The 63938-nt window shown below is 34.3% G+C and overlaps 8 protein-coding genes across 16 annotated transcripts; 3 read left to right on the plus strand and 5 right to left on the minus strand.

Moving 5' to 3' along the window:
- Positions 1–5419: 5419 nt before the first annotated feature.
- Positions 5420–7382, minus strand: LOC21406498 (flavonol synthase/flavanone 3-hydroxylase). Its single transcript, XM_010094063.2, has 3 exons — positions 6895–7382; positions 6311–6638; positions 5420–5871 (listed from the first exon to the last, which is right to left on the minus strand). Exons 1-3 carry the CDS (start codon positions 7359–7361, stop codon positions 5659–5661), a joined length of 1008 nt encoding a protein of 335 aa, XP_010092365.1. The 5' UTR covers positions 7362–7382; the 3' UTR covers positions 5420–5658.
- A 4196-nt stretch (positions 7383–11578) lies between these two features.
- On the minus strand, positions 11579–15294 carry LOC21406499 (disease resistance protein RPM1). The gene is made up of 3 exons (XM_024162976.1): positions 12372–15294; positions 12181–12228; positions 11579–11861 (listed from the first exon to the last, which is right to left on the minus strand). Exons 1-3 carry the CDS (start codon positions 15193–15195, stop codon positions 11809–11811), a joined length of 2925 nt encoding a protein of 974 aa, XP_024018744.1. The 5' UTR covers positions 15196–15294; the 3' UTR covers positions 11579–11808.
- Positions 15295–17274: 1980 nt separating this feature from the next.
- LOC21406501 (SH3 domain-containing protein 3) lies at positions 17275–20034 on the plus strand. 5 transcript variants are annotated; one of them, XM_024162960.1, is made up of 5 exons: positions 17275–18031; positions 18112–18633; positions 19240–19342; positions 19433–19624; positions 19812–20034. In XM_024162960.1, the coding sequence occupies exons 2-5, from the start codon at positions 18620–18622 to the stop codon at positions 19827–19829; spliced, it is 327 nt and encodes a 108-aa protein (XP_024018728.1). In that variant the 5' UTR covers positions 17275–18031; positions 18112–18619; the 3' UTR covers positions 19830–20034. The 5 variants fall into 5 exon arrangements, with proteins under 5 accessions (XP_024018728.1, XP_024018730.1, XP_024018731.1 ...); XM_024162962.1 differs by having other exon boundaries at positions 19433–19613; XM_024162963.1 differs by having other exon boundaries at positions 19433–19550.
- Positions 20035–27373: 7339 nt separating this feature from the next.
- LOC21406502 lies at positions 27374–27920 on the plus strand. The gene has a single exon (XM_010094067.2). The coding sequence runs from the start codon at positions 27680–27682 to the stop codon at positions 27875–27877; it is 198 nt and encodes a 65-aa protein (XP_010092369.1). The 5' UTR covers positions 27374–27679; the 3' UTR covers positions 27878–27920.
- Positions 27921–28851: 931 nt separating this feature from the next.
- LOC21406503 (general transcription and DNA repair factor IIH subunit TFB1-1) lies at positions 28852–35229 on the minus strand. Of its 4 annotated transcripts, none has more exons than XM_024162955.1 (21): positions 35035–35229; positions 34208–34319; positions 33672–33750; positions 33508–33569; positions 33295–33358; positions 32995–33157; positions 32568–32643; positions 32348–32443; positions 31990–32034; positions 31786–31842; positions 31492–31647; positions 31294–31359; positions 30946–31069; positions 30667–30723; positions 30446–30555; positions 30183–30374; positions 29912–30025; positions 29735–29812; positions 29601–29648; positions 29430–29498; positions 28852–29299 (listed from the first exon to the last, which is right to left on the minus strand). In XM_024162955.1, exons 2-21 carry the CDS (start codon positions 34286–34288, stop codon positions 29216–29218), a joined length of 1821 nt encoding a protein of 606 aa, XP_024018723.1. In that variant the 5' UTR covers positions 34289–34319; positions 35035–35229; the 3' UTR covers positions 28852–29215. The 4 variants fall into 4 exon arrangements, with proteins under 4 accessions (XP_024018723.1, XP_024018721.1, XP_024018722.1 ...); XM_024162953.1 differs by having other exon boundaries at positions 34208–34336; XM_024162954.1 differs by having other exon boundaries at positions 34208–34358.
- Positions 35230–39466: 4237 nt separating this feature from the next.
- On the plus strand, positions 39467–45707 carry LOC21406504 (DNA damage-inducible protein 1). 2 transcript variants are annotated; one of them, XM_024162957.1, is made up of 16 exons: positions 39467–39626; positions 39738–39770; positions 40238–40365; positions 41013–41121; positions 41340–41456; positions 41872–41937; positions 42167–42229; positions 42335–42379; positions 42772–42833; positions 43817–43910; positions 44103–44195; positions 44294–44363; positions 44532–44602; positions 44760–44817; positions 45030–45058; positions 45390–45707. In XM_024162957.1, exons 1-16 carry the CDS (start codon positions 39561–39563, stop codon positions 45516–45518), a joined length of 1233 nt encoding a protein of 410 aa, XP_024018725.1. In that variant the 5' UTR covers positions 39467–39560; the 3' UTR covers positions 45519–45707. The 2 variants fall into 2 exon arrangements, with proteins under 2 accessions (XP_024018725.1, XP_024018726.1); XM_024162958.1 differs by having other exon boundaries at positions 45033–45058.
- Positions 45708–46991: 1284 nt separating this feature from the next.
- Positions 46992–48527, minus strand: LOC21406505 (RNA-binding protein pno1). Its single transcript, XM_010094070.2, has 2 exons — positions 48390–48527; positions 46992–47856 (listed from the first exon to the last, which is right to left on the minus strand). The coding sequence occupies exon 2, from the start codon at positions 47811–47813 to the stop codon at positions 47151–47153; it is 663 nt and encodes a 220-aa protein (XP_010092372.1). The 5' UTR covers positions 47814–47856; positions 48390–48527; the 3' UTR covers positions 46992–47150.
- A 2505-nt stretch (positions 48528–51032) lies between these two features.
- On the minus strand, positions 51033–55387 carry LOC21406506 (subtilisin-like protease SBT5.4). The gene is made up of 11 exons (XM_010094071.2): positions 55304–55387; positions 55113–55222; positions 54907–55004; positions 54596–54760; positions 54035–54143; positions 53034–53595; positions 52840–52937; positions 52381–52626; positions 52170–52284; positions 51859–52072; positions 51033–51568 (listed from the first exon to the last, which is right to left on the minus strand). The coding sequence occupies exons 1-11, from the start codon at positions 55385–55387 to the stop codon at positions 51033–51035; spliced, it is 2337 nt and encodes a 778-aa protein (XP_010092373.2).
- Between the last annotated feature and the right edge of the window lie 8551 nt (positions 55388–63938).

Here is a 63938-nt window from a genome sequence, read left to right on the forward strand (position 1 = left end):
TATTCCCTCACTAAAATAAACGGTGGGAAAATTAGGCAGTTCCCCAAAAATTATTTGCGATGACATAAATATATGTCGCCGCAAATAATAATTTCAGAACCTTCGTTATAAATGTTAAATAATTAAGTTATATTTGCGACGACACGTGTCGTCGCAATAGTGTTATAAGTTATATTTGCGACGACAGATCGTCGCAAATATTCTTTTAAAAAAGCTCTGTCTATATACCAATGACCAGAGCCTCCTCCTCCATTTTTTGTGATCTCTCTCTCTGTCTCTCTCTCGACCGCTCCCCAGTTTTTTGACCCCAAAATCTCCATCTATTCTCTTCTAAATCCTCACCAAATCAACATTATCATAAGTTTTAATTGTTTTTTCATCAAAAGAAATTTAAAAAACAAACTCCCCGCCCTCACCGTCCGCTGCCGCCATTTGCCCCCCTTAATCTTCAACCCTCATTTTAGTGGGTTTGAATTTTGTAAGTTTTTGCATATTTATTGTAGTTTTTAGTTTAAAATGTTTGAGTTTTTTGTTGTTTGAATTTTTATGGATTTTAGATTTTAAATTTTGATTTATGGAGTTTAGAATTAGTATATAATTTGAAGTTTGGATTATAGATATTGAATTTTAGATTATGAATTTTGAGATTGTTGAAATTTGGTATAAGTGTGTGTGAATCTCTTAGGGTGTTATTTTATAAAATCTGCTTATAATTTGATTTAGGTTAAAATTAAAAGTTTTGATGATTATTTTGGGTGGCACGTCTTGCAATTATGGTGTGCTAAAATCTTTTAAAAGATATTTTTTTCAGGTTTGAAGTTTTAGATAATAAGAAAAATATGTCGTTATGCTGCCGAAATTTTATTAAAACCTATTAATTTTAAGAATTTCATTAATAAGATTTAATTATATTAATAGAAAGTAAATTAAAAATTAATTATAAATATTATGAGTGCAATAATAATAGAATAAATTATTCATAAAAATTGATAAAACTTATAAAGTTGAAACATGAACTATAAAAGTTTCTTTATGAATGTGACTATATAGTCACAAGAAAACATGAAGTTGGATACATCTGAAAAATTGATTGTCTGATCAGTATTGGGAAGGGTTATATGCTTTTATCAATATTGCCAAAGACCATGTTGATGAAAGTGGTTGTACAAGTTGTCATTGTCGAAGGTGTTTAAATCATAAGTGTTTTCTAATAGAAACAGTTAGAGCACACATACACCAATATGGTTTCAATACGTCATATACGACGTGGCATTGCCATGGCGAAGACGATGTTGTGACCAATACAATAAATGAATCAGTTGACGAGATGGTTGCAGTTATACATGATGTTTCAAGAAATAACTCCGATCATGATATGTTGGACGAAGTACAAGCTGAGGTGTTAGGTGATGTGCATCATGATGAATTTAAAGAGTTGTTATCTGAGCTCGAATAGGCATTGTATCCAGGGTGTACTAAGTATTCATCATTAAATTTTTTGGTGAAACAGATGCATTTAAAGGTGCTTTACAAATGGACAAATAGGTGTATGAACTCTGTTTTGAAGTTGTTAAAAGATGCATTTCCTGAAGGAATTAAACTTCCATATTCTTATTACAAGGAAGACAAAATTGGGTAAACTTGGTTTGGGCTACAAAACAATACATGTCTGTAAGTATGATTGTGCATTATTCTGGAAGGAGAATGTCGATCTACAGGTTTGTCCAGTATGTAACATAATCGTTGGAAGAGTAAAAAAACAAAAGGTAAAAAAGTACCACATAAAGTATTACGAAATGTTGAGTTAGTAGTTGAACTACCTGAACTGGACAACTTAACATTTGAACGGCTTGATATCGAAGTAAATACTGTCACGTCTGACACCGACACATACTTGCACGAATAGTCGCCCATTGAAGATGACTTTGTTGACGACAGTGATGATGAAACTGTATTTGACTATACCAAAGATGAGCTCATCGAGTCTGAAGATGATGACGATGTTGAAAGTATCGATGATGTTGAAGACATTTGTAGTGACGACAAATAGAAATAAAGTAGCTAATTTATATTTATGGATTTTTTTATATATTTGTTAAGAAATTGCGTAAGAAATAAAGTAACTAATAAATATTCTTTTATATGACACAGAGTCACGATGTTTGGCCCAATAGTTACATACACCAGCTATGCAGGAGGATCACAGCCTCCACCTGATTCAACGAGACTCTCGGCACATTTTCAGTCAGGTATTATATGCTATAACACAGGAACGATATTTTTTATTCCTCGAACTCTATATAATCAAATTTCGTTATTTTTATTTTCTTACAGCTCTAGAGCTGACACCTCGACATCGATCTGATGGAGGGATAGCTCTAGGTTGAGATATAGTGGAGAGGGTAGAAAGAGATGGGAAGCTTTTATCTTGTTTGACGAGACCGGTACATGAAGGCGATTGGCGAAAACGCCCCATATTTTGACAGTGTTGTCGGCTTGCACACAAGAGATATCTATGACCCACACTATAACACCTGGAAGGACGTGCCTGAGAAGCACAAAAGGAGGATTCAAAATCGCATGCTGGTATCTATTTGAAACAAAATTTGTTCTAAAAATTTAATTGTGGATACAATATATAAAATTTATTTTTTAATTTTTTAATATGTCCCAGGATTAGTTTAACCTCGACTACGACCACGACAACAACATCATTAGAGATGTAGTCGACCGTGAAGCCAGCAAATGTTACAAGGACTGGAAGACTACCTTGCACAGACATTTTCAGAAGAGAGGAGGAGCAGAAAAGGAGGATTTTGTTAGGCAAAATCCTCCTAAAAACTTGAGGAGTAAAGAGCAATAGGGACCTTACTGTGATCGTTTTATGTCCCTGCTTAGTTTTGATTAATTTGTTTATTTAATTATTAATTATGTTACTAATTCATCTATGATCATTACTAGAAAAAATCTGTTACAAATCAACAAAATCATGGCAGTCAAAAGTTGTTTAGCTTCCATGGTAGAAAGTCATACTCCCAACATCGTTTCGATAAGGTAATACTAATTTGCATACTTGTTAAGTTTTTGTCACTTTGGCTTAATAATTGTTCTAACACGTTCAACTTGATTAGGCAAATCCCAAGACCCAGGAGCTAAGATCATTAATTGACAATTGGGGTGACATGCATCATCATGAGCAGAATTTTGTCAATCCGGACGCTGAACAGAAATTTGTAAGTAAATTTTAAATTTATTTCTTTTTTCATATTTAACGTAAGATATTATACTATTTTTATTCATTTTTATTTCATTTACCATTGTAGGCTCAGATGGAGGGGGAAAGAACCATGCAGATGACATAGTCTGCTGGCGAAGGTTTATCCACGACGGTCAAATAAGAGGGGATTATGTCCTAAGTCTTAGGCAAGCGCAGAAGACACACTAAGGGAGTGGGACTGACACTGCCACGGAGGAATCGTTCAAGCGCTATCATCTGCTTCGTAATTGGACTGGCCGTCTTTAGTTAACTTGCCCCAGCATGTCCAAAACTAGCTGAACAACCTCTACGTCGAGCAATGCAACAAGTTTGACAACCAGCAGATCATGATGGAAGTCATGCGCTAGATGAATCCTAACATCAACTTCTTGCTAGTTAACCATCCCTAACCATTGGTTCCTCCGTCGCCTGAGCGAATCGGAGAAGACGAGGATGAGGACGACGATGCTGCTAATTTAGGAGATTGAAATATCTGTTTTTCTTTTTCTTATTATCAATACTTTTTAGTATTTCTTGATTAATTTACTTTTTAAGACTTATTTTATCATTGTGTTGACTATTTTATATCAATCTTTTATTAACACATATCAATTTTATTGTTAACTTTTCTTCTAATTTATATATTTAATAATTAATATTATTAGGAAAGTACGGTAAAAAAAAAAAAAATTTGCGACAACTAATCTAAAATGTCGTCGCAAATAGTCCACATCACTAGTGACGACACTTTGAAGCCTATGGCTGCAAAAGGTTTACAAAACTTTTGTGACGACATTCATCGTCGCAAATAAGTTAGGACACATCATCATCAACGACATGTTTGACGAAACATTCGTGACGACTTATTCGCGATGACAGTCACCGCTAATGTATTAGCAACGACATCTGAAACTCTGTCGTCGCACATATATTATTTGCGTCTAGTGTTTTGTGACGATTAATTTGCAACGAATATTTCTAACAATAATATAGTTATTTGCGACGACATTCTATCGTCGCAAATAAGTTTTTTTGTTGTATTGTGTTTCCGCAAATGAATTTTAAATTTATAAATGTGTCTACGTTATTACGTTATGAAATGTTAATGAAATTACAACTATAACGATCCGGCTTAAGGCGTCGTTTTAGACCATTTCCCTCCAAAACAAGTGCCCAACAACTTTCATTTTATCACTCATTCCACACATCTAAAAAGGCCATACGGGTGCCCTTTTCGGTACGTCTATATATGGTATATATTATATATGAATGTATATGATCATATAATATCTTGGGGCTGCAGCGCTTGCCAAAATATATATTTAATCATTTGTTGTGATACATTTTCGTAAACAATTTATACATTTAATTAATACAAATAGATCGTGTAGGACTACGTCTTCAATGTAACTTATCAAAAATTAATTACCCTAATTCAATGATTAATCAACAATAATCACTTGATAAGTATTATAATAGTTTGGGTTTTTAGCACATTTACTCTCTAAACTTGTTAAACTTTAGTAAATTACCTTCTAAACTTTTGATTTTGACAATATTAACCCTCACAACTTGTCTTACTATTGCAATTAACCCTATTTTACTAACAAATGTTTAAAACACTAACAGAAATGGACATACGACAATCACATGTGAAGTGAATGCCGGTTATGCCCCTCTATAACTCCACATGTGACTGTTACAGTCCACTTCTGTTAGTTTTTTAATAGCTGTTAGTGAAATGGGGTCAATTGCAACAGTTAGACAAGTTAACTGGGTAAACTGCTAAAATTAAAAATTTAAGGAATAATTTGTTAAAGCACGACAAGTTTAAGAGGTAAATGTACTAAAAACCCTAATAGTTTGGTAAGAAATCACACAGTATTAATTAATTGTGCATTTCCACACCAACATGAATTGTGTTACAACAAACTCTAACAGGCATTGCATGGGATTAGATTAACAAGAGTTTTAATAGATACTAAATTTTTTTAATAAGATATATAATATGGCATCGGATTAGATTTTTAGACACTTTTAATATTTCATATTTAATTCGGAGATTCCTTTTGAAGAGTACTGCGAAGCTACCAACAGTACCCAATATAATTCTACCTTAATAAATTGGTTCCTTCCTATACTCAGTGAATAATAGCACGTCTATCTCAAGAACAAAAAAATTATATTATCATTATTTATTAATCATGAGTTTTATAAGAGATAATTAAGGTGTAGACTCTTCCTAATGGAAGTAGTATTTGAACTTTACACCTTATGAACACCACGACAATTATTACACATGGTTGAGCGACTTAACAAACTAATCAGAGGAAATGTTCTGTTATTCATATACTAATTCATTAATAGAGGAAATTAAAGGAACATATATATAAATGGATGGATCACTGGGGAAGCTTGTTGAGCTTGCAGTAAGCGTAGTCTTTGAACATCTTAGACTTGTATTTTGGAGGGTTTTGCTCGTTCAGAAGCTGCGATATCGGTCCGACGACGAACTCCAGTGGTGGCTCTAAGAATACAGGCCATGACATCCTTGCCTTCTCCTTATTCACTGTGGTTCTATGGAGTACGCTCTTGTAGTATCCATTGCTTGCAATCTGCATGCATTTCCCTCGCAATTAAACGATTCATATATACACATATACACAAATATGCAATATTATTTTAATCGTGCCTTCTTTTTTTGTGTTCAACAATACTACCCACTAATAGAAAATTAAGTCGCACAACGTGATATTCACAAGTAATGACTATTCTCTATTAGTTGTAGTGTTAAATAACAGTGGTGCCGCTACGTATTTTTGACATATAATTAATGTTTGACAAAGACCACAATGATCGGTTGTGGTGTTAAGCAGTAGTTGCTGACATAGTTTAGCAGTAATTCCCCCCTTAATTCCACCACTAGGTGTAGAGGTCGAATCCTTTTACGTTAATTAGTTTTTTTTTTTTTAAAAAAAAAACACTCATCATAAGCAGGTAGTTTTTCAAACATAGTATTTGTAAAATATATAATAAATTATGGCAAGCACGTACCTCAATCTGGTCACCCATGTGTACGATAATGGCATTGGGGACGTACTTGGCGTCGATCCAGTGATCATCTTTGAGAACCTGAAGACCGGGAACCTCATTAGGAACCAAAATTGTGAGCGCCGACATGTCAGTGTGTGCGAGAACTCCGAATGTTAGATCCGGCCGCGGACACGGCGGATAGTAATTGATCTTCAGTATGTACTCAAGCTCTTCCCCTCCGAATGCCTCTTTCATAGCGTTCGCTTCCAACCCTAACCCTAGCGATAGACTCCTGAACACCTTATCTGCGAACCCTCTCACATGCGTCCCGTACTCCTCGTTCACCTCTCTACGAACAATATGATCAAAGATGGTATCTTAACACACACACACACACACACATATATATACACACACACATAAAGAGGAATGAAATAGATTTATGTCAATATAATATAAAAAATTTACAAATAAATCCCTACCTATTTCTCTCTCTCAAGTATTGATTTTCCTACACGATGTGCATTTGTTCATGAATTGAGATGTCAAATAATTAGCATGGATATATATCATATGTGTGTGTGTATATAAAGAATGATGAAAACCTGTAATAGGAAGGAATTTTAGGCCAAAATTGGTAGTTAATGCGAGAAGGAGGCCATATCCTGTGGAAGAGATGATCACTCCATGGTTTCTTTCCATTCTCGAGCTTTTGGTGTTTGGTACCGTACCCTTCGGCGGACTGGGCATCACCCGGCTTGGCGTAAACCTCTTTCTCCTCCTGCGGGAACCCGAAAAACTCCGTCCCCGCCTCCTGCAGCCTGCGTATGACCTCGGCAGGGATGTTGTGGTTCACGGCCTGAAAGAAACCCCATTCTTTGCTGGCTTCCGCTATGCGGCGGATTAGGTTTTCCTCGTCGGGATCACTGAAATCGATGACAGGAATCTCAGGGATCGGGCCGCGAAATGTGGTGGCATCGGGCTTCTCGCTCTCAGGCATGTCAAACTCCGCGGGGATTACATTGGAGTTCAAAGATAAGGAAGCAATAACTTGGACTCTCTCAACCTCCATGGCTACCTTAAGTTAAGTCTAAGCTAGTTATTTGATGTATATATATGAGGAATGCCAACGCTTGCTATGTATTTATAGAAGCTAGAGTTGGGTGCTAAAGTCTTAGAATGAAGGGTACACGTTTGAGGAATTACTTTTTCTTATAAAGATTAACTAGCTAATCTTTTTCTTCAACTTCTAGTTGAAAATTTGAAAAAAAAAAAAAAAAAAAAAAAAAAAAAAACCCTTTGTGTGGCCCTTTTTCTTCTTTTAATTATTTTGGCCATTTGATATTAAAACTATAACAACCATGCATTTAGCAATTACGTACAACCTTAAAGTTTTTTTTTTTTTTTTTTTTTTGGTATGTATGAGTTTTTTGAAGTTTATACGTACGACTTTTTGGGCAAATTTAAACGTATAAACATTTTGAAGTTGACTAATGTATTTAACGGTATTTTTATATTGTTATTCACGTAGTTTTTCCTCCCTTTTTTTTAATGACCTTGCGCGTACGTTCTTCAAATATAATAATTCGGATTAAATAAATGTATGACTGCTATGGTTATCTTTCTGCTGAATTGGACTTTGAATGTATTTGTATCGTCAGCTTAATTCAAATTTTCGTTGTATTATTAACAAAAATAATAATAAAGAAAGAAAGCGAGAACGTATAATGCAAGCTTAATTCAAAAAATTGTATAAAAGAACAGAAAATGTAACCAAATAAACACAAATAAAAGCAACAAAGTCATACCCTCTTTCCTTGCAAGTAATCTCTTAAGTTTTGTTAGTATATGTGGTGACATCCATTGCATCAATTCCCTGATCATCAGGGAAAGATTTTTCTCTTGCTTGATAGAATTTCTTTATAAATAAGTAGCGCAATGCTGGCAAATTATTCTTTATCAAGTGTCCTTTCAGACAAACGTAAATTTTATAGACAAAGATTGTGATCTTGCCAAAGTCCCGCCCCCCAACCCCACAAGTGATGAAATCTTAGGAGCTCAATAGTTCTTTTTCGGCAACGTTGAGAATCAGAGCTTTGCTTGAGGTCTGCTTATATTTCTTTGGTCTTCTCTCATTGCATTCGTTTCTTCCACACTTTTGCGCAAATATTTTGTCATGGATGCCCTTTTTATTTCGTTACAGATCTGTTCGTCATTTGGAACACGTATATGATCTGCTTTGTTTTGATAATTGAATGTTTAATAACACGTATTTTTTTAATTGAATGTTTTGTTAATCAGTTCGTCATTTGGAACATGTATATGATCTGCTTTGTTTTGATAATTGAATGTTTAATAACACGTATTTTTTTTTTAATTGAATGTTAATTGAATGTTTTGTTAATCTGTTCGTCATTTGGAACACATATAAGTTGTTAGATTTTGAGAAGGGATTCGTTGGATCTCATAGAGTTGTAGCTGGTTTGCATGTTTAATTAAAAGCAAAAAACAAATAGTCATTTGCACAAAACGAAGTAGAACTGGTTTTACCTTGGGAAGTTCTGTTGCAAAAGTTGCATGTGAAAAGCCTAAAAAGGTTTTGACAGAAGAAAAACAGTATTATGTTGGGTTTTAATTGACCATGTGGGCTTATATGTTTAATTATCAGAAATAATAGAAAATAAGCTAATATTAAAAGCTTAAGAAAGTATATAAGCCAATTTTTAGTTATAGAAATTAATAGGTTATAACTTGTCAAGTTATGGTTCATAACCAGATAAGTTATGGATAAACTTGTCAAGTTATGGTTCATAACCAGACAAGTTATGGACAAAAATCATGAACTATGAACAATAATTTGTCAAGTTATAGCTCATAATTAGACAAATTATAGACAAAAACAGTAATTTGGCCTATTTATTAACTTATGTAAACTATTGGCCTATTAATTTTAATTCATCTCAAGTCTTGGCCTATTTCCTTGTGTATTAAAGACTATCATATTAGGTTAAGCCCATTTAAAGTGATCTAATAAGGTTTTAGGTATTTACGACTTTAATGCATCTAATTAAGTATGGATCTTTTATGTGTAGAGATTAAATCATTACTTCCACTTTTATGATGGGCCAAATTAGAAATAATAAAAGTTAATAGGCAGTTAACATATATACAGTTATAGTCCCCAAATCACACGTACGTTTCGTTCTATTCTAACATCCCATCATCAGAGAGAATAGAGAGAATTCAAGACAAACTCTAAGGACTACGTGTAGATTTGGAAGACTAACCACAAGACTTGTGATTTGCTTCCATCATGACTGATTCAAGTATGTTCCAGTTAGATCACAAATTCTTGGTGATACAATATGAACGATCCAGTATTTGGTGAAGATTTTCACCCTAAAATAATTTGCTAACATATTAAACTTTGATGTGAATGGAATCCAGTTGTTTCAAGAGAACTTCCACAAGAGCACATTAAGCATTCACTTGCTTCAAGCTCTCGTTTTAGTTATTTTTATTTTGCTGATTATTCATTAGGTCATACTGGATATCAGAACTCTTTGAACTTAAAATACTTCGATTTGTTGAAATTGGATTGTCTAAGAACTTAGGTTTCCTTCTTAAAAGGTCAATTTATTAAGTGGAATGACCCAATGTCTTTATATTTATTTTGTGTTTAAATGAAGGCACTCTATAGGGTCACCAATCTTGTATTGGATGGATCGAGCAGCTCGTTTGAGCTGGTTGAGCTTTGATATCATGTTAAAATTGAACTTTCTAAGAGCTTGCGCTTCCATCTTAAAAACCTGTTAAGTATAATGGCTCAAAATCCTTATAAGTTGGTGTTTATTTGTTGTGTTTAAACAATATAAGACTCGGGTTTGTTTGTACCCTTTACACGATTAGACACACATTGACTGAGAATTACATGAAAATTTCAAAATCGTTGGTAAACTTGTCATTTCTGTATTTAGTTTGTCAATTGTATTTAGTTTGTCAATTGTTTTTAGTGTGAAAATTATTTATTAAGCTTATTATGTTTTCCTTGATTTAAAATTCTCATAAAAAAATCAATAATATACCTTTTTAGTCAATCTTCAATACAAATATCAACGTCAATACTAATACTATATTCGACAAAAGTGAAACTAGCATATTTGATATGTTATTTTTTTATGATCTAATGCAAAAGGCTATTTTAAATAATTTATTTGCCTTTAGTTATGATTATGAAATTTTAAAACTTGTGAAAGTAAACTTTTCATTTTAAAATAATTTAAAATGGAAAAACACTAAAAATATCCTCTATATTTTGTCAAAATACTATTTTAGCCCCTCTTGCTATGCAAATGTCCAAAACATCCCATGCATTAATAAAAGTAGGCCCAAAACACCCCACGCCCACAACCCCCCCCCCCCCCCCCCCAAACAGTTAAATTTTTGAAAATACCATGATTACTATTTCCAATTTATATTAAATATTATTTTAGACATAAGTTAACTATAAAGTTAAACAAAAAATTTAAAAAAAAATGCTCAAATAAATATTCCAGTCGAGAAAATACTTTAATTATTTTGATAGTTTTTCATTTTTTAAAATTGATTTAATTTAACATTTTAGTCTAGTGATATTTTAAATATATTTAATAAAGATTGGAAAGGATAATCTTAGTATTTTAATTAAAATATTTATGACCCATTTAGTTCGCTGATTCGAGTTTTTAATTCGAATTGAGATGTGACTTTATGTGAAAGCTTTTTACTGTAACAAAAAAGTTAGATGTGATTGTTTCTGAGAGCTTTTTACTATAACAAAACTCGAATCGGTGAAATGAACGAGACCTTAATGCTTCAACGGGTGTTTTGGGTTTGTCTTTTATAAAAATAGGGGTATTTTTAGTATTTACATAATAAGATGAGAGAAAGTGTTATTTTGACAAAAGCACATGAACTGTTTTAGGAGAGCTTTGTAAAAATAACTCAATAGAAAAGTTTTATTAGTAAAATAACTTTTTAAAAATTTTTATTTGTAAAATAACCACTTTTTACAAAGAATGATTAGGTGGTTGTTCTTCATAAAAAATGAAGAATGTCATTTTGTTAATTTTACTTTGTTGGATAGTCATTCTAGCATATTGCCCATGTTTTTTGGGTAGAATCCCATTTAAAATTGACGCAATTATATAATTAATAAATGAAAATGTCAAGACATCAACCACTAAATACAGTATATGCCAAATCTATTACCAAAAATTGCACTGCATCAGAAAGCAATTTCCCTAGCTACTTAAATGTCAAAATTTGGCATTACACGCGAATTTAGCGTTGCCCTTGCATTGGAGGTGCTCTCTTACTCCCACCATAGATTTGCTTTAACTCAAGAGCACAAGTACTTGTTAAAAAATAATAATAATAAACCAACTAAACTCAGCCGTATATTTAGATACAACATAGTCGATAGTATATGCAGCTGATCGAAGACTCATTAATAAACACAACAAGAGACTTTCTCAAAGTCATACTGTCATGGATCGTTGAAGGTGTGATATCCGAAATGGCAGGAGTTTCTCTATGCATACAACATACCATCAAAATGAGAGATGAGTGAGAAAAGGGCGAAAAGATTAAGACATATACCATAAGTATAAAAAATATTAAAAACCCAATAAAATGAGATTTCTCTGGTAGGAACTGAAAAAATGTATTACCGTGATGGTTTTCTTTTAAACCGTCAGACATGTATCAGAAATTATCTATTCTATATAGTTTTTCAATATGACGTGATTTTGATAAAATCTAACGGTCAGAAGTTAACTATACCGGTAATGAGGACCTGCCAGAGAGACCCAAAAGTTGCATTCCAAATGTAAATAGCAATGGAAACTTACTCAATACTTCTTCAAAGGGCAAGGACTTCCAGTTCACTTCTTTATGCTCTGTCAAGGAAATAGTATTGAACTATTAATACAAACCTTTTTTATTGTTCATTTATTTCTTTCTTTGCATTTTGCAACACTCGTCAAAATGAGTATATCATATAAAACAATGCTTATATACAATCTACATGCTTAAAACTAACCTTGAATGTACGTTTGAAGTCTTAAAACGTACTCTAAACTCAAGGAGAACTTCCTTCCAAACAGAGATATATCTGTGAATCCAACATTTGGAACGGGTTCAAGACTCCGAAAATTCTGGAACATCAAGAAGTGTGTTGGCATTTCAACAAATCGAACGAGTTTAAGGTTCCTTAAATGTTGGAATCCAATGGGGAGCTCCTTCATTTGAGGGCAAGGACCAATGTAAAACTTTTCAAGATTACACAATGCTCCTTCCTCTATTACTATCAAATTCAATCCGTACAAATGAATGAGGTAAAGCACCTTAAGCTTCCGAAATGCTCCTTCCTCGAAGTGCAGCTTCTCACCACAATATGATTCTATGTTGAGCTCGAGTTCCAAAAGATTGGGCAGATTTTGAAGAGATGTCAGCGGATCATCTTGCATTCTTGACCGACTAATTCGTATTCGAATTAAATTTTGAAGTTCGGTGATCCAGTTGGGAAATTTTGTCATATGACCCTCCAAGTAGAGACGTTGAAGAAATTTTGAAGGGGATGACATAGACTCCAAATCAAGTGTCCCTTTTCCGCTTACTGACGATGAGATATCGAGGGTCTCTAAGTACTCCATTCTCTGAATCGAACCACAAAGAGTCTTCCCATCTTCACTTCTCAAGTTTTTGATGCCTAACTTCCTCAACTCCATCAACTCACTAAGCTCTTCAAGCACATCAACTTTAACAATGCTGGCATCGAGAAAATATAACTTTTGCAATGCTTTCAAAAGCCCAATTCCCTTATTTACTTTTACTCCCCATTGAATATTTTTACGAAAATACTCGCCGCCATCAGAATGGTGAACCAAAAGATGTCGTAACTTTTGAAGTCGATTGATCTCAACAAGTAGCTCATAGACCAATGTTTTCCTGAGATCCAAAGTCTCCAGATTTTCCAATTTTCTAATTGATTTTGGCAAAAACTGCACTCGTGTCCCTCGGACGCTTAAATATCTTAGGTGGAACAACTTTCCAATATCTTCTGGAAGGTGATCTAGTCTTGGGGCGTCTTCAAAATCTAGAACTTTTAGGAGCTTGAAGTTATGAGAAATTATATTTCCAAGAGAGTCAAGCATTCCATCTTTAGCAAAGATTAAAAGAGATCGAACATGAGATGTCTTAGAGTGGCTCGCAAATGCATCATCAGAACAATAGTAAATCGATATGCGCCGAGCAAATCCTCTGAACTTTGAATCCCTTCTTGACAAAACTTGACAAAAATGTAGATCCTCCATCTTTTTAAAAGCGATCTCACGAAGAAGATCATGGATGCGGCAACTTTTCGGTTTTCCATTAAGGTCTATTTCTGATACTTGAACGAGACTTCTGTTTATAAGCTCTACCAAATATTCTTCTGCAACCACTTCCAATGTTTTATCCTTCTTTGGATTCACAAATCCTTCAGCTATCCATTGTCGAATCAATCTCCTACGCCTAATAGAGTAGTCCTCTGGGAAAATTCCAAAATACAAGAAACAAGATTTGAGGTGGTAAGGTAGGTCATTGTAACTTAGAGATAATATTTTTTCTATGCTCGTCAAACGCTCATTACTCTCCAACTCTGAACTTAGACTAGTAAGCAATCTTCCCCATTCATCTGCAGTCTTGTTTTTCGTTGAAAGAAGACCAGCGATGACAACAATCGCGAGTGGTAATCCACCGCATCTTTCAACGATTTCCCGAGATAACTTTTCTAAGTTGCTTGGACAGTGCCCTTGGAAGTCATAATGAAAAGCTTTGTTACAAAAGAGTTCCCACGCATTGTGTAGAGGGAGGCATTGCATTTCATGGATATAAACACATGATGATTCTTTACAAAAAATCGCAACATTCACATATCGCGTTGTGATAATTATACGTCCAGACTTTTCATTGGGGTCAAGTAAAGCATTTTTAACGTCAGCCCAAAAAGTTGAGTTCCAAACATCATCAAAAACAACAAAGTACCTCTTTCCTCGCAAGTAATCTCTTATTTTTGTTGTCAGCGTGATCTGATCCATGACATCAATTCTCTCCGGAACAGGTTCCTCTCTTGCCTCATAGAACTTCCTCAGCAAGTTTTGTAGCAGCTCCACCTTATTGTACGTTTGAGACACTTCAATCCAAGCATGGCAATCGAATCCTCCTTTCACGCGAATGTATACTTGATGGGCAAGAGTGGTCTTGCCGAGACCCCCCATCCCCACCAGCGAAATCACTTTTCGTTGAGGAGATTCATTTTCGACCATTGCAATCAATTCGTCTCTTGTCGATTGAACACCGACAACTTCAGTTTCCTCGAGGAAGCAAGAATCTTGACGAGGATCATACCATGTGTTACTTCGAGCAGTAGTTGTAGACCCTTCTAGAGTGGCATTAAAGCCATATGTTGCACTATTCACATTTATATCTCGAATCCTTCGCTTGATTTTCTGTATTTTTGATGCTATGTCATGGCGCGGTTTTAGTTTTACAACCAAGAAAGCACTTTTCCGGAGGAAGCCGATAAATCTATGCTTGTGGGGACGTTGTTGTTGGGCCATGAGATATGTATATTCATCAATAACATCTTCTAGCTGAAATGCTTTTTCTCTAAGTTTTTGCACCCACACTTTAACGCCGTGGTTATTGCTTGTCGTTTGATCTCTTTCGGCTCTTGTATCTGCATCATTAAGGAAAGCCAAAAGGAATTCTAGATCACATTTGATGTCCTCAACTTCACCGTGAACGCCTCTCAACAAGTGCGCTTCTTCCGTCAACAATGAGGCCAACTTATGTACAATCAAGCCCACCGCGGTCTCCGCCATTTTTTCGAAACTTTGCTTCTGTTCATATAATAAAGGGACACTTCACTTCCTTCTGCAATATTTGTAGTCTGCCATCATATTACAGGAGGCTTTACTTAACAAGAGAATTCATATGAACACTAGAAAAAACTATCTCAAATATGTAAATTCGAAGTTGAAACAAGGAAATGAATTTTATCCATCCACTGACAAAATAGAATACGAAATCAAGGTCAATACATAATAAATGAATACGTTATTAGTAATTATAAAAACAATTTTACAATAAGGAAATCAGCAAATTTGTAAAAGAAAGAAAAAAAAAAAAGCAACAAATTAGATTGAGATTTGTTATGTTGATTGAGAACAGTTTTTCCACTACTTACCAAAACCCCTTTCTGGTCTAAAAGGATTGAGATTTGTTATGCGTCAACTAGGCCAAATTTCTGCCAAAAAAATAAATAAAAATAAATACAATTTTCCATAAATATGCAGTGTTCATAAAGGTATTGCAAAGAAAAAAACTGACAAAGATACACTCTGTTATTCTCTGTTTCCTCTGTTGTTAACTCTGTTATTGAAGGTTTAAACAAGTAAATTTGCAACAGAAACTCAGACGAGAATTCATTACCTTTTCGGAGATGGCGATTTGAGAAGATCAGTATGTGAGAAGACTGCTTGACATATTCTGCTTGGAATTATGAGGAATGATTGAAATATACAATTCATAATGTTCACTCACGCCTCTAGATAATTACAAAAATCTACTTATGTAAAGACTATTTAGCCCTTGAATTATTGACACAATAAAGTCCATCGGAAAATGAAACAAATATTATATTTCCAACTTGAATTCCCAACGGGTTAATGACAATGACATTTTTGTTCCTTGCTCCTTTTTCAATCAATGTTTATAGTTAGTAATTGTATTAGTGGGCCTCATCATTTTGTTCACATTTCAATTTGGCAGAAAAGAACTCATTTTACGGAATTAGCCAAAATGTGCCAATTGGGAGTTCATATGCCAGTGATTTCATCGGATCCAAAACTGGTCTAATATTTTGTACTCTGCAGTTTTCAATAAGCATTGGAATTAAAATTTGTGTACAATTAGATAAGGGGATAAATACCGCTTAAAATTCATGAGTCCGGACTTTTAGTGCTCACTCTTGATTAATATCTTTTTTTGTCAAGTAACTATATTAGTTAAAATAGTATTAATCAATAGTAAGGGATAAAAATCCAGACTCATACACTCTACGGCAAGTTCAGCAAATTTCCTTAGGTTTTTATGTTTTCTAGTAGGTCCTATATGAAATATAAACAAATATTTGAAGCAGGACATGTTAGTACATCATATTAAAAATAAAATATATAGTCTTTCTTTACTTAGGTTTTTCAAAACTTTCCCAGCAAAGTTTTAGGCGCGCAAAGATCAAGTGTGTCTTCATAGCACCTCCTGTTCCTCCGGAGGCACGATTCCTGATTGTCTTCAGCGGAGCAATTCTTGGTCCATGTGCGAACTTATTCCCTCCGGAGAGACGAGTTATCTCCATGGAGGTGTTATCCCGTGATCTTCTTCAGGGGACCGGATTTAGATCCATGCGTGAATTGGTTGTGACGCAAGCTCTCTCCAGAGATGAGTTACCTCTGGAGGCATTATTTTGTGAATGATCTCTAGCGGACCTTGCGAGTCCACGAATACACTATCTTTTAGTTTCCTCTGGAGAACCCTGTGAATCTATGGAGTTGTTATCTAACAATTTGTCTACAGCTGATCCTGAGAATTCGAAGAGATCAACTACAAGAAAAAGGGCTTTTCGTAGCGGTTAGTTATAGCGCTTTTCAAAAAACGTTACTGCTTTAGTCTATAATAACGTTTATAAAAAGTTATAATATATATATACATATATATTAAAATTTGTTTACATTTTGACTGATTTATTTTATATATATTTAAAAATATATAAATGTACAGATTACAATTATATTGGGCGGGCATTGGAAATAAATTTTCCAATTTTCCCGCTCGCTCCCTCCCCCCATTTTTTTTTTTAAAATGAAATGCGTGCAAGATACGAGAGAATCAGGGGAAAAAAAAAAAAAAGAAACCCCCAAATGCCCATACGGATTCATTCTCACTCGAAGAGTCATTTGGCCGGCCAAGAGGGAAACAACCTCATTCTCCTGTACGGCCGGTCACTACAAATTTACCACCGTATGAGAGAAAGAAGTAAAACCTGGGTAAGTTGTGAAACTGAGAGAGAAAAATTTTGAAAGCAAAATCTGCAAGTGGGATACGACCATAAACCATTTCCAGAGCACAGCTATCCTCCAGAAATCAGCCCCACAAACGAACATCACACGTTCCACCACCAACTGCCATCTCCCCATCTCTCCCTCTCTCTCTTCCCAAATTCTCTTCTACGCTTATTCATCAGCGTTAAAAGAGAGAGAAAAACGTGAGAGACTCATGACGGAAGAGGAAATGCGCCGCCGTCGATTCCGACCACCTCTGGCCAACCCATAGTGATCCGAGATCAAATCCAAGAAGCCCATGAGCTGATCTACAAAACCCCCATCACCACGCCGCCCGATTCCCCGCCGATCGGCCGGAATTTCAGTTTGAAATTCCCGGCCACCGCATCTTCCAACGCAGTTTCCGGTGCCTTCCGACGTCTAATCTCCGGAAAGTGCTTTCTTTGGACTGCTCTCGTCGAACTGAACAAATCCATACTAAGTTTGCTGAACAAATCCTTTTATTCACGAGTGTTGCTTTTGCTTATCGTGGTTTCGCAATCTCCGTCCTCTTTTCGGGCTCCCCTAATTTCAGCCCTCCATATCCCAAGCTATTTCCGTAAGTAATCACAAAATGCAATTTCTTTCACAGTCTTTCGATTCATTTCTTTAGCGTTATTTAATCTGTAAATTTTTTAGTTTTGATTTTGAATTCAGGATTTGAAGGAAGCAACGGTGAAGTCTTTAGGGCTTCAAGCCGATGACCTCAAGATTTCTGGTTTTGATATAAGAGATGCGCGGGTGGGGTATTCGGTGGCGTACGAATTCCACGTTGAGGTCGACAATAAGGTGCTTCCTTTCAAGCTTTTGGAGGACATTAACAGGTGGGATTATGCCAGGGGGAGAGAGAGAGAGAGAGAGAGAGAGAGATTTGAAGTGTTTCAATGAGGGAGGTGGTTTTGAGCAGTGAGGATTTGGAGATGAACGAAGCAGCAGAGAAGAATAGAATAGAGACAGAAATGAATACTTGTAGTAATAACAACAATAAGAACAGTAATTATAATGGAAGTTGGAAGAAGAAAGATGGTTGTAGTTCGAGCGGGGCGATTACGAGGTGTGACAGGTTCTTGCCGGGGATGATGATGCGGGTTTTGTTGGTCGAAGCTGATGATTCCACCAGGCAGATTATCGCCGCTCTTCTCAGGAAATGCAGCTACAGAGGTCATTTTCTTTTTTCTTTTTTCCTTCGTTTTTGGTTGTGCTCGTTCAGTTGATGCATTTGATTGCCTTTCGTTTTCTTTTATTTTGGTTCTTAATTCGGTTTTATTGGCTTCGTTTGCTTGAATGGTGAAATGGGTTTTGCTGGATTTTCAGTCTTAAGTATATTTTTTCTGTCTCCTGAATTTGGGAGTCAGCCGTAGACTTTCAGTTGTTCAAGTGAGTTGACTCCCAACCATTTTTTTTCGGTTGTACAGTTGGTGAATTCTATGTTCTTATGGGTTTTTCCTGATTCTTGAATTAGAGCAACATAAACAAGCGATAGTAATTGATGTAAAACGAAGTTGTAAAACTAATTCCTTTGAAATGAATTTTCTGTTTTTTGGGGTGTGCCTCAGCAGTATTGCCGTTTTGATAGCAATTCAAGCCATTTCAAGCGATTTGACACGATATGGTTGTTTAAGAAATCCTTTTCTTACCTTCTTTTAGTCATTTACTTTATATAATATATACTTATATATTTTTAGAACTCATCAACAAATTTGGCTTGAGCTTAGAATTTTTGAATTTTATCTTAGCAACTGATTTTTTTTTCTTTTTTTTTGGCAGTTGCTGTGGTACCCGATGGCTTAAAGGCATGAGAATTACTGAAGGGAAGACCACACAACGGGGATCTCATATTGATAGAAGTGGATTTGCCTTCAATATCTGGGTTTGCACTGCTAACACTGATTATGGAGCATGAAGTTTGCAAAAACATTCCTGTTATAAGTATGTTTACTTAAATTAGGTGCTTGTGTAGGTCTCAAGCAGTGGTTGGGCTGAAGGTGAATGTAAGGGAAAAGCCGGTTGGTTTCCATTTAACTATGTGGAAAGGCGAGAACGTGTGCTTGCGACCAAGGTGGCTAAAGTCTTCTGCGGTTACCCAGTAGTGGAGCTTTTCTTACCTTTGTTTTTATCAGAAATTTTCGTCTCTTCTTTTGGTAATCTAGTGGTAATCTTGGAGTTGGATTTGACTTGTCTTGTTAATTAGTTTTATTTGAATGAGCCGCAAATACATATGTGAATGTGGCTACGTAGTTGTGAATGGTGTAACTAGTCTTTGTTTTGTTTATATGTTAAATGGTGGAAGTTTTAGTTGAGTTTGATTATTGTTTTGATAGTGGATCACTTTCTTACAGGTTAAACAGTGGAGATGACTTTTTTGTGGAAGCATTTTGTCAAGATGGAAGGATTTACTTCACCATTGCACTTAGACATTTTGGAGATGACTTCTCTGTTTTCTTTACTTGTTTTGAATGTTAAGGTTTTGGACACTGTATGAATTATGTTGTAGACGTAATTTTATGGATAGCTTGATAGTTACTGATAACAATTGATATGTTGAATGTTTTTATATTTTAATTTGAATGTTCCTATTTAGATATATCATATATTTTGGAATTACCATTTATTTAAATGAATTCAAAAGGATATCAATAATAATTTTAAAAAGTTACAACAATATGAACATAATAAGAAAAAAAAGTTATTAATCTGTATCGTAGCTATGCTAAAGAGCTGTAAGAGGATGAAAGTAACTTTTCTTACACGCTATAATACTTCAATTCTATAGCGCTTTTTATAACTCTCTTAAAACGTTATGTTTTCTTAGGATCTATAATAGCGCCCGCTGTCCTAGCGCTCTAAAAAGCGCTATTGATAGTGATTAATAGCGTTTTTCGTCAGTTACGAAAGGCCTTTTGTGGTGTAGTGAGACATTGTTTGTGTTGATTTCAGAAATCTAAGGAGCGACAACTATGTGGATTGCTCTATCGCAATACTGCGATGCAACATGCTAGAGACAATGATTTTTTGCTCGGACTATCTTGCTACGCTACATAGCTCTCGTGACCAACGGAGCTAATGTTGATGGTCATTTTTGTATCAAGCCTATACAAGGGTCCAGGCCCAATGATTTCGTCACGTGACAAGATTGGGCTCGATTCGTGGATTCAAGCCACGCTCGGGGAACTCGGATGGGCCGTGGTTTTGTGGGTCATGGTTAATCGAGGGGGCCCATTTGTTTCTTAGTCTGATCTAATTTTAAGTCCCACTTCGGGAGTTTTAAGATAATTGGGCAATGGAATGAATGGGTGATGGAGAATCCAACCCCAAAATCCTTGGTTTTCCTTTTAGGAGTCTTAGAAACCCTTTTCGCAGCCGTTGGAGTCTCGAAAATCTGGAATTTAAGTTGTGGAACCTTCCCCTCCGACGCCAGATGAGAAGTTTTTCTGCTCTGGAGCTGCGAGGATTCGTCTCCATGACAGTTGTTATTCCAAAGGCGTCACTGTGGACGCCCCCACGGAGGCATCACCGGAGATGTCACCATGGAGATACTTCTCATGCTCTAAGAAACTCATCTATGACCAATGATACCTCTTATGCTCCAAAAGACTCCCCTGTGTCTAAAGGTTCTTCCCGTACTCCATGGAGATTAAATGTGTCAGGTGCTTCAGTAACGACTATTTAGCCAAATTTGGAAGGCAGCATTCTAGAGTGAAAATAAGCGAAAATTTGAAATTTTGTCGCTAATCTTGTGAATATAAGCAAAAATTTGTAATAAAACTCAATTTTGCTTTAATGTGAGATATGTGGCTTTGTAATGTGATCTAACCGTGGTATGCTATGTTTCCTTGGGTTACTACATAAGATGTTAAATATATATATATATATATATATATATCTTAGACTTAGACTTTAATATTTTGGGTTGCCTCTGGAATTTAGGTTGATTTGTATCCACCGGATGTGTCATGTAACCAAAAAGTAGTACAATTGAAGGGGAAGAATTAAGTACTTGGATCAAAAGTTCTTCTTTGATCTCGCCTAGACAACCGCTTACCGCCCTTGGTGTCGGCTGGTGTGGTCGAGTTGTAGCGTGAAGCCGCTATCACCAGCGGCAAACAATGTGAAGGAAAAATTTTGTAGCTTTATCTTTCTGTGCCAAATGCACAAGTAAGAAACGCGTTCTTAGTTTCTACTCCCTTGTTTTTGGCTTTGAAATCTATTCTTTTGTTTTATACAGTGAGTTTTCACTTTTGGAAAAGGAAGGAGTGAAGGCAATAAGGGAATGAAGTCACTTGTAAAACCACAAAAAAAGTCCTAAACGTCTTACTTTATTGCTCAAAATATAGCTTGTTTTTCTTCAAGCTACACTTTCCACATCTCCAAGAAAAATACCAATAACACTTTCACCATTTTTCTTATCACCACATGATATAACCACATTGCATAAAATATTCACCTAGTTCCTTCTCTCTTTCTCTCTCTAAGAGCCTGTTTGGTAGAAGGAAAAATTAATCCAACGGTTGAAAACAGGGGTCTCACCCGTAGGTCTTTTTTTTAGATCTCACCATAAAGATGTGTATTAATTTTCTTTGTACTTAAAAAAATTCTTTTTAAAAAACAAATCGTAAATAAGTTTTATGTTTGAGTTTCGAGTAACTAGAGGAGTGGGCCAGACCAAATTGATCATGGGAGAAACACAATATTCAGATTAAAAAGAAGTCGAGGCAAAGACCATTATTATTACAAACACAAACTAAATTAAACCGAGAAAAAAAAAACCACAAATAACAATGACAAATTGTACGTTTGAAATTAGTTTCAGATTGTTTTTAAAAACATTTATGCACTTCTTTTGAGATAAAAAAAAATAAAAACGGTTTACAAATTGTGTTTGTTTAACAAATATTTTGAAAATAAAAACGAAAACGAAAAACAATGAGAATGATTTTTATAAAGGAATTAGAAAACGGTAGAAAATTATTTTCCTTTTTTTGTTTTCATTTTCTAATACTTATCAACAATGTTATAATATATTAATTAACAATTATAACCAAACACGATTTCACTTTTTTACTGTAGTCGAAACAATCTCTTAAAGAATCAACTAAATGTAATTTCAGAATCAGTCTTAAAATGATTCTCAAAATAATTTCATTTTTACTTTTGCACTGAAAATAAAATCATTCTAAAAACGTTACTAAACGGGCCCAAAATTTCTAGCAGTGAGGAGACCAGCAACGCTCGAAACAACAGAAAAATATCAAGCATCGAGTGATGAGATCGGTCTCGCAACAATTAAAATCAACTTCAAGAGATCGGCCTCATAGAAATCGGCCTAAAAAATATGGATTTTCTTCAAAACAGATATTTGACTTTTGGGGAGATAAGGCAGAAACAGGCATGTGGAGATTTTTGTCTCTCCTCCTGCGCTCATCACTTTCGCAGAAAATGGGTGTGACCCAATTAATTAGAAGGATTCTACCTCCTATCACTAAAAGTAGGGGTCAATGAAGATAGAAAATTCACTTTTCAGACTTTCAATTTTTCGTCTCTTAGAGAAAAGAGAAACCAAGAGAGTTTCTTTTGGCATGAAAGAATTAAGGATTTTCCTAATCAACCTACGGTAAAATTCTTATTCTCGTTTTACACACACACACATATATATATATATATATGCATTTAATTAATGTATTTACAGTGATTTGTTCAAAAGTTTTTGAAAAAATTATTTCCGCGTATTGGTTTTCGAAACGTGAATACATGAAGACGTGCATGGCCAAGACGCATGCTTGCTGTTGTCACACTCACATTCAGGATGAACGTTGACGAGAAGGAATTCTTTTATTTATTATTTATAAGGGCTGTAATTTAAATATTCAAGGGAGATAGTAAAATCCGGTTTTAATTTAGCCAATTGCATATTTTATTTATTATGTTAATAATATTTATGTAATATGTCTATACATCTAACATGTCATATAAGATAAGAAAATGTCTACTCGTGTAACGCCTCTAGGTCGTTACAGTAATCGTAACTAGGGCTGGCAATTCTGGTAGCGACAAGACTCGAAACCCTTACGAAATTAGCGGGTTTAGATTTATCATAAATAGGTCCGGATCAAAATCAAGTCAAACCCGTGAAACACGATTAAATAACGTGTCATTTTCAGGTTGACCCGCCAACCCGCAATTGACCTGCCATAACCCGTTTATTTACCACGCCCCGGGGCAGGAGTCGGTGACGTGAATGCTCGTTTAGGAGTTAAACGTGATTAAATGTTTAATAATTAAAACCAACAGTGAAATATTAAAGAAGTTTTCAAACGAGCCCCACATTTAGCTGAAAATAAATTACAAGAGAGTTACGGGGTCTTCCGCACTCTCTGACATCGTTCAGGGCTTCACCCACAGGACATGCAACATTGTACATACATGAACATGTAAACAACATTACAGACATCAACCACAGTCTAGAAATCCAGAGTTCAGGGTTTACAGAATTTACAATTCTTACACTTGTATACAGGAAGGATGATCACAGTCTTCACTTAATCAAACGGTAGCAACTCAGCTACTCTGCACTGCTCCTAGAGTCGCATGGGAGGAGTTTAATATTTATAAAATAATAAAACATGAGCGAAAGACCCAGTAGGATATATTTTGAAATAACTTTATAAACAAATAAATAAATGAATGAGTAAATAAATAAATGAATAAACAATGAAATAAATATAGACATTCAGCTCTAACACAACAGCCGGAACCTCACATCCTTTTTCTCAAAGGAAATATAATTGAAAATCTCGGTATTCCAGGCATCAGCAAGTAATTTATACTATGATAAATTACTTACACAACCACAAGCACAAGCCTTTACACCCGCGAGCCGGGTTTCGGGTTCTGCCCCCAAGGATGCACTCTCCACATCCTATTTAAGCCATCAGCCGATTTACCGATTCGCAAGATCTCTTGTCTTAAGAAATCATTCATTAAGCTTTATGAAATAGTTCATTATAATTCCAATAGCTAAAATCAAGTTATTGTTTTTAAAACATGCTTTTCTTTCGCAAACATGCCCTTTCTTTAAAACATTTACTAGGCCAAAACTCTTTTGAAAACAAGCTATCAAAGAAAGGGATAAGGAATCTTACCTCTCAAGTACCAAACCTGTTACTAGCGATGCACTATTCTGACTTTTGCTTCCTCAAATCCCCTTAATCTGAGTCCTCAGCTAGCACTGGTACAAGATAACACTTTAGGATCCAATTCTCATTCTTAAAGCAATTCAATCTCAATTATATCCTTTGATTTTCTATTAGTGTGCCATAATTCAATTACCGGTTTCATAAACCATTTCATGCTTCAAATCATCATTCCAAGAGTTTTAATATCAAAATATGGATTAAAGATGCTAATTCATTTACTCTAGATCCCCAAATGAAGCTAATTTGGGTTCTCTTAAAAAATTGGGGTCAAAACAGGGTTTTTCAAGCAAAACAAGGTCAAACCCCGTGTACACCGGTCGACCGGTGACAAAGCAGTGCAACACCACCGGTTGACCGGTGGTGTGCAATTCGGTCGACCGCATAGGTCGACCAGTGGAATCAGTGCAGTCCGGTCGACCGCACAAGTCGGCCGGTGGAGGACAGCAGGGCGAGGAAACTCACCAAATCAGTCTGAAAACCTGCAAATCTGAGTCTAATCTGAGATATTTTAAAGGGAAATCACCCAATCCAGGTTCCAAATGATAAATACAGTCCAAAGAACCAAAGATCTTAAATTTCTACCATGATTTTACTCAAAATCCATTTCGAACCAAAATAAGTTTTTAAATCTGAAAAATCAGAGATTCAAGAGAAGTTTTTCAGAAATCTTACCTCAAATCTGTCTCTTGACGTTGAAAACTTCTTAAAATTTTCCTTTGGTTCGAAATCCAGTTGATTTGGTAAAGATTTGAACGGGAGAGAGACAGAAACAAACGGGAGAGAGAGAGGAACAAACGAGAGAGAGAGAGAGAGAGTGGAAACGACATGAAAGAGAGAGTGCACGGGAAGGAAAAAGGGAAAGAAGAAAAAGAAAAGGAAAAGAAAATAAAAAGAAAAACAGGTGTCAAAATATTTAAAATGACAGTTTAGAAATGTGCCCACACACACTTCTGGGATAAAATATAATTACTGAGAATATTTAAATACCTTAGAATTATTTAAATTTACACGTCAGAAACATTTAATAACCAATAATTAATTAATTAAACCAGATTATGCACACTAATAAATCTTAATTACGTTAATTAATCTCGTTTAATTCTTCGGGGTGTTACATTATTAAGCGTGTCATATTTGGGTAACACGAATATACAACCTGTTTATTACCCGTTTATTACCCATTTTATAAACAGGTTCAAAAATAGGTTTAGAATTAGGTTAACACGATCCATTTATCACCTATTTTATAAACAAGTTTAGAAATAAGTTAATACAGCCCATTTATCACTCATTTTATAAACGGGTTGACATGTAATCAACGAGTTGACACGACACGTTTATGACCTGTTTAATAAACGGGTTATTCGTGTCGTGTCGTGTCAACCCGCCAATATACAGGTCGTGTTTGAGTTTTGTATTTCGACACGATTAATAAACAGGTTGTGTTCGTGTCAGACCTATTCGTATCAACTGAAGAGCTCAACACGATACGAACACGACCTGTCAACAAAAATTGTCACCCCTAATCGTAACTTAACATTCATAATCTTATTTTAAAAGGAGAAAAGTATAAAATGAAGTTGCGTAAATAACGAAAAAGTAACACTTTAATACCGAAAGAATTTCAAAATAATCATAACCAAAGCAACTTATAATACGACGAAACTGACTTTAATGTATACTTACTAAATTTACGGTGGGAAAATGGCTTGTGAGTGACCGGGTCAATCCCCATGTTAGAAAGCTTCTTCTTGAGCTTGGTGTTGCAATGGTTCTTCTTTCAAGGCTTGATGCTTGAATTTGACTATTTGAGCGACAGAAAGTGAAGCTGACGACAAATGTGAATTGTGTGAATGGGCTTTCAGAATTTGAAGCAGTTGACATGTTAAACATCATAGTGGTCCGCAAAAAGTGGACGTGTAGTCATCGACTAAGAGAAATTGTTTTTAAAATAATTATTTTAGTTAGTTAATAAATAACAAATTATTATTATCACTATAAAATATGATATTTCCCACGTTCTCTCGACTTTTTTGCATGGCATGATGGAAAAACGGCCCGATAATAATTTACTAATTTAGATATATAATTTAATAGAGGTTTAAAATCAATATCAAGTATTTATTTAGCTTCAGTATATTTTAAGCTGATGAACAAACAAAACCGTAGTAAAACTTAATTCTGATTAAAGTGTTAACCACTCCACTAATCGATTGCTACCACGTCATAATCAACCCTCATAAAAAGCAAGCCTCCTTTTCCGTTTAGAACACAACAAACTCTCCTCCTTTTTAATAATTTCCTTTTTTTTTTTTTTTTTTAGATCACCCTTTAAACGTTAGCATTTTACGAATACCAATCTAACCCACAAAAACAAAAACAAAAGAATATATATATATAAGGAAAAAATTAAATTTTTGTAGGGAAAACAAAACCAGTTTTTTGAAAGAAAAATGAAATTTTTTTATAGTCTAAAAAATATATTTTTTCTTAATTTAAAAATATCTTGATATTATACTTCAACCAATTTTTATCTTTTTATTGCCTTTAATTTCCCACATCCTTAACATATATATACACATATAAATTTTCATTTTAATGCTATTAAAGACCCACAATATTAATAAAAATACGTTATCTCACACGGTTAAATTAAAAAAAATAAATAAATAAATTGAGAAGAATCATTTTGGAAAGTTTAAGAAACGGATTAAAAGTTTTTTGGGTTGCTTTCCTTTAAAGCATGCCATTACCTATTGGCCATAGCATCAAAGCAATTCCGTTTCTTTCACTTTCACTCGCTCTTTCTCTCTCTAAATTCCAATTCTTGAAAGAGAAAGAGACCCAACACGTTTCTCTCCACATTCTCCACAAATCCCATACAAATTCACCTCTCAGAATCCCAGATCCCAAATACCCAGAAAACCAAAATAAATAATCCAATCTTGGGTTTCTCTCTCTCTCTCTCTCTCTCTCTCTCTAACTTTGAGTGTTGTTTTTTCTAGAGAGAGAAGATGTGTTGTGGAGGGAGGATGTGCATGCTGTGCACGTGCTTGATACTGTTGGTGATCCTCATCGGTTTGCTGTTTGGGTTCGGAGTGTTCAAGAATGGATTCCACAAGCTCAAGGACACCGTTGATTTCTGTGATCCAACGGTCCATGGCTCTTTTTGTGGTACGGGGAGGCCCTTCTTTGCTCCTCCACCTTTCTAGTTTTTATTAGCTTTTTTTTTTTTGAATATATAATTGTTTTCTATGTCATCTTTTTCTTTTCTTAATTCTTTTGGGATAATTATATGTTGATCCTATTGCAATAATTATATGCTTCATTCTTGGTCCTTCATTATGGCCAATTCGTTTGTGTATAGTCACTGATTTTATATGAATTTTGGTGGCTTATTTTGGATAATTTTTTGTGTATATTAGATTATTGATTTTAGATCTATTATGATTGATAATTTTCTTGGATTATTTTATATTCCATTTGTTTTAATGAATTCTTGAACTATATGTTCAATTCATTGATCATGGTTCTTTCGAACAAATAATAATCATAATTCATAAGGGAAAATGGTAATTATCAATTTAGGGACAAAAACGTAATTCATCACTATTAATTGCAGCGTTCAAAATTATAAGACCGTTGGTTTTGTATGCTACTAAAAAGGTTACAATTCCAATGCGACTATTATAATAATTTTGTTTTACGATTAATCTAATCTAAAAATTTAGATATTGATCCCAATATTTGCTTCAGTATTTGAATTTTCATCAACCAAGTCCTACCATTTCCGCAGTAAATACTTTGCTCAATAAGTTTTGCCAACTTTTGTGTTTCTTTTTTGTTATGTTATTCTCACAATTTCCTTGTTCTTTTCAAGTTGTACCAACATAAGGATATCCTGTCCTTTCAAAAGCTAGCATAATTATTGAGACCATTTTAAGACTCATTTAATTCACTTATTTAAGTTTTTAATTCGAATTAAAATGTGACTTTATGTGAAAACTTTTTATTATAGTAAAAAAGTTAAATATGATTATTTTTTAAAGTTTTTTACTGTATCAAAACTCGAATTCTAAACTTGAATCGATGAAATGAACGGGACCTTAACTACTTATAATTCATACGGCGTAATTTTGAACAGTCAAATCTAATTGAGATTCAATATGATTTTAACGTGATCTAATAGTTCGAAACTATGCAATATGTAATGACGAAAGTACAATTGTCTCCGTTACTCCAAAATGATTCTATGAGAACAAAAAAAGGGGCAGAAAGTACACCAAATCAAGATGTGTAGTAGTACTCTTTAACCAATAATGGCTTCTCACTTTTTTCACTCTTTAATACCAGAAAGCACAGTTTTACAACAAGGGGTCGCGCACCACGGGCGCGCCTGCCTGTGAGAGAAAGCAGGCATGCGCGTATGACTGTCTCATTCCTTCCGCTGATGGGGCAAAAATGGAAAACCCATCTACATATAATAGCATTAGGAGCTCACATCAAAATTGGTTTTGACATTGGCAATCCAACTTAATAACCTAAGAATCCTACACAAATCCATTCAGCGGCTCTCCTTTTGACGATCTCTTCTGTTGGTCTGCATCGTAATGTTGAAAAGCAGCATCCAGGGCCTGCACCGAAATGATCTGTTTAATTATTTCTTTGACCGAAAACTATTGAGAAAATCACAAAATTCATCCTTCAGTTCCGGTATAATTTGATTATGTAGTTAAGCTGAAAATTGTAGAGGCGTTGATTCACCTGATGCATTGGCCGAACTAGAAGGGAAACCTTATGCCGAAAGTCGGATTGCACGGATTCCTTTATTTCCTGTATTAACAAGCATGAGATTTCACCAAACTCCTTTCAATGTTTTTCAACCGAGAAAATAACGGAACAACAAACTGTTTTTGAGGGCGGCTAAAGAGATACCTCAAGCTGCCGGTAAGTTTGTGACATGGCATCCTTTAATCTGCTCACCTGCACGTCATCGACTGAATGACTTCCAAAAAGTATTAAAACGAAACAAAATGAAAACAGATGGTTAAACAAAATTAAGAACTCACCTTTGTGTGAAGAGATGTTGTAGTAATAGGATATGAAGACCAGAAATGTCTCAGTAATTCCTGTATGGACATCCAATGCTGGCAAGAAATAAAAAAGGTTCTCATCAACATGACAACTAGGAAAAGTAACCAAAGCATGCACAAAGAAAAGGAAAAGGAAAACTAATCTCAACTCACGTGCATAAGCTCATGTTTTGTTGTGTTAGGCAAACCGTCCAGAATACTCTCCCGAGAATTCTTCCCTAGTTGGAACTTGGAGCTGGATATATTCTGGGTCAATCCATTTAGAACCTGCACCATAGAGATGAGGAGCTGTAACTCTCTAGCTGTAGAAATACATATGGATGGTTTATACACATAGCTGTAGAAATACGTATGGTTGGTTTATACATATGGTTGGTTCATACGCATATCCTAGCTTGAATGATCATGAAGAAAGATTTTTTACCGAAAGAGCAACTTCGGGTTTGACTATGGGGTCACTCAATCCCATCGTCTTTATTTTAGATATCGAATCCCTCAAAGAGCCATATGCTTCATCAATGCTGAGGTTGCGCTTTGTTTGTTCCATCTTATTCCGTGCATCATCCAAAGTTTTAAGCGCATTAGCTTGTTGTGCATCAAAGTAGTCGCGAGGATCCTGGTTTGAAATGAATTACATGAGTTACATGCACAAATGAAAGACGTGATTATAATAATGATAGTGCAAACCTTGATACAGAGTGGGGCGAAAGGATGATCCAGAGGTTCTCGAAGATCCTCTATATCAGTCATCCGAGAAAGCCTATCAAGTCTCTCCTGTGTCTTATCCCCATCAAGTTCTGCAAAACCATCAGGAAAAGTATACAAGAACAAGGAGAAAAAATGAGGTCTTTGAGGAAAAAACTTGAGAAGCGGCTTTCCATCTGAAATAATGAATAAACCATTCTAACCTTGCCTTGATCTCACAAGTGCTTCAGCTACAGTTCGTGGATCTTCCAAGTCCACATCTGCAGTCAAGTTTATACAAGGCAATGTTATCTAGCGAAACCTAACGACTAATGAGTCTCGGCAGGTCAAACAATTGGCATTGGTTATCTTCTATATTATCATCCACTTAAAAGAAGGAATGTAACAGAAATAGGCAAGATATTGCATCTACAGCTTAAAAAAATAAAAAATAAAAAAAATAAAAAATATTGGTAAAAAATTGGTGGATTAGAAAGTCTTACCTACAGTTCTCCCTTCAAGAACAACAGCACCTTGTCGGTTAAGATCTTGTGACAAAGTTCTCATGTATTGCTCATGCTGCGTTTCACTTATTTCCTTGGTACCGTCACGGAAAATTCCATGGTCCTGAATATCAAAAGAGGGTTAAAATAAGTAACTCCAAACTCAAATTATTTTATTATTTATAAGTCCCTTAATTACCATAGTTTTATCACGTGTTGAGTCTATTAACTAAGCTTTATAAGTAGGTCAATCTCAACCAAAGGCAAGTACAAGAAATTCCATAGAAAATAACAGGTAAAAGAAACTTCTAAATAAGGTGTATTGAAAGATGATCTTATCCTACTTACGGGAAGATGAGTGTAATCGTCCCCTAGATCCGCTTCCATGTCTAAAGTAGGATCAACCCGTCTGATCTGCAATCAAGAAATAACCATGAGGACAAAGAAGCTACAAGACTTTGTGTATTATAATCACAAAAAACAAATGCAGCAAAAATGTCAAAAAGGATAAAATGAAAGGGATGGAAAATCACTTTAAAGGATCACCTTCCTACGAGCTTCTCTTGCCAAAATATTGTCTTCCTTCAAGAAAATGGCCAGTTCCTCATCTTCAGCAGCCTCTGCAGCGACTGTAATAGCATTCTTTGTACTATGGAGGTATTCAGCTCTAAAATATTTTGTCCAAAAGTCCTTTTCAGTCATCTGATACTCACAGACACAGAAAATATCAAAGCATGCTTTTAGAATAATCACATCTAGTACCTAGGCCTAATAAGAAACAAATAAAGTCGAGGACAAGGATAAACATTAGAGGAATAATTTCTTAAGCATCTGCAATACCTTACTGGGAACAAGATTAAGGAATGCCTGGTGAACAGCTGGTTTTAGAACAAAAATCTGAAAGATGAAAACAACCATATAATTCAGCAACAATACAAGCAACACATAAAAGTTTTGTACCATTACCAGCTACTTGAATACCTATATTATTTCCAAGATTAGAAAACCAAGGAAAGGACTAAAGGGGCATACATAGAACCGTACCTGGTATTTGATCTCTGGTGTCAAATTAAATGTAACCTTGTTTGTCTTCGTACACCCAAAAAAAAAAAAAAAAAAAAAAAAAAAAAAAGGGTCTGGTGTCAAATTAAATGTAACCTTGTTTGTCTTCGTACACCCAAAAAAAAAAAAAAAAAAAAAAAAAAAGAGAGAGGAAGAATCAGCAAGTATAAGATAATAAAATAATAGTAATAACATTAAGAACTAAGGAACATTTTTCCCCTTAAAAAACGTGTTAGAATAATTTCATCACTAAGGCACCAAACTGGCAGAATTAAAACCTTAACAGAATGCAGTAAATTCACTTTAGAGAGAGAGAGAGAGAGAGAGAGAGAGATTCTACCCGACCATCAGCCATAGGCTTGGTATCTAATATCATTGTACTTTTGAAACCAACCCTTTGTTTTAACTTTCCGCGGTTATCCACATCAAGCAGTTTCTGTAATTATATATAGGGGGAATAGATATCACTACATCACAACCTTTAAAGGAAACTCAATTTCAAAAGCAATGGGAAAAACAACATCAGATTAAGACACTTAATTTCAGTAAAAATAACTTACCTTCCTCGTTGCCCAGAACTCAGATTCTGTCAACACACCACCAATCACAAATTGTTTATGAAGTTTCTGCAACTCGCTGTGGATGTATAATATTAGTACTCCACACAGAAAGTTCAAAAAAATAAACTATTAGCCAAATCATAGCTTCTAGTCCTGCCAAGCCCCTAATCCAAACTGGATACATATATATATATATATATATATATTTGTACAGGGTAATATAAAATATATAATTATGATAAAAGACCTCAATTTTATCCCTGCCAAGCCCCTAATACAAACTGGATACATATATATATATATATATATATATATATATTTGTACAGGGTAATATAAAATATATAATTATGATAAAAGACCTCAATTTTTCATGAAGGCCATTTAGTCTATGCCGTTTTATCGCCTAGGTACAGAAAGCTATATTACCTATCTTCTCGCAATAGATTCATCCGAAGCTCCATTTCTGCCGTGCTGAGTTGTTCATCAGGAAATGAAACTGCAGATTTCTCAGAAGCAACTTTCGTAGAGGAGGTGACTTTCGCAGTAGAAGCAGCTTTTGCAGCTTCTCCAGACTTCGCAAGGGCATTTCCTATACAATGATAGAGCAATCACATAATAAAAAAATGCAAAATGAGCACGATGATTAAGAGAATTGGGCTGGTGAGTATCACTATTTGAAATAGCTACATATAAGATACCATTTAATGGTTTTTTAATGAGATTTACCCACAAATTCTCGGTATACATGAAGATCAGCAAAGCTTTGAAACTCGAATATGTAACTTCCACCCTGGCACAACACAGTATTGGAATTTCCACATTGAAGTCCATGAGTAAGGGAAAGAACATTAGCTATATTCTCAAATGAATAAGCAACAGTTTTAAGAAACATGTGGTTAAGAATAAAATATGTGGTTAAGAATCCAAAACTAAAGAAACCTGATCATGGGTGAGATTAAGCCAAGGTGGCTTATTTGATCCCTCCTTAGTATGTTTATGACCTGAACATTAACAAGGCGAGAAGAGGAAAGTGAAGCTATAGAACCGAAACCTACGGAACTTTAGATGGTTAATTTAAACACGTTTTAAGAAACAAGCAGTACCTTTGATGTGTGCAAATTCCACATCCAGCTTTGTGACAGAACTGGGATCATTGGGATTGAATAGGAACTTTTGTTCAGTCTGCACCAAAGCAACAAATGTTTTCAAAAGTCGTTAATAAAACACTTTCTTTTATGGCAAAACAAATACAAAAACCAAAATACTCATAGCTTCAATGACCCACAATTTCTTTCATTTTTAACATAATAGTCAAAGAAATAGATGATAATGTATCATCATCTAATCAATGAAAACAAATAATTTCCAACCATTAGAGTTTCTCAGTACCAAATTCCTCATAATCAATAAAATGAAAAGGAAAAAAATAAAAAAATAATAAAAAAAATAAAAAAAAAACCCCAATAATTCATTTAGTGAAGTAAATCAAATTGCACAACTTAAACGGCAAAAGGCATATAAAAACATAAGCATCATTGATTAGCAAGTAATTACCACTAAAATAAGCACTAATTAACCTATAAAAGCACCATTTAACAAAATTTAAAAAAAAAATAACCAAACAAAGAAAGAGAATTACCATTTTGAGAACACCGGGAGTTCCAGGATCCTTGACAGAAGTCTTGTATTTGGCTCGCTTAATCACTTCTCCACTCGACATCTCCAAGATCCTCAATCCAATCCAATGCTTTCTGAGCTCCAACCAAATCTAGTTACCAAACAAAGAAAGACTATACAAATCATCAAAAACCATTCACACAGTGCTTAATACAAACACTTGATCTATAACATATTCAGGTCAATGTCGATACTACTATACTATTATGGTATAGACATAAATTAGTCAGGAAAACATAAAAGAAACGGGAAGATACTACTTCACATGATAATCAATACATCATACAACCACAATCAAATTATGCAAAGTAGTACCATACTCTAATTGAATTACCCAAAGAAAAAACAAATTTAATTCTGAATGTCAAAACATAGTCTTAAAATAGAGAAAAATATGAAAAAAGCGACGATAAAAAATAATAATAATACACGCGCGCACACACACACACACACTTGTGAATCGATGAGATGAGACTCAAACCGAGAGGATCCAATTAATGATTAAAGGCAAATGCTGCGTTAGAACCATACAAAATCAACTTCCAATCCAGGGAGATCGGAGATATGAAACAAGAGTTGAACACAACTTTCAAGATGGGGAGGTTGACAAAATTGATTCGACAGACAGAAAAACCACCCCAAAGGGTATAAGAAAACGGTTACAAATGATTCAAATATGAAAGAATTAAGGTTACATAATACACTTAAACAGAGAGAATTTGTTAGAATTCCCAACCAAACATATCGAAAAGTTTCAATAAAGTCAGAGAGAGAGAGAGGATGAGAGACCTTCTAAAACTCAGGAACGCAGGGACCAGAATGAGAGCATTCGAAGGTGGGGTTACTCAGCAGAATTCTACATACAATTCTTCCGATTTGGGCGTGAACGGAAAGTATTATTTCGAGATCAAAGACGACAACTTTACCAGAGCAGCGAAATAGATGAAGAAGATTTACTGCTGCTGAATATGTAACGGGAACCCCTTTTTGCACATATAGACCCGTACTGAACACCCATTGCACATTCAAATCCCTTATAAAAAATAAAAAAGGACTAATTACAAAATTCCCACCAAATTATAACCCTTATAACACTTTATTCATCAATTTTTAAAACATAATATTCGTTCTTCTTAAACAATAAAATATTAACAAAAAAACCTCTCAGATAAATTTTTATGAAAATTGACATTTAATTAATTATTTTAAGGATATTTCGATAACTCTATGATTTGAATTTAATATGAATTCAAAACTAATTTTAATTCGAACTTTTAATTATTAAACCTCCATCATTAATTGTGTTAGTGAAGAAGATTTATTTTTTTAGTTATATTGTATGTAAATTAGACTGAAAAAATTAGGGTGTGTGGTTAAAATAGTACTTGTGCTTTAAATTATTTAACAACAACTGTTATTCATTTGACACATGTTAAAAAATGTTAAGTTTCTTAAGAGAGGGGGTATTTTTTTTATCATTTCATTGTTTAGAGAGAATGAATGTTACGTTTTAAAGATTAGGAAATAAAATGTTATAAGTGACATAATTCAAAGAGAATATTTGTAATTAATCCAAAAAATAATTTAATTATATATGATTTTTCTTTATTTGACGTTAAAAGATATGAACACCTTTATTTCCTATTTGAATATGACTGTAGTAAAATTTCAATAAATTAATATTGGATAAATAAATAATCTCAATTAAATAATAAAATTTTATGGTCTGGATTTAGACCAATGTACTAAATTAATAATTTCACAAAATGCATAAAATAATAAATATTTTTGAATTCCTTTAGGGTCCAATAAAAATGTGAATTAATTATTAATCAAATACAAATATAATAATAAAAAACATATAGAATTCATTGTGTCTATGTATGTATTTATGACTGCTATTTCTTCAAAAACTGTCGCAAACTCTTCACATGGGTCTATTTGTATTTCCTTCACATGGGTCTATTTGTATTTCCTTCACATGGGTCTATTTGTATTTCACTAAAAAAAAAAAGAAGAAAAAAGCCTGTTAAATCGAATTTCAAATCTTCTTTTTTATTGGATCAAAAAACAAACAAAACAAACAAAAATCAGTTATTATACATATGGGAGAAGAAAATTTTCTAAGAGGCTAAGAGGATTTATAAATTTTGCTGTGTATCAGTTGAGGAGTGAGATACTTTTTATAAGGCTTAGCGGAGATAATGACTTTATTTCTTTCTAATGTCAGAGAAAAGACTTCCTAACATCTTGAAAGTTTTTTCAATTTCATAGGAGTATTTTGAGAGTCAATTTCTCATTCCTCGTTCACCATATTAAGCATATGAATATATGATTTTGATCTCCTTATAACAGAGAATACAAATCTAAATTGAACCTCACTAACACGAAGTAGGTCCTACACAAAATTGAGCCTCAAAATAGTATCTCGAAAAAGAATTTCTAAGCGATTATTTCAACATTCCCTTTTTAAGTTTTTTTTATATAGAAAATTAGTTCATAGATAGTAATAGGATCAAATGTTTGAAGTAATTATATAAAATGTCTACTATCGAAGGGGTGATCTAAGAATGTCTACTATTATACAATACTATAAAAATATCTATTTGTACTTATTAATGTATTTTTTATTCCTGATTTACTGATCTTATGGTCTATTCTAGGCATGATCTTTATATGGACTTTTTTTTTGCAATCTTTATATGGACTTTTTTTTTTGGATTTTATTTTTCATAATAGTAATATGCTTTTTTTTTTCTGATATATTATGGGTTTGACTTTCCCACCCATAATAACATTTTGATTTTATGATCCAATATATATTATTATGTGGTTTACTTTCCTTGTTTGGTAACTTTTTTTATTTTGCTGTATTACATTAAATGTGATATTGATATGTTTACATTAAATATAATTTTTGGGCTTCTAAGTATATTTATATAACATTTATTATATACCTGATTACTTTTTGAAATTTTATATATAAATGTTACGAATAAATTGATTTATTAATTGCGAATGTTTACATTCCTAACACCTTCATGAATTGCATGCATGATCCCCATTCTTATTATCATTAATATTTGGTATTTCATAACCTTCATAACCTCTCAAGTTCCAACTGTTAACACTCCATTAGAAGTACTTTATTGTTGTAAGTACTTGAGGCTTTCGGCCTCTCTTACTTTATGATTCTTGGCCTATATATATTCTTTGAGGCTTTGAGAGCTTGTATTTGTACAAAATGTGAGTTGGTGAGTTCTAATTATAATAATGTTGAATGGTTAACTATAATAATAGAACAACACTTTAAAATATCTTTATAGTATTAGTTGGTGAGTTATATGTCACGTTATGATCATTATATGCCTAACTTAGTGGAATCTCATTAACTAATATAAGTCTTCTAAAGTGACTGTAAACCCTACTCGCCTCATAATTAAGCTAAATTGGATATCTTCTCGTTTTTTTCTTAAATAAAGTTATAATTATCTTAGTGTGACAATATTGAATAAACTTTGTATATCAAATTGTAATTAATAAGTGTAGTTTTTGAGAGAGAACCGGTAAGATTGGTACCTTTTAAGCCTGGTAAGTTTGGCAAGACCGATTGTTGTCCGTCAGATCTTATCAATTGTAATATCTAGTGAAACAATCATGACACATTTGTTTTCTCATTAAATAAGATTGGGGCGGTATATTTTTTTTAAATAAATATAAATAATTTTTTTTAGCATTTGTCTTCTTAACTAAACTTTATGTATCATGTTAATAACTGATGAATTATAAAATAAATTTAGAAAAATAAATTTTGTTATTAAAGAATATTAAAATAAATAATAATAAAAGAAGGCTAGTAAGATCAATAAGACCGGTCTGCATAGTCCTATCAGTCTTACTGATCTTACTTGGCCTTACAACGATCTCCTTTGAATTTGTGGATTTTATAGGTTGAAATATTGTGCAAAGTAGGATGAATCATTATTGTTTTTCCAAATTAAACTCCTATGTATGAATTCCCAATCTTTTGAACAATAATTTAAAGCAAAAATAGGAGGGTTTGAGATTAATTTTCCAAAATGCTAGAGATTTCACAACCTGTGGATTCCTCTATTTCTTTATTTGCAGAAATCAACACCTGAAGTGTGTACGCGGTGGAGGACGTTCACCGGAGTATAGGGATGATGGTTTTGGTGGTGGTGGGCAATTCTAGTGGAGGGAGGATTACGTTTCTTTGATGCTTTTTTCAAGAAGAAAAGGACATATATATATATATATTTTTTTTTTTGTAGGAAGAAGATGGTACTTTTATTTTCTTTTTCTTTTAATTTTAATATTTTATTTTATTTTTTATTTCTAAAGGGCATTTTGGAAAAAAACAAAAAATTCATTAATAAAGGAGGTCATCATTGCAACGTTATCATATTGGAGGTTAATGATTAACATAATGGTCATTGTAATCCTAAATTTGCAAAGAACCCGTATGGGAATCCTAGTCCCACAGGAAAACGCCAAACGGGAGTTAATGCTGATATAATATATTAAATATCAAATAATCTTATCGAATTCATGTGCGAGAGAAATAAAAAATCAACTTTAGACGGTTCTCTAAACACGTTTGATTTATGTATTTAAAATTATAATTTAAAATTATTTTTATTTTATGTCAATAATTTATTAAAAGTGAAGCGAAAAGAAGTGAATTAATTGTATATTTATGTATTTATAGGTTTCATGATAACGGTAGGGTTTTTTTTTTTTTAGAGAGATTGGAGAAGAGAAAGGCTGTAATTTTTGCTTGGTTGTGAATTGTACGGAGAGCGAGGAATAATAATAAGGAAGGAGAGAGATTACGAGGAATAATAGGACGTTAAAATAGTGAAAACGACATCATGCCTTTTCTAAAAGTCCACATGTACCAGCCCAGCCCGTGAATGGAACGGCAGTCCCCCAAAAGTCGGGTTCGATACTAGAAAAGGCCCATACGACTAGTTTTGCGTTGTCGTGTCGTGTCCAACAATTCACTACGTTTAGTTTCAGATCTTTGTCGTTTCCTTTAAATTCAATAATCAATTTGCCTAAAAAAATAATCCAAAAAATCGGTAATTGTGATTTTTGAGCCGCAAAAGAATCTCCTTTTATTTTTTTATAATTAAATAAAACATTAAATTAAATTCCTTATAGACGAAGACTTCAAGGCTCAAAGCTAAGCTAATGAACTCAGAGGTTAAATTTAAGATTTGAGCGCAAAAATTCCAACTGAGAAAGACACAAATCCCGAGGAAGAGAGAGAGAGAGTTTTTAGAGAGAGAAAGATGAAGATCACCGTAATGACGGCCGACGAGCAGATCGTTAGCTTGGATGTCGATCCTCATGAAACTGTAATTACGTTTTTCTTCCTCTTAATCTGTTTCTGTTCATCGATTTCTTTTATATATTATTAAAAGTTTCAAATTTAGGTCTGACATTGATTTTCTGTTCCGTTACTCTAGGTTGAAAATGTTAAAGCTCTGCTTGAGGTGGAGGTAAGATTTTTTGTTTTTTTTTTTTTTTGTTTTTTTTTTGGGTTCTTTTCTGTTAAATTCATGTGTTTTTATTGTAGTTCTTCTGTAGTGAAAAATGGTTGGATTTTTCGTTGAATGAGGAATCTGATGAAAAAGGGGAAAGATTGAATTTTTATGTTATTTTTAATGCCAAATTCAATATCTGGCTTTGAGAAAGATTGAGAACTTGATATTAAATGGTTGACAAGCAAAAATTTTCTTTTTTTATTTGTTTGCTTATTGCTTATGTATTTGTTTATTGCTAAAAAGTGAACTGTTGATAACCCTTTGACATTTGACTGATAGTACTACATCTTTTAGTATGTAATTTATGATGTTACTTAAGATCGTTGTGTGGATTTGAGAAAGTTTGGGACTTGAATGCTAATTGTGTGGATTTTAGAAAGTTTGGGATTTGAATGCTAATTGTGTACAATTGTTCGATGCAGACGCGGGTGCCACTTCAGCAGCAGCAGCTGCTCTTCAATGGGAGGGAGATTAGGAATTCTGAGAAACTGAGTGCTGTTGGTGTTAAAGACGATGATTTGGTCATGATGGTATCCAATGCCGCTTCCAGGTATGCTTTAAGTCATTTGATTGGAGAACTTGAACTATTTTGTTTTCTATAATCTATAATTTTTGCACTTCATGAGCTTCTTTTTCGGTAGTTTATTGATCCAAAACTGTGCACCTTAGTATTAGACTGAGAAACTGAATTGAATTCTGATGGTATAGAAGATGTTGATTCCGTCATGATGTTATTTAATGCCGCTTCTGGGTATGTTTTATATCATGTCATTGTAATGGAACCTCAAGAAAAGGGATGAACTTGAGATTTCCTAAAATCCATAATTTGTGCACTATATAAACTTCGCATTCTGTAGTTTGTTGATCTAAAACTATTCATGTTAGTGTTAGTCTGAGAAACTGAGTGGTGTTGGTGTTAAAGGTGATGATTAGATGATGATGGTTCAGTCCCTCATCTGAGTATGCTTCTCATATTTCTCTATCAAGTGTTGTCATGGAACCTCACGAAAAGGGGCAAATTTGAACCTATTTGCTTTCCCGAAGTTGATGATTTGTGGACCATATAAGCTTCTTTGTCTATAATCTGTTCATGTAAAAACTATGCATCTTAGTGTTCGTTGCTGACTTTGGAATTTTGTTTCCTGTGGATGTATTTGTGCCTTTTCATCTAACTGTTGGATATTCAAATTACTTCAGTGGCTCTACCAATGATTTGGGGTTGAATCCAGATGGCTCTGCTGTGAACCCTGAAGCATTCCAGAGGCAAATTCGAAACGATTCTAATTTGCTGGCACAACTGCTTCAGGTAAGTGATGGTGTTCTTGGTTGTGAAGCATATACATTAACAAAGTGTTTTGAACAAGAAGAACTCTGTGGCATCTAGTCTAGACTCTAGTCCTTGCATCAAATTTATGATGTTTCGCCACTGCCATCGTAGGCCCTCCCTTTGTCCTTCTAATTCCATTATTTTCCTTTTAAAATTATGAAATATTTGTTTGTGTTTTTTTGCCCCTTGTTTCACAGAATGATCCTGAATTAGCTCAAGCTATTGGCGGGGATAATCTCAATAGATTGCAGGACCTCTTACGAGAGCGTCATCGGCAAAGGTCTGAATATCGGCGTCAACAAGAAGAAGAGATGGTAAGTGGCCTTCTGGACCTTTCTCTGTCCTGTTGTTTGTCCATAGCTTCTCAATTTTTGTTCCTTATTAAATGCTTTTCTGTGTCTCTCTCTGAACTTTGATCGGAACCTTTTTGTTCCTTACCTGTCGTAATTCTTTTTTCATCCTATAATAATACTTTTTCCTTGTTTCTTCAAAAATAAAATAAAATAAAATAAATAAATAAATAAAAATCTGTCCTATAAATTTCTATTTTTTTTTCCTGGAAATATTCAATTTCAACCTTAAATTATATTGCTGCTTAAATTAATAATTATGCCTTCTAATCCTATAGCACTTCCTCTGTGAAGTGTATAAGATGGTACTAGAATTGATTTAACTTTGTAATGATGAGACTGAAAATTTACCTGTATTTTCTATTATTATGTCATGTAGGCCCTTCTTTATGCAGATCCTTTTGATGTTGAAGCTCAAAAGAAGATTGAAGCTGCTATACGTCAGGTGATTATTATTTATTTTTGCACGTGCATGTGTGCCTATACACATGCACTCAAATGTTGTGCACGGCAGGAACTAAAGTAGTACTTGATTGATGCAACTCCATGCTTTCTTTAATCAACTTATAATTTAAAGTAGTACTTGGTTTAGTTTTATCTTTTCCCCAAATAACCGGAGCATATAAATATATATTTTCAGATGTGACTGGTTTTAATATTCTAGACTTTTGCAGAAAGGAATTGATGAAAACTGGGCAGCTGCACTGGAACATAACCCAGAAGCTTTTGCAAGGGTGGTATGTTAATGTTCAACTTCTATCCAAGTATTTCCTTCCTATTTCCCTCCCATCCCCCCCAACCCCCCGCTCTCAAGTGACTGAAATGTTTAATGAAATCTTCAGGTTATGTTGTATGTTGACATGGAAGTTAATGGAGTACCTTTAAAGGTAACTGGAAGTTTAAAATGTCTAAGGGTTTTGATGCCATTTTTCTTTTTGCTTCAGTTCAAATTTGATATGATATCACTTTTTTAGTAGTAGTGTCAATTTTGTTGCTTGTATTATCTTCTAAGTTGTCTGAAATCGTTATATTTTGGGTTCCTTTACTCACAACATTTAGTTCAGATTCTTGTAGGCATCTTATGCTTGTTTGTTTCCGTACTATAGTTGCTAAAGCTTAGATTCTTTTTTTTTTTTTTTTTTTTTTTTTTTTGGGCTTTTTTTTTGGGTTTTTTTTTTTGGGGGGCTTGAAATCTGTCAAACGAAAGTATTATGTAAACAAGTCGGTGGGCTTGTATTTTTTTTTTTTTTTTTTTTTTTTTTTTGGGCCTTTGTTTCAGGCATTTGTTGATAGTGGAGCTCAGTCAACAATTATATCGAAAAGTTGTGCTGAGCGTTGTGGGTATGTATGATTGATAGACTTTATTATTATGTCGGTCTTTGCCATGATAGAACTCCTTTTTTTCTTCACTCTTTTATAAAAGGTTTTCGTGGACTAAACAATTTAAATTTCTGTTATGCATATCCTCCACTTCAGATTTTATAATAATTCTTTGTTAATAAGCAATTGTGAGGTCAATCCTACACTTCTAATCAGAAGAAGTTAGAAATGGCTTTTTATATTTGTTTTGTGCTTTGATACTGATAAGCCTCCTTTGAGATTCACTTATGCACGTAAGAGGAAGACTAGGATGGGAACTTTGGCGAGGTCTAATTTGAACCAAGCTGCTGAGTTGGCGGAAGGGAACTCTGTAACTTTGAAGGATGACAAGGAAGCTGAGGTGGCAGAAGGGACCAAGGGAATTGGTAGCTGTGATGTGGGAGGGAATGACAGTGACGTGGCATTGGGATTGGGGTCAGTTAGTTAGGAGGCAGGGAATAAAACGTGAGCTGAGCCTTAGGGGAGGGCATTGATCGTTTCTCTTGTATTTAGAGTTTAGATGAGCTTAGGCTCTAGGGAATGCAAGGGTCTCTCGAAAAACCCCATATCCTTTTAATTCCTTCTGATTTTTCAGTACAATTTATCAGTAGAATACCGGTTGATCCATCATTTTCCTTTGAGTTCCTGCTGTGATTTGTGTTGATTTCTCTGGTTCTATCAGATACACTAGACAGCTAGATAGTGAGATCTAAGAGAAAAATATGGTGTGATTCGTATCAATTTTGGTTGATAACATTGTTAATGCTGCTAGTTTATCTGCTCAATTCGTTTTTTTTTCCCGATCAACTTTAAAGTTTGTATAATCGCAGCAAGTAGGTAATTTTCTAAAGATATATGCAGCTTCCTCTCTCTTGATCTATTTTTACTTTAATGGAAAACAAATTGTCTATTAAGAGTTAAAATCAGGAAGACCCATTGTTTTATCGGGGGCATGGTATCCACAGGTTGTTGAGGCTTATGGATCAACGTTACAAGGGCATTGCTCATGGTGTTGGTCAATCAGAGATATTGGGTAGAATACACGTAGCTCCAATTAAGGTAATATATCCACCAGCTCTATTTAGTTCATGCTGAAGATAAGATATTTGTTTCTTGGGTTTTACATACCAGAAGAGGCAAGCTTATTTAACCTTTTCCACTTGGTAAAGACTTTTTATTAGCATTGTAAACTATTTCATTATCTTTAATGCAAAGTCTAACATCTTACAATACTGGGGTTTTGTTTTTTAGATAGGGAGTATATTTTACCCTTGCTCTTTCTTGGTACTTGATGCCCCCAATATGGAATTTCTCTTTGGGTTGGATATGCTCCGTAAGCACCAGGTAGCGTTGTTGGTCCATAACTAAAAATACTACCTATCTATCTTGGTGGTTTATATAGTTTTTAATGTTATAGTTTCTGACAATGTCTGTGTGATCAGTGCATTATAGATTTGAAGGACAATGTAATGAGAGTTGGTGGAGGAGAAGTTTCTGTACCATTTTTGCAAGGTTCGTCTTTCTATCAATGTGTGTACTTGTAGCTCAATTACTGTATTCCAATACTCTTATGCATGAGCTGCTTTTTTTCTTTCTTTGGCAACCCGCTCAATCTCTAGAATTATTTTGTATTCAAGCTTTTCGGAAGAGATTAAACGATATGACGTGGTCTATTTTCAGAAAAAGACATTCCCTCACGTTTTCTGGATGAACAAAGGCACTCCAAGCAAGCATCCAGCTCCGAAGCCCCAGTGAGTACTTCATCACTTTTTATGATTTTTACTGAATTTTCTCGATGTTTTGCTGCCCGATGGCATTATTACACTGCTTCTTATTTGTTATATTAAGTGATAACAATACGGTTCAAGTTTAGTTATATATCACCGAGCCCTTCTTGTTACTGTTCAGGTGACATCAGGAACAGCAGGCGACAGAAAAAATGTATCATTGGGAGGCCACTCTTCAGGTTAGTTTTTTAAGTGTGTCTAAAACATTGCTTATTGTTGACCTGCATTGAGTATGCAGAACATACACATTCCATTTAATGATGATTTCCAATTCTCTCAAACGTAAATCTTCGTTGTCTCGGCATGTGGTATCTTTTGGGTTTATGACTTTACTATTTATTGTTTATTCTGTTTCAAGTTTTAACATCACCTTTTGCTTCATTTGGTACAGGAGGTGCTACTCATGGTGGCTCGACTCAGGTAAAGTATTTTTCGGTTTGTGCTTATTTCATTCTCATGTTTACCAATGTGCTTGGGAGAACATCCAAATATCTAGTACTAAGAGAGCGAGGGGTAGACCAAGAATTACTTGAGTTGACGTAGTTAAGCACGACTTTCAAGACCTAGGGCTTCAGGAGGGTCTCGTGTTTAATAGAGCAGACTGGAAACGAGAAATCCATATAGCGGACCCCAATTAATTTGGGAATGTTGTTTTTTGCTTTAGAACTCAATGATTGATTCAAGTTTCGCAGTAAGTAGGTAAACCATCTGACCTAAGATTCTATTTAATTAACTGCGTGCATGACTGCAGGGATCCGATTTCGAAGCCAAAGTTTCGAAGCTTGTGGAGCTAGGCTTTGGAAGAGAAGCAGTCATACAAGCTCTCAAGCTATTCAATGGGAATGAAGAACATGCAGCTTCATTTCTTTTTGGGGGCTGAATGTTGGCACACAATTTGTAGCATTTATTATTTCTTTCCGGAATAATGCTTTTTATTGGGGATTCATTGGAGTAATTCAATGAGGAATTTACATTTTGAAAGAAATTAAATTCCTTGGATAACATTCTGTTTAATCATGCATACTCCTAAAAAACGAGCATTGCAATTCAAATGATTTATGTTTCGCAAGCCTCTTGTATTTGTAATTCCCTTTTCTTTTCCCTTTTTCATCACACTCACACACCCCCGATCCATCGTCATAAATCAACGCACTTATTTTTGAAACAAAGGTGATATCAGAGGGAGAAATGAGAGAAAAAGATTTTTGAATTAAGAAAATGAGGCACGAGGCTGTTTTTCATGGGGAGGACATGGGTGAAGAGAGAAAAATAGAGTGAAACTTTGTGAATCCACACTTTTCAGTCTGTCGGCGTTGAGAAGTGGTAAGATCTTAGAAGGAAGTATGAGACCTAAGTTATGGAAATGAATTTAAACACCGTTTTTTCTTTTTTTTTTTCTTTTTTTTTCCACGATTCGGATTACAATTCAATATTTTTACTAGTTTTTTTTTTTCACAAAAATTTGAATTTCAACTCGATTCTTTTATTCTTTTGTGAAATATAAAAGCCCTGTCCTCTCAAAAGGAGTTGTTGCAGGAGCAATGGTAATTGTGAAAAACAATAGTCAATGCTATATATAACCATTAGTCAACATTCACTACTCGTTTTCCCCCCTTATCAATAACAATCTTAATGTCCATCTCTAATCGCTAAAAGACCAATAATAATTAGGTACTTTTCTGTGGATGAATAGTTTCTCCCTCCGGTCACTTTTACCTTCACCGCGGTTGTTAAAGCAGTAAGTCAATGATGCATTTCTTTCTTCTCTTTTTAATACACCCAGAATTCAATACTTAAGAGACGTTTAGATGGGGGATTCGTGCCATGATTCGTGACCCGCTACAGTATTTTGTCTCATAAAAAACATACGTAAAACGAGAATTCACTTTTACCTTCACCGCGGTTGTTAAAGCAGTAAGTCAATGATACGTTTGGATAGAGAATTCGTGCCATGATTCGAATCATGATTCGTAACTCACTACAATATTTTTATCTCATAAAAAACACACGTAAAACAAAAATTATTTTGAATTATGAGTCTAAATTTATAAACCAAACGTGCTCTTATTGTGCAATGTGAAAGTGTACAATAGTATGAATAAAGAGTAAACCGTAAACCCTTCATTTAAATAGACTTGAGTCATGTCATTTACGTTACATCAATAAACTACGAAATTTCCAATGGACGAGAGAGACAAAAGAAAAAAAAAACAAAAACAAAAACAAAAACAAAAAATAGGAGTATTTCTATTTCATTCCCATCCCATTTTACCAAACATTGTACTAAAGCAATTTCAATTTTTTCTTGAACACTCATCTGTCCTTCCCTTTTTCCATCTCTTTTACCAGTCTTAGGAAGCAAGAAGCATATATATAAATATAAAAGTTAAAATCACTACAACATCAATCTCTCAAACAATGAAGTTTTCACCCAAAATTTTCATGCCAAAATTCCATCACTCGGGAATAAAACCCACAACATATATATAAAAAAAAAAAAAGAGGAATCAAATCAAAATCTCTCGGCCAATCTAGCAGTAACTGCTCTTAGTTTCGAGTACACCTTCCCAGCAGGGGAACCTAGAATTAGGTTGCAAAGTGAATCCCTTGCAACCTTAATATTCGCAAAAGAACCCAATATGTGAATCTTTGTATCAGCAATCACTATTCTTGTCTTTGTAGCATTCTCAATTGCAAACTTAGTTTTACCCCCTTTACCCGACAATCTTCCAATGGCGCGGGACAAATGCTCTCCTCGAAGCGTCTTGACGTCCTTGATCTCGAAAGACTCAACGTAGAGCTCATCCAACCGCAAAAGCGCGATAGCATCCACCAAATCAAAACCGAGCATGAAGGCGTGCAGAAAATCTGCGCACTTCTGCAAGTTACTGATGTCGGGTGTGTCCTGTCTTGTTTTCAGCTCCACCTTACGAGCCTTGAGGTTCATGCGGATGTCGATCTTCATCTGCTCATACACCGGCGTGTAGATGTCCATCCAAGCCTTCTTCAGGGGCGAGTAGCGGTGCGGCGGGACTGAGACCTTCCGGAACTGAACTTGGCCGTCTGACATCTCGTGAGCCTTTAGAGGCTTGAACTTCGGTTTCGGTGGCAAAGTTCTGGCCACAGATGGAACTGCTTCAACTTCCATTGCAGCAGAAGCTTCGTTATTCTGCATCTTTTTTGAATCGAGTTTGGTTCACCACAAGTTTCTCCTAGACCTAGATACCAAATATACAATCATGAACTCTTATCAAACAAAAAAATAAAAAATAAAAAAATTTAACACAAATAAAATTACTAATCTTAATCCAATGAAATGAAAATGATTTAGCTCTCAAGTTCCCCAAGTCTGAAAATTACAACTCAAAGTATTTACTTTTACCCCTTAAAGACTGAATTTTTAATTTATCAAGGAAAAAAAAAGTGAGATTCAAATGAATATTAATTTCCTAATTATAACATAAAAGAGCGAGAAAGCTAAGAACAAGCATAATCCACAGAGGAAATTAAACATCAATTTAATTACCTTTTTCTCAAAGATTAAACTTTTAAGCTGAGAAAGCAATCAAAACTTTCAAGAACAAAATTTCTCAATAAAAAAGTGAGATTCATCTTAATTTTAATTTCTCAATTACGATCGAAACTAAGACCGAGCTGTTTATTATATCACAAATAAAGATATCAAACATCGCAAGAGTATTGGCCATTTTTTGCAGAAAAAATGTAAAAAAAAAAGGAAAAAAGAAAATACCTGAAGGAGGTTCAAAGGAAGCAAGCGAGTTATGGAGAGCGGAGATCCGCCGCAATAGAGGCCGAGAACCGTCGTCTCTGCGTCTGCGTTCGCCGGAGGAGAGAGAGGGGAGAGATAGAGAGAGAGAAACAAACGGCTCCGAACTGAAAGAGGAAGAAAAACCTTCCAAGGGTTTAGCTCTTATATGGTGGGGAAATAGTTTGGGTGCCCTTTTTTGCATCACATGGGGTGCGTCTAGCAATAAATTGGGCTTATCAAGGCCCAAAAAAAAATATTCGTTTTTGGGCCCGTTTTACATTTAAATAAAAAGACACAAATACCCTTATATACGCTTTAGGATATTTAAATAACTATATTAGTTAAAAATGTATTAACTAAGAGTAAAGATAAAAATTCAGACTCATACACTTTAAAAAAAATAAATAGAGCAACATATTTAACAAAAAGAAAAGGAAAAAAGTAAAAAAAAAAAAAAAAACCCATTCATAGCAACGGATTCAAGTTAAAGAAAAGAAAAAAAAAATTCAATAGAGCAACTTATTTAACAAAAGAAAAAAGTAAAAAAAAAAGAAGAAAAAGAAAAAACCAACACAGATTGTGAAGTGAAGTTAACAGCATATACAAAAAAAAATCATCAGAAAAATCTGTCAAAAATTTATTGAAGATTATTCACACAATACCTCCAAAAAAGTTTCACAAAAAATAACCCACAAAATTAAAGAAAAAAATCATATCCTCGGGGTGGCGGCAACAAAAAGTCGGGCGACGGCATGGTAGAAGGGTGGCGGCGGAGGCGTGGTCGACATAAGGGTGGCGGCGGATTGCTAGACAGAAGTGCAGCGGCTGGTTTGGAAGAGATGAGTGAGAGAGAGGTTAGGGTTAACTTATCGTGGTTTTTAACTTTCTCGTGATAATAAAAAATCATGAGAAAGTGAATAACACCCTCCTATGTGAGTTTCAGATTACCCCAAAATGTAATAATGTGAAATCTATGGGTTTCACTTTTTTGGGTTTAAAAAAAGTCCAATAATTATACCAAACATGAAAACCGAGTATATGTTTGGTTCATGATTCAGACTCATAATTCAGAATCATTTTCGGTTTACATATATTTTTTCGTGAGAGAAAATACTATAGCGAATCACGAACCATGATTCAAATCATGACACGAATCTACCAACTAAACGCACATTCTCATTCATACTCTTAAGATTACCCCATACTAAATGTCCCTAAGGGTAAGTTCAAGTAATTTTTTCTTACATTTTTATATACTCTTTCGAGAAATTTTAGGAATACCACATAAAAACCTCACCTTTGTATTTATACCACAGATACTAAAGTTTAATATTTCAGCCATAAATATGAACTAGGCAAAGGTAGAAAATAAAATAAAAATAAAAATAAAGAAAGATGACACATATACAAACTTATAAAGAAAATATCCAAAGACATATAGAAATCGTAGCCTGCCATCTAATTTTCTCTTTTTTCCTTTTTAAAATTTTGTGTTAATTACGTTCAATAAGACTTCTGAAATCTAGTTATTCGACCGTAAGACTTTTTCTAGTGAATGGTTTGAAACGTGTAACTTTATATAATAAAAAGGCGATTTTATCTGTAATCCTTTTCTCTTAGAATTGTGTCCTCTTAATGGGCATGAATCCTTATGCGAAAAAGAAAAGTTATTTTGTTTCCTAATCCGACCACACCATTAGGTTTCTTGGATTATTCCTCCCTCTCCTATGTTTAACCATGTTCATATAGTTTTATAAGCCTCTGTTTAACTATATTTTCTTCCTAATTTTGCTTCTTTTTCTTTAAATGTTAATGTTATATGGAATTTCAACACAAATTGCCCTTTTTAAGGATATTTTTCAAAAATGGCCGACGTTTTGTAAAATTGTAAAAATGACCGTTTTCATTAATTTAGTGGTCAATCATTGATTGGCTCAGCAATCAATCACTGATTGACTTGGCGGTCATAATTGACTCTAATTTGTCACTGATTAACTCGACTATTCTTTATTATTATTCAAATTAGTTAAAAATTAATCAAAATTAATTAGTAATTAATCAATTTTAATCAATAAATTACATGTTTATTAATGATAATCTATTGATAAATTAATAATGAATCGGTCAATTATGATTGACTGTGGTTTATAGGTCAATCATTGAATAGACTCATGTAAACAAAATGACCATTTTCGTCAAATAAAAAAAAGTTCGACCATTTATGAAAGGAGGTGGTTAAAAAAGCCACCCCGCATAATTTCCCATCTTATATTTGCATGTGCACATTTTTGTATGTTCTTGGAGGCTCACATATCTTAGGCTAGAGGTGTTCTATGCTTTAATTATGTTAAATAAGTTAAGCGGGATTTAAGGTGTTAGGTAAAGAACATATTTTTAGTTCGAACAAGCAGAAATTCAAGTAATCACTTCCTTTTCATGCTTTAATTATTTTATCTCTAGACTAGAATTGGTGTCATATAAAATTACACTTCACAAATTGAGAAAAGAAAACAGGTAATTGTGGATAGAAAATTTCAGGCTCACGGAGAAGAATCAATTTATTCATTCTTGTTCAAATGCCAAAAAAAAAAAAAAAAAAAACCTCATTCTTGCACTATATGATGTCTACTTGTGCTTCACCACAATAGGACTTCTTACAAAATGCTTACCATCTGACCATTTCAAGTGTCCAAAGACATAATCTTTAGACTTCCCAACAGCCTTTGGCTTCACAACAATCTTGAATCTCTTCTCTTCCCCAATTCTATCAAATTTCAAGCTTTTGGGCTTAACATAAATAGAAACCCCAATTGGTGCCTTCACATATGCCTTGTAGGTGCCCGGAGTGCCGACATTTTTAAGTTTTCTAGTAACAATCACCGATTTCGAAAGATTCGGTACCGCAATTGAAGGGTAGTTGAAGTTAGCCATAGTAAATGACTTGGAACATTTGTGTGGCTTGTCTGAGAACTTTCTAACAAGAGTTTGATTGTAGCCATGAGCACATAAGAAGTCCAAGTAATCATCAATGGTTAAGTCATAGACAAGTCCGGGGTCCATAGCGCGGTTGGGTCGGATATGTCCAGCCCCGTAGGCGAAAGGAGTTTCTCTTTTCATGGATGAGTTAAGCATTGGCTCCATATTGTTATCTCGTGCTCTTGCTGCAAAAAATAGTAGATTACGGAATATAAAAGTATGTTGACACAAGCACAACAAGGTGCTAGTATGAAAAATAATACTCATCGTGAAAAAAATTCATGACATGTCACAAAATTAAAACTTAATTTGCTAGGGGTAAATAAACAAAGTAGAAAAAAAATAATAAATTTACCTTTATAGAAGTCATGCAATTTTATACACTTTATTATCATAAAAATGTTTCATTATATGTATTCCAATTTTATTGAACATGTGTTTTTCGAGTTTGATAAAAGATGATTTTTGCTCACACCGGTAGTCATGATAGCCGATTTGATTGCAGCCGGACTCCAGTCTGGATGAAGAGTTTTCAGAAGACCAGCAATCCCGGAAACATGAGGGCATGATGTTGAGGTCCCGGATTGTGCAATGAACGAAACTCTACGTGTATCGGATGTTAGATAAGTTGGTGGGGCGGCCTTGGAGTAGGCGGCAATAATGTCTACTCCAGGCGCCGTGATATCCGGCTAAAAAAAAAACAAGAAGAAAAAAATTGGAGTAGAAGTAGAACAACCCAAAGACACAAAAGATCAAAATGTCGAAAACATGAATTCGAACTCGAACCTTGAGGATTGCCGGCTCAATAGTATTAGGACCTCTTGATGAGAATGAAGCCATCAATGGGGCTGGTCTTACTCCCACTTCAGTCTTTACCCCAGTCATGTAAGCCATAGGATTCCTGAACGCATACAAGTATTTATATTGTTTTTAGAGAAGTATAATTCTTTTAACCTTCAAAAGTAAATGTGTAAAAGACGTTCTAAAATAGTTGTACTTGGAAGAATTGAGGTAATCAAGTACAAGTTTTCCATCATTGTAAGTGATATGAGAGACAGGAAGCACGTGAAGATCAGCGTTAACTCGATTGCCACTTTCAATGTCATTGGCCAAAATCATTCCGACGGCGCCGGCAAGAGCAGCCTGCTCACCCATCTCAATACTTGTCATCTCCTTCCAAAGGCAGACCAAGATTTTCCCTTTCACTTTCTTCGGATCAAGGGCTCCAGGCTTACAATATAGACTGCATAAACGCAAGAAATTTATTTTGCAAGTTCGTTATTACTGGGAGTGCCTACGAAACAAAGGATCGGGTTAATGATTAATACGATAACGATTCTTGAGTTTTCGATAGAGATGATAAATAGATGGCTACGAAATAAAAACATTTTTAGTTTGAACATAATTTCTTTTTTTTTTTTTTTTTTCCCTTTTTCAATAGATTGAATTTGCTTACGCATCTAAAGCAGACACTTTCGCAGCTTTAGCATTTGCTCCGCCGGTCAACGGATAGAACTTGTTGGATGGCAAGGCTTTTGAGGAGAGACTTCCTCCCTAGCATTCAAATTGTTTAGTGCAAAATGACATAAATCATAATGCCACAACTTCTTCGCATTATTACATGATCGTAATTGTTAAACTAAGGCTTACCTTGAGGTGTTTTTTGTTACCAAGAGCAACATAAGTTGTGAACTCGCGGTCAATTGTGCTGGCACCAACGGTTAACGTCCACGGGGAACTGTCCCATACGGTTCCTGGATCCGGTCCTGAATTCCCTGCTGAGGTGACAGCCACAATGCCGTTTTTAACAGCATGGAAGGCCCCTATCGAAATCGCCTCCTTGAAAAATTCCATAGGCTTATCATTGCCAATAGACAAGGAAAGCACATCAACACCATCACTTATTGAAGCCTCAAACGCGGCCAAAATGTCTGCATCATAGCACTCCTCATTGCCCACCGGCGGCCAGCAAACCTTGTAAGCGGCCACATGAGCTTTCGGAGAACCGCCCTTTGCGGTGCCATTCCCGTTGCCAAAAACATTTGCTCCGCGGACAAAGTTTCCGCCAGCAATGGAAAGGGTATAAGTGCCATGGCCCACATAGTCCCGGGTAGTGAACAAGGTGGAATTGTGTATAGGGGAGAGAGTTGAGTTTTTAGTCTTTAAATATGCTGCATACCCTTTGTTGAAGTACCTTGCTCCGATCAGCTTCCTATACGAATTACACTTACAATTAAAGGAAGTCTTGAGTACTCATATTGCTTCATGGTTTTCAGTCTAACTAAAACTATAATCAAGATTTAGCTATCGAAAATAGAGAAAAGTGAGAGAATTCACTATGAAAAACAAGTATAGAAAAAGCAGAAATCTTTGACAATGTACAAAAACACTGTATGTAATTGTATAATTTTATACCGTCAGATCACACTCAAATTCTATTAAATCTTTATGCTTTTTTCTTTTTTTTTTGTTTTTGGTTTTAACATGATTATGAATTGTAACAAGATCTGACGGTTCAGAGCTATGCAGAATCATTACGGTTATTTATTTTTTTCTCTACCAACAACCAAATTCTCTCTAGAAAGAAAAAAAAAAAAATATATATATATATATATATATAGATATACAGAGAAGAGAAAAAGAGGTTTGACCTATTGCAATGTACTTTATCCTTGACGCAATGCTGACAAATTCCTTGCCACTTCAATGGGACATGTCCAATCCCTTCATCACTAAAGCTCATTGACTCAGGCCAAATACCTATCTCAAAAAAAAAAAAAAAAAAAAGTTTAATATAACCCCCTAATGACACCACCCACAAAATGCCATGCTTATTTAGCAATGGATATATGTTATATTGAGATAAAATAGATAATGGAAAAAAAAAAGTAAACATTTATTATATGTTTTTGAAATATTGTTTTATACTTTATTATTGTATGCCAATTATTTCAAGAGTAGAATGATTTACTTATGCAAAAGTCAAACATTTAATCGCACCAAGTGAAAGTTGGTTTGTGATAAAGTTATATTGGAGATGCACTATATTTGGTTGGTATGTATCATATCAGAATAAAAGTGATCACTCTATTGGATTCACACATTTTCCAAGTGAAAAAGAAGTAACAATGGATCCGTACTTCTCAATGTCCGTTGAAAGATTTTTTTTTTTTTTCCCATAGTCAATAAACTTGAAAAGTTAAGAAAATTACCAGTATCCAAGTTTCCAATAATAATATCTTCACCATACCGCGCCTTGTTCCAAATAGACTTCGAAGGAATAACTCCATTTCTTTCCAACCTAAGAAAATCCCATGAACGCGTCGTATGCAGTTTCTTCCCATTGTTTAAGAAAACCGACACAACATCTGGATGCTCTTGTTGACGGAAACAAAAAGCAATTCACAAATGTGTCAAACAGAGAAAGCAGAGAAAAAAAACATAGGAAAACAGAGGAAAAACAGAGTAAAACAGAGGAAAACAGAATGGGGTAAAGATTGCTTTAGGAAAATGAAGGTCACACTTGCAATTTCTGCAGCTTCGGCATCGTCAAGAATTGCAGTAAGCCCATTAATATGTCTGGTGTACGAGTACAAGATGGCGTCTTTAGCCTTCTCATCGCTGTGCTTGAGAATTATAATGAAATAAAGGGTTAGTTCTTCATTAGTTCTTCATTTTGTAAGGAGAAAAAACAGAGATTATGAAGAAACAAATATCAAAATAAAGTACCTTCCCAAGTATGATCCAAGGAGAGTATAATGTGAAGTCGTCACGCTTTCGAGATCGACCGGCGAAGGGTTTGGACCGTGTGAGTGTGCTCCCATGTACACAATATAAGGCTACAACAAGGGAAAAACTCCAAGGCCGTTAATGGTGAAGTGTGAATTGCATTAAGAGAAAAGAAAGAAGACTATGCTTGCCTTTTTAGTTGCCTGAGTCGGCGAGAGCAACTGTGAGAAAATAACAATTGATAGAAGAAAAGGAGGAATTGTAGAATGTCCCATGTTTTTCCTTGGGATCATCTCTGTTAATTTGTAAACTTAAATCCAACTCTTTTAAGGGACAAGTATTTGTTGGCTTGATTATTAAATTAAAATATTTCAAATAATGACAATTTTTTCCTCTTGTTTTTGTTTAAAGAAATAAGGGAGAAAGAGAGAAATAGACCAAGACTTAAGATGAATTAAAATTAATAGGCCAATAGTTTACATAAGTTAATAAATAGGTCAAATTACTGTTTTCATCCATAACTTGTCTAGTTATGAACCATAACTTGACAAGTTATTGTCCATAATTGTCCATAACTTGTCTGGCTATGAACCATAACTTGACAAGTTTATCCATAACTTATCTGGTTATGAACCATAACTTGACAAATTATGTCCTATTAATTTCTATAACTAAAAATTGACCTATATACTTTCTTAAGCTTTTCATATTGGCCTATTTTCAACTATTTCTCTTATTAAATAATGACATCCAAGGTCCTACATTACTTTTAACTCTGTACACTAACACTATAATTTGTGGTCAAGTGGTAATCCTTTTCAATAGTGAATTGTTGACTATAAAGAAACTCTTTGTTGGCCATACAAATAATATGACATGTTTATGGCACCACTTTTTTGTGTCTTGGTCTATACTATTTTGCCAAAAAATGCCTCCCTTGCGACATAAACCATAGTCTAAAAATAACATTTTGAAATGAATTGCTTGACGAAGTTGTAATTAGTGGTTGACTAGTGTCATTAGATTCTTTGAATTCACTTTGTACCTAGGTAAGAATATGAGTGGTTTTCAATAAAGAAAAAGAGTTGACTAGATAATAATAATAATAATTTTTTAATATTATAAGTCAACCACCAACTGAATTAAGTGATCTGTAGTTGACTGGATTTACTTTAGATTTCATTAATTAACTAATCAACCAAAAATATGAATCATGGATTTTTTTTTTGTTCAATACCCGGAAATAAAAAAAATATAATGTCAGGCAATAACTTATAGACATATTATATTATTTTTAATAATAATGATATAGTAAAACTTACTATAAGTAAGCTTTGTAACCCTGATATATATCCTTCTATTTTAAAAATGACTTTTTCTTTGAATTTGAAAAATATGTTTCATGAAAAGTAGGTAAGAGAGGTGTATTAAAAAAGATGGGAGATGCCTCTTTTATAAAGGTAGGATGTGTCTCCCTTATTGATGAACAATCCATCTGGTATTACTCCTACCCCTTTTTTATAGGTAAATTACATTTCAAATTAAAAGAGTATACGCACTAATGTTGACTCAAATGACCTTATAGTATAAGGAAACTTAATCCCGACCACTAGCTAGTTCCACCAGTAAATTCTAATAAAATGCACATGGGGATAAAATGTGCAATCGATTCCAACAATAAAAAACCGAAGAAGCACACTAAGAATCGAGCATACATATGATTCTCTGAACAATTCCTCTACAATCGATAGAGAGTTCTGATCAATTGAGACTAAAAGGCTTAAACGACAAAGGTCACCCCGATACTGCAAAAAAAAAAAAATCCTTGTGGATGGGAAACACAATCTACATCGGAAGGTAGAGAAACCTCCTTCTTTATTACAGAAATAAAACCATAACCAAAACAACACTAACAAGGATAATTATTATTGTAATTGCTAAGTTAGCGCCGACCCTCGTAAATCTCTGGGGTGTGATCGTTTGTTCTGTGCTTTATTGTCCATTTTGAACTTCAGTTCTTTGATGATTCTGTAATCGTTGTTCTAGTTTTGTTTGCGATTCTTGTTTTCTGTCAGTTTCTTGCATTGATTTTGCAGGAGTTGTTTGATTGATCAGTTGGATCGTCATAACAGATTTAATGCAATGTTGACAGTTTCTTTATCTGCAGGTCCAAGAAATTATTTTTCAGATATTTCTGTTTGGGAAAAAAATTATATTTTCCCTAAATAGAAATGTGAAATTTAAAATTTTGGAGATAAAACTGAAACATGATTATAAGAACTTTTTTTTCTCCTTATCTGCTATGATTTCGATTTATTATTATTATTTTTTAAAAAAAGGGAATCCAACTCTGTATTTAGAGTTAGAGAAATGTTAGCATCACTCTTTTTGTCACTCTCTATATCACTTGCTGCATTCACTGTTTGACACGTGGAGTCCGCTATATCATTTTCTATTTAAATAATAATATATGTTGTTAGTGTAGTACAAGTGTTAAATATTAAATACAGAAAGTGACAGAAAGAGTGAATTATTACAATTCTAATTTTTTTAGTAGAGTAACTTTTAAAATTAATAAAATTAATTAATTAGTTAAAGTGTTTAATTAATTATTAATTTTATTAGAGCTCAGAATTATAGGGCCATAAGTCCCCAGGTCATCCTTGTAATATTTGCAAGACAACATGAATTATTGAGATTTAATTTCACTTGAAATAAATAATGAGATTTTTTAATTAAATTAATTTTGGAACACACTGTGGTGGGACCATGGGAGGTCACACACCAAGGCACAGGGAGGTGCAGGGGTGTGTGCCACAGGGTGAATCCCACTGAGATTCAATTGCTTATTCTCTTGCCTGAATCCCACTTGGAGAATAAGCAACTGAATTTGAGCTAAAATTAGAAACTCGATTAAGCAGAAATTTTTTCTCTCTCCTGCCTGCTATTTGCGCCAACCATAGGGAGGTCTGCTTGTGGTGTGGCCGGCCATATATAAAAGAGAAGGGAGAATTTTGTTTCCAAATTAAATCGGAATTGTATTTTAAATGTGATTTAAAATAGTCAATTTTTTATTGCTTTCTCTTCAAGTTAAAACAAATGGGTCCTCCTCGTGTTGTATAAATAGAAGACAATAGAAAATTGGAGAATACACTTTTTGCTCTCCTTTTCCTATAAGTGGCCGAATTTTTCTAAGAGAAAAAGAGAAGAAAAGTTATTCCAACTCCCAGTTCCTTCACATACATGCGTTGATAGTGGATGAATACAAATTAGTGAGCGATCATAATTCCATAACTCCATATTAGAGCTCACACTCTACGTCTTGTAAATTTCAAGGACTAGACGAGGAAGATTCGGGTTTTCTAAGAAAGCTTGAAGCTTGGACGACTCGTGGTTAAAGACCTAAAGTTATCCGCCTAATCGTTTGTTAAGTATCTATCCTTATAAATTAATATGATTAATTTATTATTGTATAAATTAATATATTTTATTGAGTACTCAAAAGTTTTATAATAATTTTTGTTATACATACATGCAGAGAAAAAGTTTCGAAAACTAACAAATAAACCTTAAACTCTTTGAATTTCCTGAATGTCCGAGACACCTTTTAACGTTTCAGAATTTTCAATGTCTTCAAACCGTAGAAGAAGTTCGATTCTGTTTTAATCTGTCCGGAGAACAATTATTCTTGGATTTGAAGTCGGTTTTCGAATGCCAGAAGTACATCCAAGGTTAGTCTTGAGCAAAAAATTTTAAACTGTCTAGCATGTTTTTATCTAATTCAGATACGAGTGCTACAACTATTGCATACTGAAATATATAATTAATGTGGTAATTTATATTCTAGAAATCTCATATTCTACAACAGTTTTGTGATTCATATTATAAAGTAACAGAATTCTGATTAATTTTCTTTGGAATCTATGTAATTACTTGTCTTTATGTCTTACATTAGCATAATATATTAATGGCTAAATGCAAATTTCTTTGACAGAACATAACGAAGTAGACTGGAACTCTTTGCCCTTTGAAGAAGTCTTGAGTAAGTTTCCTTTGTAATCAACTTGAAAAATATAACTATGTTCTTTATAATTAAGATTTAATTAGTCTCTCATTTACCACTTTCGCTTATTTAAGAAAAAGTGAAGTTCTAATTATGAGACTGAAATTCTCTGAAGATCAGAGTGTTTGAACTCTTGTCCTTGCTCATGCTATCTTGTTGTGTTCTATTATTTTTCTTTGTGGGCTTGTCTTCTTTATTTATTATCAAGAATGTGTTATTATCTCATTATACATTTGGATTTGTTCATTTTAGTTTTGCTTTGGAGCTGAAAAAGGTAATCTTTATTAGAATCAATAATCTATAATAGATGTGTTAATATTGTAACCTTTTGTTTTTAATCGTATAGTAAAATTTGTGAGCCAGAGAGTCTAAACTCTATTCTTTGTTAATACTAGCTTCTTGTGTTTGTGTGGCTTGACTTGTTTAAAATCTTCATTTATTATTATGTAATTTCATTTCCTCATTATTGATTTAGTAATCGGTACAGGGAAACGTGTCTAATTTATCTGAAGTAAGTAATTGCTTTTGATTGATTATCACGCAAAAGAAATATTGTTTGTATAAAAACGAAAAAGTAAAGCCAAAGAAGACCTAGAAAGAAAATGTCTGCTGTCAAAGTTCTTTAGTGGCATCGTCAATGTCATCGAGGAATATCGTGTATTCCTCAACCTCCGTCTTTATAAGTTTCCGATGTTAACCTCGATCATCGACTGTTCCATCGTGATTATCTCGATGTCCAGTATCGAGGATGTGTTACATTATCGTAAAAAACTGATAGAAACCCAATACAGATAAAAAATTATTTTCATTCACTATTGTAAATTTCTCATTTTTTAATTATTGGTAGGTTGTAGCATGTTTGATTAGCACATTGTCTTAGGGTTTATTTAGTGTTTTTAGGGTTTATTTAGGGTTTTTTTTTTTGAGTTTTTAGCATTTTTTTTAGGGTTTTAAGGGTTTATTTAGGGTTTTTTGGATTTTTAGGGGTTTTTTTTTAGGGTTTTCTTAGTGTTTTTAGGGCTTTTTTAGGGTTTTAGGGGTTTTTGGGGGTTTTAAGGGGTTTCTAGGTTTATTTAAGGTTTTTTAGGGTTTATTTAGGGATTTTTACGGTTTTAAAGGTTTTTAGTGTTTATTTAGGGTTTATTTAGGATTTTTTTGTGGTTTTCTTAGGGGTTTTTTTAGAGTTTTTAGGATATTTTAGGATTTTTAAGGGTTTTTTTTTTAATGGTTTTTAGGGCTTTTTATGACATTATTAACAAGGACAATAATAATACATAGTCGGCCATTGTCACATTTTGTGATAACCCCAATGGTGATATTTTGGAACATTATTAACAAGGACAATAACTCCATCAAAGAGTAAGAAAAAAAGTTACTTATTCATTCATTAATCAACTTTAATTAGCTTCAACGTTAATTGCATACTTTACAGATTGGCTCGTCCTCTTGTTCCATCTGTTCATGTCTTCATTTCACGAAGAAGAAAACGAACAGGTAATTATTTTAGTACAAATCAATCCCACAAATATTTCTGGTTCATATAATTGTGCAATATTGAACTATGTATATGCGTTTTCTTGTTAAAATTTGTTTATCAAGAAGTGAATGTAAAAAATTTCAATACCATAGTAACTTTTTTTTTTTTTTTTTTTTTTGAAAATTCCAATACCATAGTAACAGATTAGTTTTAGTGTTGTCTTGCAAGAAACTACTAATTAGTACTATTACATAATTCTTCTCTAAACAGCAAACAAAAATCATTTTTGCTCTCTTTTAATACCAAAGTCATCACAAGAAAAACAAAACACACGTTTATATGTAACATAAATGAATGTGTGTCAGTGGTAGGAGCTTACATGCAATTCTAGCCGAATAATAATCAAGAAATAAATATAATTATAGAGAGAAAAACAGAGAAAAATAGAGTTGAGACACTAATATATATATATATATATATGTATATATGTATATATGCTCCGTAGAATTGAAATGTGATACAGCTTCAACAACAACCTCCTTATGAAACAGGTAAAATAGAGAAGACAGTACTTAAAGCTTTTCACTCGATAAAGATTAGTGTGAATAAGTTGAGACTTTTTTCAAAACCGTGCATGAAATTCATTTCCTTATTTAAACTTCCAATTTATACATATGAGGATAGTTTTGCTAGTGTTCATATGACTAATTTATACATGCATTTTCAGCATATAATAGAAAACCTCCCCTAACTATATATGTTCCTATGATGTCAGACTGCAAATCTAGAGAAGGAAGTGAAGTGTTACTTTGGTATATATATGAACACAAGCAAAGTTTAGAACAAATTAATGGCAGAATTCCCTGAGAGGCATTAATAATGGTGGCCGTGTTGCTTATATCCTCGCAAATTGAGGTTTGGTCTTGGTTGTCTGAGTTAATCCGTCTATTGTTTAGTCCTTTTTGTTGTGAAGAGTAATTCCTGAGAAATACGACATGCGCTTTGGTCATTCAGGAACTTAATAAAACACAGTGTAGCATTCAGTTGGACTTCTCAATACATGACACGTGGCAGGCACTATTATCGGTGGAGGATTCCAGAATATATATAGCTGTCCTTCAGTTTGGTGAGAGAGAGACCAGAAGCTTTTCCTCTAGGGTTTTCAGAGTAAACGTTCTAGAGAGAGAAACAAGAGAGAGAAGCTGTGAACATTGAGAGATTTGGGTACGATTGTGTACTGGGAAAGATCGGGGTAAGAGGGTGATTTACTACTTGAGTATATCCTCTTAGATCCATGGTTGTTGTGAGATCTCTGCTGTACAGTTTCTAGATATGGGTTTGTTTCTTCCTTGTAATCTTTGAGAGAGGTGAGGCTTGAGGGTGTAATCGATTCTCTGTTAGTGGAAGGGTTTCTCGTAAGTGAGCCCAACGGGGATGTAGGATTCGTTGAATCCGAACCTCGGTAAAAATCTTTCTGTGTTCTTTCCTTAAAAGCATTCTTGTGTGTGAATCTTTGAGCTGGTGTTAGGATCGTTCTAACAATGGTATCAGAGCCTCGGTTCGAGGCGTGAATCAAAAGTTTGGGCTCGAAGATCAAAATTCAAGATTCTGAAGAAGTCACGGTAGATCCAGAGCAGCCATGGTCTCGATGAAGTTTGAACTGGAAAAGTTCGATGGCTCGGGTGACTTCGGGCTATGGAGAAAGAAAATGAGAGCAATCTTGGTCCAACAGAAGGTTCCTAAAGCACTCGGGGATATGAAAGATTTCTCTAGCTCTGAAGCAGAGAAGGAGGAGATGCAAGAGATAGCCTTCTCTACAATCATCCTCTACCTGGCTGACAATGTCCTTAGACAAGTAAATGAAGAGAATACGGCTGCAAAGGTATGGCTAAAACTCGAGCAACTATTCATGACCAAATCTCTAACTAACAAGATCTATCTTAAAGAGAGTCTATTTAGTTTTAGGATGGATACTTCAAAGTCTCTTGAGAAGAACTTAGATGATTTTAACAGAATAGTTATTGATTTGGCCAATATTGGAGAAAATATAGAGGAAGAAAACCAGGCAATTTTACTATTAATCTCCCTTCCAGAAACGTTTAAAGATGTTAAAAACGCTATTAAGTATGGAAGAGAGAGTCTCACATTAGAGGAATAAAAGTTACTCTAGGGATAACAGGCTGATCTTCCCCAAGAGCTCACATCGATGGGAAGGTTTGGCACCTCGATGTCGGCTCTTCGCCACCTGGGGCTGTAGTATGTTCCAAGGGTTGGGCGAATGTCCTGTCAGCCTTAAGGTCTAGAGAATTAGAACTTAAGTTTGAAATGTCCTCTAAGAAAGACAACAGTGAAGATGAAGGGCTTTTCTCCAGAGGTAGACCGCAAAGGAGAGATTAGACCAAGCCTGAATATAGACAGAACTCTAGATCAAAATCCAAAAATGGGCAAAGAAAATGTTTTCATTGTAATAAGCCAGGCCATATCAAAAGGTTCTGTAAAGAATGGAAAAGAAAATTGGCTGAAAAGAAAACAGGTGAAGGTGATGCTGCGGTGGTTAGCCAAGAATCTGGGTATGAAAGCTCAGAAATGTTGGCAGTTGGGTTTAACCAAAATGAGAATGAATGGATATTGGACTCAGGGTGTACATACCATGTAGGAAACCGAATCGAATTCGGATGCGGAAGCGTGGCGGGGAGGCGGATCGTGTATAACAAAAATTTCATAAAACTTTTGAGATACTCTATAGATTATATTAATTTATGCACGAATAAATTAATCACATTAATTTATATGTCAAGAACTCAATTAGGAAAAATACCTGGAGGCCGACTCGGATGATAACTTGAGTTCTTTGACCACGAACAATCCTTGCTCCAATCTTTGTGTTTAGAAAACCAAAGTCTTACACGTAAATCCTTGATTCTACGTAGACGTGTGTGTAGGCACACGTGAGACAAAACAGGTTTCAAAAACACTCAAATTTCCACAAACACCAACGCATGCACGATGTGGAATTTTTTGGGAGAAAAAATTTTCCTTTCTTTTTCCTTTTGAGAAATTCGGCCACACTTAACTATTAGGGCATAAAAATTGTTTCAAAAATTGTGTCCACAATTTTCTATCATTCTCATATTTAAAGAGTAGAAGTCAAACTTAAAAAAGGAATCAAATCTCTATCTCCTATTTGAATTTGGAACAAAAAAAAATCTCCTACACCTTATCCCTTATGTGGCCAGCCACCTTAGGGTTTTTCTCCCTTGTGTGTGGTGCCAATTTCAGTGTAGGG

Source organism: Morus notabilis, unplaced genomic scaffold (assembly GCF_000414095.1).
Source record: "Morus notabilis unplaced genomic scaffold, ASM41409v2 Scaffold337, whole genome shotgun sequence".
Lineage (NCBI taxonomy): Eukaryota > Viridiplantae > Streptophyta > Magnoliopsida > Rosales > Moraceae > Morus > Morus notabilis.

Excerpts from the sequence above, each read along its gene's own strand:
- LOC21406502 (XM_010094067.2), top strand. The coding sequence starts at position 27,680 with ATGTGTTGTGGAGGGAGGATGTGCATGCTGTGCACGTGCTTGATACTG.
- LOC21406505 (XM_010094070.2), bottom strand. The coding sequence starts at position 47,813 with ATGCAGAATAACGAAGCTTCTGCTGCAATGGAAGTTGAAGCAGTTCCA.
- LOC21406506 (XM_010094071.2), bottom strand. The coding sequence starts at position 55,387 with ATGGGACATTCTACAATTCCTCCTTTTCTTCTATCAATTGTTATTTTC. Across the intron at positions 52,285-52,380 it reads GATTACCTCAATTCTTCCAA|GAATCCTATGGCTTACATGA; the intron begins GTACAACTATTT and ends GTATGCGTTCAG. Across the intron at positions 51,569-51,858 it reads ATCGGCTATCATGACTACCG|CAAGAGCACGAGATAACAAT; the intron begins GTGTGAGCAAAA and ends TATTTTTTGCAG.
- LOC21406503 (XM_024162955.1), bottom strand. The coding sequence starts at position 34,288 with ATGTCGAGTGGAGAAGTGATTAAGCGAGCCAAATACAAGACTTCTGTC. Across the intron at positions 33,158-33,294 it reads TGTATACCGAGAATTTGTGG|GAAATGCCCTTGCGAAGTCT; the intron begins GTAAATCTCATT and ends ATCATTGTATAG. Across the intron at positions 30,556-30,666 it reads ACTTGTGAGATCAAGGCAAG|AACTTGATGGGGATAAGACA; the intron begins GTTAGAATGGTT and ends ATGGTTTTGCAG.
- LOC21406499 (XM_024162976.1), bottom strand. The coding sequence starts at position 15,195 with ATGGCGGAGACCGCGGTGGGCTTGATTGTACATAAGTTGGCCTCATTG. Across the intron at positions 12,229-12,371 it reads ACTTCAAACGTACATTCAAG|AGCATAAAGAAGTGAACTGG; the intron begins GTTAGTTTTAAG and ends TTTCCTTGACAG. Across the intron at positions 11,862-12,180 it reads GCCCTTTGAAGAAGTATTGA|AGAAACTCCTGCCATTTCGG; the intron begins GTAAGTTTCCAT and ends TTGTATGCATAG.
- LOC21406504 (XM_024162957.1), top strand. The coding sequence starts at position 39,561 with ATGAAGATCACCGTAATGACGGCCGACGAGCAGATCGTTAGCTTGGAT. Across the intron at positions 41,457-41,871 it reads GTCAACAAGAAGAAGAGATG|GCCCTTCTTTATGCAGATCC; the intron begins GTAAGTGGCCTT and ends TATGTCATGTAG. Across the intron at positions 44,364-44,531 it reads TTCTGTACCATTTTTGCAAG|AAAAAGACATTCCCTCACGT; the intron begins GTTCGTCTTTCT and ends GTCTATTTTCAG.
- LOC21406501 (XM_024162960.1), top strand. Across the intron at positions 19,343-19,432 it reads GATTTGCCTTCAATATCTGG|GTCTCAAGCAGTGGTTGGGC; the intron begins GTTTGCACTGCT and ends GTGCTTGTGTAG.
- LOC21406498 (XM_010094063.2), bottom strand. The coding sequence starts at position 7,361 with ATGGAGGTTGAGAGAGTCCAAGTTATTGCTTCCTTATCTTTGAACTCC. Across the intron at positions 6,639-6,894 it reads AAAATTCCTTCCTATTACAG|AGAGGTGAACGAGGAGTACG; the intron begins GTTTTCATCATT and ends TATTGTTCGTAG. Across the intron at positions 5,872-6,310 it reads ACATGGGTGACCAGATTGAG|ATTGCAAGCAATGGATACTA; the intron begins GTACGTGCTTGC and ends AAATGCATGCAG.